The 70,915-nt window shown below is 39.7% G+C and overlaps 3 protein-coding genes and 1 long non-coding RNA gene across 5 annotated transcripts; 1 reads left to right on the forward strand and 3 right to left on the reverse strand.

Moving 5' to 3' along the window:
• Positions 1 to 2,065: 2,065 nt before the first annotated feature.
• Positions 2,066 to 6,156, reverse strand: LOC117811296 (zinc finger and BTB domain-containing protein 24-like). The gene is made up of 2 exons (XM_034681481.1): positions 5,859 to 6,156; positions 2,066 to 4,004 (listed from the first exon to the last, which is right to left on the reverse strand). Exons 1-2 carry the CDS (start codon positions 6,037 to 6,039, stop codon positions 3,049 to 3,051), a joined length of 1,137 nt encoding a protein of 378 aa, XP_034537372.1. The 5' UTR covers positions 6,040 to 6,156; the 3' UTR covers positions 2,066 to 3,048.
• A 4,308-nt stretch (positions 6,157 to 10,464) lies between these two features.
• adss2 (adenylosuccinate synthase 2) lies at positions 10,465 to 37,564 on the forward strand. The gene is made up of 13 exons (XM_034682416.1): positions 10,465 to 10,805; positions 20,616 to 20,718; positions 23,881 to 23,949; positions 24,056 to 24,106; positions 24,247 to 24,313; positions 27,520 to 27,627; positions 29,575 to 29,656; positions 29,732 to 29,858; positions 32,931 to 33,085; positions 33,351 to 33,475; positions 33,734 to 33,831; positions 34,102 to 34,251; positions 36,863 to 37,564. The coding sequence occupies exons 1-13, from the start codon at positions 10,614 to 10,616 to the stop codon at positions 36,913 to 36,915; spliced, it is 1,380 nt and encodes a 459-aa protein (XP_034538307.1). The 5' UTR covers positions 10,465 to 10,613; the 3' UTR covers positions 36,916 to 37,564.
• A 606-nt stretch (positions 37,565 to 38,170) lies between these two features.
• On the reverse strand, positions 38,171 to 38,530 carry LOC117811965. Its single transcript, XR_004631096.1, has 2 exons — positions 38,431 to 38,530; positions 38,171 to 38,325 (listed from the first exon to the last, which is right to left on the reverse strand). It is a non-coding gene; the product is annotated as an uncharacterized LOC117811965 (long non-coding RNA).
• A 2,194-nt stretch (positions 38,531 to 40,724) lies between these two features.
• On the reverse strand, positions 40,725 to 45,602 carry LOC117811170 (homeodomain-interacting protein kinase 2-like). 2 transcript variants are annotated; one of them, XM_034681267.1, is made up of 12 exons: positions 45,262 to 45,602; positions 44,376 to 44,605; positions 44,084 to 44,275; positions 43,549 to 43,730; positions 43,221 to 43,344; positions 42,977 to 43,099; positions 42,797 to 42,856; positions 42,497 to 42,684; positions 42,213 to 42,416; positions 41,665 to 41,886; positions 41,330 to 41,545; positions 40,725 to 40,961 (listed from the first exon to the last, which is right to left on the reverse strand). In XM_034681267.1, exons 2-12 carry the CDS (start codon positions 44,556 to 44,558, stop codon positions 40,763 to 40,765), a joined length of 1,893 nt encoding a protein of 630 aa, XP_034537158.1. In that variant the 5' UTR covers positions 44,559 to 44,605; positions 45,262 to 45,602; the 3' UTR covers positions 40,725 to 40,762. The 2 variants fall into 2 exon arrangements, with proteins under 2 accessions (XP_034537158.1, XP_034537157.1); XM_034681266.1 differs by having other exon boundaries at positions 40,725 to 40,964; positions 45,262 to 45,597.
• Positions 45,603 to 70,915: the final 25,313 nt, after the last annotated feature.

A 70,915-nucleotide genomic window follows, 5' to 3' on the forward strand; every position in this document is an offset into this window, starting at 1 on the left:
GTCAACAAACATGAAAAATCTGTTTTAAGATTGTAATTTAACCTCAAGCCTTAACCTTTAGCATACTGAGGAGTTATCGCAGACTTACCAGATGACATAAAGCTCCTGTAGTGCCATCTACTGGTGAAGAAAGTTCCTCTCAGAGCTGAAACATGCAGAGAAAAGAGCTCATAAATGTACAGTATCTCTCAAAAGTGAGTACACCACTCACATTTCTGCACATATTTAATTCTATCTTTTCAAGGGACAACACTGAAGAAATGACACTTTGATACAATGTGAAGTAGTCAGTGTACAGCTTGTATGACAGTGTAAACCCCCTAAATGAAAATGTCCAAATTTGGCCCAAAGTGTCAATATTTTGTGTGGCCACCATTATTTTCCAGCACTGCCTTAACCTTCTTGTGCATGGAGTTCACCAGAGCTTCACAGGTTGCCACCGGAATCCTTTTCCACTCCTCCATGACGACATCACGGAGCTGGTGGATGTTAGAGACCTTGCGCTCCTCCACCTTCTGTTTGAGGATGCCCCACAGATGCTCAATAGGGTTTAGGTCTGGGGATATGCTTGGCCACTCAATCCCCTTTACCCTCAGCTCCTTTAGCAAGGCAGTGGCCATCTTGGAGGTGTGTTTGGGGTCGTTATCATGTTAGAATACTGCCCTGTGGTCCAGTTTCTGAAGGGAGGGGATCATGCTCTGCTTCAGTATGTCACAGTATATGTTGGCATTCATGGTTCCCTCAATGAACTGTAGCTCCCCAGTGCCGGCACTCATGCAGACCCAGACCATGACACTCCCACCCCCATGCTTGACTGTGGGCAAGACACGCTTGTCTTTGTACTCCTTACCTGGTTGCCCCCACACACACTTGACACCCTCTGAACCAAATAAGTTTATATTGGTCTCATCAGACCACAAGACATGGTTCCAGTAATCCATGTCCTTAGTCTGCTGTCTTTAGCAAACTGTTTGCAGGCTTTCTTGTGCTTCATCTTTAGAAGAAATGTGAGGGTTGTACTCACTTTTGTGAGATACTGTATCTTGCCTTGTGGGAACTCATTAATGGCAAACTCTTGATAAACAGATTAAGTTGTGAAACGTTGACAAAACTCAACAAATCAGTACTTATAATTTATAAGTATGACCCCATGTCTGCCTAAAACTGCATTAGAGTGTATTACAGGCTATTTTTAAAGTTATTTTTTGAGGCATTTTGCTTTAATTAATAGAATAGCAAATTTGGGGAGCAGAGATTGGGGAATGACACGCAGCAAAGGATCTTGTACAGGAGTTGAACATATGACCACTCCAGGGAGAACTACAGCTTCTGTACATGGGGCGCCTGCTTAAAATACTAAGCAAAACCGGTGCACTTTATTATTTTTGAACATACTGTAAGGCTAATTGATATTGCTTTTAATCCTAACCATAACCCTTTACTACAGATGGACACACAATAAGCTGCAAGTTTATAATCTATGTTCTAAAATTTCATTAAGGCCAGTCTGTCTGATATTCATTCCACTTCATTCTACATGTGGCAAATGCAGATGGCATATACATAAAAAATGTTTTATTATCAAATATTTTTTGTCATTTTATCTGAAATTAGAAAATGCTTACCTTTTTTAATTACACCTGACTATCAGACATCAGGTATTCTTATTATAGCAAACATTAATGTCTCAGATTTTGTTCATCACATTCCTGTCAGGTCATTTCAATCCTTAAGAATCCCGAAGAACATGACCTTAGAGATTTCAGATCTTATCCGGGGTCAGTCTGACTGGAATGATAAAATGTCAGAAAAACATTTGAATAGTTTTCAGGGCAACTTAAGGAAAATTGTCACATCCATGAGAATGTTTCTTCTATGAAGTTCATGTTGTATAAAGACTAGAAATCTTGTCCTCTTAGCAAGTTTGTATTAGCACTAGATTGCATTGTATGTAATCCAACCCCCAAGACAAATCTCTTAGTATACACCCATGTGATTGGTTTTCATGTGTTTCAGATAAACTAAATATGGATATCAGCAAAGCAGCACACAGAGAACACTCAAATTTTGGTACAAAAATGCCATTTTTTTATGTTAACATCAGAGTTAAAATTCACTGAAATGACTGTGCTGAGAAGTACATTCATGATAGTCTACTTGTAGAGATTTCCTACCTGGATACAGCTGCACAGTGAAGAGGACCATGTGGTTTATTTCAGGGCCTGTTTTTGCCAGACTTGTTGTGATCTTGGGTCACATATTTTTATGAACTGTCCTTGTTTATCAGCAGCAGTCTCCTTCTCTGATCCAGATGCTGCCTCTGATTGGTGCATTGAAACACAATCAGAGGCACTGCCAGGGATTTTGAGCCTCATGAAAAGATATCAAGTGGACACCATTACTCCAAGACCAGAAATGTTATAACCTTTTAGGGCCTCTGTCAGTTATGACCCTTTGAATTGGCACTCGTGAACTGAGTTACTGCAATTGTACTATGACCCCACTAGCTTGCTCTCCCCTGAACCTTATTTTTCCCCAAAAAACTGCACCTAGCTCTGTGAACTACACTTTAGAGCCACAACTTTTAAATAGTCTACAGTTGAAGAGAGCTCAATTTTGCTTAAATGTGATACATTCTGAAATGTCTGAAGCTTAAGTTGGAGGGGTATATTTGAATCTCTGTCTGTCCTCAGTCTTAAGATCTACTTTTTTCAATGAGTTTTTTTTGTCATTGAAAAAAATGAGCAAAATAAATTGTTGCAAGCAGTTTTGTTTCAATTTCGGTCAAAGTTAAAGAGGAAATTAAAGAATATTAGCCATGTTTACTTTAAAAAATCTAACAGTAAAGATAAAAAAAAAAAGAGAAATGAACAATATGGCAGCTTAAATCCTTATCTCTGATTGGCTACCTCCACTCAGTCTGCATGTGATCAATAATATTTTCACTTCATGGTAAGCTGCTGTTAAATGACTCTTTGAAATGACTGAACACTTTATCTTAAGTTAGCTACACAGTGTGATCAATAAAGATCAGTTTGTATGAAAAAGTCAACATTTCCGAGCGTGAGTCTCGAGGTGTGATTTCAGATGTACACTCTGCAGAAACCCTCTGCCGCAGACCTCACACTGGTGCGGTCTCTCTCCTGTGTGGCTCCTCATGTGCTTCCTCAGGTGTCCGCTGTGGGTAAAACTTTTACAGCACAAAGAGCAATAGAAAGGCTTCTCTCCTGTGTGAATCCTCATGTGTATCTTTAAGTCTCCTTTGCGGCTGCACTTTTTCCCACAAACATGACAGCGATGCAGTTTCGACCCCGCGTGGCTCGCCATGTGCTCGGTGAGGGCGGTCACGCTGTTGCAGCTTTTACCGCACACATGACAGCATTTTAAACCCTTGTGGGATTTTAGGTGAACATTAAGGCTTTCAGTGGACTCAAAGGTTTCTCCACACAAGGCACAGGGGAAATCTGCCTCCTTTGAGTTCATGGGGCAAGCATGACTTATCAAGTCCTTATAGGAGGTAAAAGATTTATCACACAAACAGCAGCGACTGTTATTTGCAGCTGAATTCTGTGTGGACCCTTGAGATGCAGAACTCTGACTTGGATTTGTCTGTGTTTGGTTCAATATTAAACTTCCAAAAGGTCTTTCTTCCTCTCTACCATCTTGGACCCTTTCATTCTGGGTCAGAGCTTGGTAGGAGGGGAGAGGTAGCATGAATTGTATAGTTTTAGTTCCCTGAGGCTCCTGAAATTGCTCACTTTTACTGTGTTGAGTCCGAGGTTGCATAGGTGGCTTTGTGTCTTCCTCTTCATTTGTCTCCCAGGTAGATGAATAAGGTAAGGATAGCTGATTTTCTTCTTGTTGCTCGTCAGCCCAAAGTTCATGATCTTCCTCTTTAATGTGTAGGGGCTCAGAGTTTTTCTGGCACACGCTGAGGTTCGGCTCCTGTTCAGGGTGTTGCTTAGGGGAAGTTTCCTCTTTACAGATGGAAAACCGACAGGGGTCTGGAAATAAGAGAGTACACTTTATGCCACTTACACATTCATTTTGTTCTACTAGAAAAAAAAATCTCTGTGTAACACAGGTCCCACTAATAATCAACCAATCCTGGCCCTTATGAAGAAAACAAAAACAAAACAAACCCAAGTTTTTAGTCATCTTTCCATATTGTTTTGGCAATCATTTAAGCATCATTTTGGATGTAATCCATCCTCTCTGTAATGATACATCCTCACATTAGAGTGTGTTATATATTGGTAATGGTGATGTTATGATGCCAGGTGAATCAGACACATTCCAGGTGTTCCCCTTGGATTTTAACAAAGTTAGAAAGATGAAAAACTGTGTTTGATTTGAGCAAAATGTATTATGTAAGAACCCCTTTAAATTTGTATACAAACCTGACAATCAAACTCTGAGAGCAACCAAACTCAGTAGAGGTTATTGTTGTGTATGCGGCCAAAGAGTGAGTGTCAAGTTAAGTATTTATCATATTTCTGCTCTGCCCGAGGAGATCAGGTTTGCTGAGTCAGTGAGTTCTTTTAAATCCCTTCTTAAAACATACTTTTATCACTGAGCCTTCCCGGATTTTATCTGAATTTTAATTGACTGTCTTATTTTAACCGTCTTAAGAAATATATTTTAAAAGAATTGTATTCCTTTAGAGTTATTTTAGGGGACTTGTATGTCTTTTAAAATAGGTTTTATTTTGTTCGGTGTCTCTGTTTTACCTCTGTCTAAACTTCAAGCTGATTTGATAGCTTTCGTTACATTGTTGGCAAGACGGCTCATTTTATTGAAGTGGAAATCATCAGTCCCACCCTCCCACACTCTATGGAATAAGGAAGTATTTAACAACCTGAAACTAGAAAAGACCAGATACAGTATCATAAGATGTGGGACCCTTTCCTGGGTCATGCTAAGACAATTATCTTCCCAATTATTCCCCAATGAAGCCTTACTTTGTGCTGCTCGGCTCTTGACCTGACCCATGTCCTGTCTTATTTCTACAACCCTGATTGTTCGAATATGAGACAACCCGCTCACTGCCACATATAAGGTTTGACCAAGCAGACCCATCTCCTCTTCAGTTATTGTTTTATTTTATTATTGTCACCTTCTTTTTTTCCATTGTTAATTATTATTATTATTATTATTATTATTATTATTATTGTTATTATTATTATTTTTTTTTTATTGTGGTTATTACTATGATTATTGTACGTGGATGTATACATGTATATATATATATATATATATATTTATATAAATGTTGTATACATGTAATTGTTGTATTTTGTTTTTGTTTTTGTTTGTATTATTATTATTATTATTATTATTATTATTATAAGACACTTTTAATTACAAGTGTATAAAACATTTGTCAAATTCTGTCAGAAAAGTCCTAATAAACAAAGTTTAATATATTTATATATATATATATATATGTTTTATTTCTTCATCTTGACTCGTGTGTTTTTATGATCTGCCTGTTTTATTTTGCTGCCCATGTGAAGCACTTTGTAACTTGTTTTTTAAAACTGCTCTACAAATAAACTTATTATTATTATATGAGCTACAACTAATCATATACCTATAATACTTTATTTTTAAGATGCATTGTGCTTTACTTAAAAGACTACTGATGCTTTGATTCACTAAAACATAACAAAACACATCTTTTTACCCTGTATTTTATTTCAAGTAGTTAATAGTTAACATCACCAGCCTTGACTGTTGAGCCATGAATTCTGGTAATCTTACAAAATATTAACGAACCTGTGAAATGACTCTCTGGCCTAGTAATCTATGTCTAGCCTGACACTTTGAAGGTGTTCAATTGAAATTAGTTCACAAACCTTGGTTCTCGTTTGGCATGATCTCCAGCAGCAGACCTCTGAGACGTTCAATCTCCTGCTTTGAGCTGGAAGCTTCTTCTTCATATTTTGCGATTGCTCCTTCAAAAACCTGAAAGATTTCCTCAGCAGCAGCTGTCAGACGCTCGTTTACGAAAGTCCTGAGGAGCGACCTTGAAGACATTTTAATAAAACCGTTATTTTAGAGTGAATGATGCAGAGAGGTGGAGTTACAGAGCTCTTGTTGTGTTAGCTTAGAAGCTACGGAAGTAAGAATAAAGCATGGTAACAAGGTACCTGCTGCCCCCTGCAGGCCAACAGAGGGAATGATCGACAACTTTGACAATGATTTAGGAGCTAATTACATTTTGTCAAGTTGCTCTCTGTTTTTGACAGTGGTGGACAAATTACACAGCTTCATTACTTAAGTCAAAGTATAGATACTCCTGGTCAAATGTTACTCCAATACAAGTGAAAGTTGCTCTGTCAAATTATTACTTGAAATAAAGTACTGAAGTACTTGCTTTTAAAAATTCTTAAGTATTCAAAGTACTTCTTAAAAAATCGTACGTGGTCTGTTCAGTTTAAATGTGACACAGTTGGGCTCTGGCCTAATTGGATAAATAGTGCACGCTCAATACATTTGAATGATTGAATAATACTGCAGGGTTTGAAGTTATAAATAGGGCCAGTAGCCGGACATTAATTGCTTTACAGTGAATGAGGTGGACATCCACATTGTCTCCCTTTCATTGACTTTTGCACGAGCCACCCCCTCCGTTACTGTGTTTCTCTGCCTGTCCATTGCTGTGTGTGCTACATCGTTCTCTCTTCCTGAGTGTGGATATTGGAAGTCCTTTCTCATAGATTGTTGATGCATCAGCCAACTAAAAGCTCTCAAAGTCGTTTATACCAGGGATTTGATACATCCAATAACGTCACACAGTCCAAAAAGGATATTATAGCTTATCTTATCCTTGGGAAGTCGTTTACGTTTGATACATTGATAGAAGAAAAACTGAGTTGTCTTTACGCTCTCTTTTTTTCCCCATGACCCTCCCCCAGATTATTTCTATATTGTTATATTTTATCAGTGGTGGGCAAAGTACACAGCTTCATTACTTAAGTCAAAGTATAGATCCACTTGGTCAAATATAACTCCAATACAAGTGAAAGTTGCTCTGTCAAATTATTACTTGAGTTAGAGTACTGGAGTACTTGCTTTTAAAAATACTTAAGTATCCAAAGTACTTTTTAAAATATTTCAAAACATTGTATTTTCACAATACATAAGTGCAGTCAAGAATACATAGAAGTACATTGTGTTACATTATGTTTATTTAGAAACCATTACTTGAAATTTCTAAATACTATACCATGGAATAAAAACAGGAACTAAGTTACTCCAAGCACAGACAACTTAGTTTGAAATGTTCATCTGGATGAAACAAATGTGGCGGAGCTCAACACACTTTCTCAGGTTGGACAGTACATTTTTGTTTGGGCAGAGTGAGAAACAGGGAGAACATTTCAAACGATACGTATCATTCTTCATTTCACGAACCTCTAACACGAGCTGAAGATGTGGCCATGGGTGCTCAGGTGGAGAATTATAGCCATCATTTCCACCTCTAAATGAACTGCCTGATCTGAGGGAAATCTGCTCTGTGTTTGCTCCACGTTCAACCGTGGAGACACATGATATACAGGTACGGCTAAACCACTGAGACAAACTGTCTTAGGGATCAGATTTCAGAAAAGAGAAGAAATTCATGAGCTGACTTCAAAGCAAAAATAGTGAGTAACTAGAGAATTGATAGAAATGTAGTGGAGTAAAAAGTACAATAATTGTAAGGTACAGATACTCAAAAAATGTACTTAAGTACAGTACTCAAGTAAATTTACTCTGTTACTGTCCACCACTGGTTTTTCAGTACACGTTTCAGATTTGGTTACTTTAAGTCAAATTTAGGACTTGTTTGTTTGATTGATTCATTGCTGGAGGACATCAACAACAGAATTTGAAATAATTATGCATTAGTTTAGATTACTGCACTAATACGAATGTAAAAGATGTGACCTGTTTCAGTTAGAAGCTACCAAAAACCAACAAACGATATAAGCATTGATGATAACAATCCACTAATGCAATTTATCTGACACATTATAAGGGACCAGCCTGCATGTTTAATGTGTATGCCTTTGAGTGGTTAAATCTCAATGATGACTAACAGAGCTTCAGTAATCTCTCACAACATTTTCTTAAAACTTGGTTGATGTAGAAAAATCTGTGACAATTAGTTTACTTTGTCAATAAAAGTCTGTCTTTGAAGGAAGGCTGAGTTGTAACCTGTGCCCACTTCTCCAAGTAGTCCCCCTCAGTCACCCACTAATTTTTGTCTGATGCTGACCCTGGAGGAGGCAAAGTAACAGCTGTGATTTGAACTGTACCAGGTATTTTGAGCAATCTGCAGCAAATAAGAACAACTGGTCTGCAAAAAGAGGGAGAAAATCCTTGCATAGAATTCAGACAGCAAGACAAATGGACAAACAGTGTTGTGCACACTTCACTTTTTTTTAAAGTTGAATTCAGACAATCCTTGGATTCTGTGGTTATTGTTGCTTTCACATTGCTTCAGTGAAGAACACCTTAATGAAGGAGTATTGCCATGTCAAACTTGTCAAAGTGCGGCACTAAATGGACATGTCACTCAGTAAGCAAACTGGGTATTGCAAGATGGTGTCATCACCACTAGAGGGGGCCAAATTAATAAGATATTCAACATTACACAATCCAGATTGAGCATCAACAGGTGAATTATACTCCGATATCTCACGCACACTATAAAATAACAGAGAAACATTGTTGAGATCTAACTCAACTACCTTTTTTTGGGATCCGTTTTTGTAATTGTAGGCACAGGACACAGTATTTTGATAGACAATCTACAGTTTGACAAAAATATAAAAGACAAACATCAAATTCTAAAAGTTATTTAATTTATTTTCTGATTTTGTCTTATTTTTGCTTAATCTTGGGCTGTTGAGCATTGTGATTTTTCAAAGTGGGTTTTTCACATCATACAAAAACTAGTGACTGCATTAAATTTCACGTCCTCCCCTTGAAAAAATAAACGTGTTACTCTGGCATGCTCACCTCCCACTTCAAACCTCCTGCTACTCAGTCTGTAGTTCCACAAACTGACACTTATCATTTTTTCTGAACAGGGACTGGAGATACCTGTAAAGTGACTGTGTAAATGTAAGAAAGGCATGTACTATACAGACCCTGTGTAAGCCTCCTTTTCTCCGAAACTATGCATGAAAAATCATTGTTTATTTACTAAGATGACTGCAATGTGTCCATAACAAATCTGCGCGGTATCTCTTCCTTGTTTAAACTTGCAGTGTTTGTTTAACTGTAAATGAGTCATTCCAGTATTCAGTTTGAGTGCTGTTGAAAACATTTGGGCCCTTGTTTCTTATTTATCACAGTGGATTTGGTTGGAAAAGTATGACATAGTCTGGAAGAAAATATTCAGAACTGAATTGAAAAATAGGTTACAAAGCATCTTCAGTAACAGTTCATACCGTATTGACTTATTTTTCTGCGGTCCCCTCACCCAGAAGCAAACATGGATTTAATATACCATGATAAAAGTTACTCAGTTATATTTGTAAAGAGCACATAAATACACAAGAAAAAATATCTGGAAGTGTTTCTATTTCCATATTTCAAATGCCTTAGACATTTTTGAAAATGTCTTATTAGCATCAACTTATTAGAAGCAATAAGTAAACCTGAAAGGCATCTTTTTAATGTATTACATGTGACTGCTTTGAAGCAGGTGACAAGGACATGGAGATAACAAAGTCCACCTAAAATTAATTTATGGTCAAGAACAATTGAACGTGCACTAGAAGATGAAAGCATAATTTATACTATTAGAGATGATGTGGAAAAAAATCCATAAAATCTACTCTAAAATCAGACTTGACAGAATGTACAATTTCATAAACATACATCAAGAATAGAAAAGCATGAGACCACCCCCTTTTTATTTTTATTTTTATGTTTTAATTTCTACTTTAATTTAATTTTTTTAATTTTTGTTCCCTTTTTCTTATACTGTTATTTCTTTGGTTGTTTTGAGTTTGTTTTTTTTATTTTTTTTTGTTTTGTCATTTTTCATTTAATGTATGTAACAATATGAAAAAAAATGCAATGTACTTGAAAGTACAGTGATCTGGAAAGTTGATTTTTTTTCCTATGCAATAAAATAATAATAATAATTTTAAAAAAGGACTAAAGGTCAATTAAATCACTTAACTAACTAAAATGTGGACTTGAACACACCTCCAGAATAGTGGGCGTGTCTTCTGAGATTATTAAAGCATCAAGATGATTCACCCCTTATTCCAAAACCCTCTTATGGCTACATCCATACAATTACAAAATTGAAAATATGGGAGGTCTAAATAGAATCATTTTCCTTTTAAACAGCAAGTTTGTCATGTGAGTGAGGTGTGAACCCGCAGCAGCGCTGGTCTTTCAGGCTTTCTCTGCTCACACCTGGGAATGCTGCTTCTCATTTCATACACTTGTGCGCATGTGCACGGCGTCTGAGCATTGCCGTGCAGGGAGGGAGCTCCTCTCGTCCAATGTACTATCTTTGGTGCGGCAACGCAGCAGCAGCAGCGCGGTGAGAAAGGAAAGGGCGCTCAACTGTAGTCAGCGGCAGCGACCCAGCAGCAGACATGTCGGACAGTGGGAGTCAAGAACCCGCCGATGCCGCGGCCCCCCGCAGCGACAGCCCGACAACACGGGCACCTATACCGCCCGTCGGCAACCGGGTGTCTGTGGTGCTCGGGGCTCAGTGGGGCGACGAGGGGAAGGGGAAAGTTGTGGATCTCTTGGCACAAGACGCGGATATGGTGTGCAGATGTCAGGTTGGTTAGCCCATCATGCTGCATTCACTTGCCCTGCGTTCACTGCAGGTTAAGCTAGTTACTGGAAACACTGCAGCCAGGTAACAGCGGCTCGTGTATGATCCATTCACCTGATGGCTGTGTGTTAGCTCACAGACATCTCGGTCACCGTGCTGGATCAAGTGTTTTGCTAATGTCACCTTGAATTTCTGCTAGCTGCTTTTAGCTCCTCAGACACATTTAAGGATGAATTGTGTCCTTACGCGTGCACATGACAAGGAGATGTTAGCTCAGTAAATCTATTGCTGACTGGAGAGACCAGGTGCATCACCCAGACCGGGTTTTTAGAGAAACCATGAGTGTGTTACAGGCAGACCGTGAAGTACTGGTGCTGGCCGCAGGTTAGGAGTCATTAAATGGTCACTTTAATTATACAGAGCTGAGAGAAGATGCTAATACTTCCCTGTCACATCTGGTATTATGATTAATGCAGGATCCTGGTCTTGATGCCTTTTCCTGGTCTGGCATGCAGCCTTGAAGTGGAGCGTGTGAATGATGTGGACTGATGTAGCTGAGTGAAATGATTACTGCCTGTACCTTTTCATTATATCAATAACACGAAATATTATTATTACACTGGACCCCACCTCTACATGTGGAAGTTTGAATTGATTATTGACCTTACATTTGTTTCTTACATACACTACCAGTCACAAGTTTGGAAACACCTTCTCATTCAAGGGTTTGTATTTATTTTAAATATTTGAAACACTGTAGATTAATATCAAACACATCAGAACTATGGAAGAGCATATATGGAATTTTTTTTTTTTTTTTAAATGTTACAAACCAGAATATGTTTTATATTTTAGATTCTGTAAAGTAGCCCCCTTTTTCCTTCATTACAGCTTTGCACCCTCTTGGTATTCTCTCAGTCTGCTTCATGAAGTGGTCTCCTGGAATGGTTTCTAATTAACATGACCCTTGTCAAGAGTTAGTTTGTGGAATCCCTTGCCTTCTGAATGTGTTTGAGACCATCAGTTGTGTTGTTCAGAGGTAGGGTTAGTACACAATGGATAGCCCTAGTTGACTATCCATATTATGGCAAAACCATATTATTTCATAGTTTCGATGTCTTCAGTATTAATCTACAATATCCAAAATACTTCAAAAAAAATAAATAAAAACCATTGAATGAATAGGTGTGTCCAAACTTTTGAATGGTATTGTAATTGTGTGGGCCAGATGCTGTTGCATGTTGCATACATGGTTTCATCCAACAGTCTATAGCAGAGGTTCCCAAAGTGTTGGTCGGGACCCCCTGGGGGGTCGTGAGAGATCTCTAAAAATATGTATTATTATTATTATTTATTTTTGTTTATTTACCTGTTTTTTATGTTTATCTTCCTTTTTGTTTGTACTGTTAATTATTATTATTATTAGCATTATTTTTGTATTTTTGTATTTATTTATTTATTTTCTTTGTTGGTTTTGTATTACTTTTATATAATATTTTAACTCTTGGTGAACAGAGAAATACTGAAAAAATGCAATAAAAAAGTTCAATGACAAAGTTATCTAAAAATAGTAAATTGTAGCTATTTATAGTAAAAAATATAGACAGAAATAGTAGCTAAACTTGAAATAAAACCTTGAAAATATAAAATGTAATGAGTTTTCTACCTTTCTTTTTGTCAGATGACTCCTAAGTTTAGGGTTAGTGAACAGTTAATTATCAAAAGCATCAGCAGCAGTAGGTTAATTCATAACGGCACAGGAAACACAGCCACATGCTCATATAGGTAGGCTAAATGAAGCCACAATAAACCACATTGAGGGGCAGTGGGGGTTGCGAGTCTTTGGCACCTATATTTTGGGGGTCGCCGGCTGAAATGTTTGGGAACCCCTGGTCTATAGTACCCTCACTACCATTTGTAGCACATCTAGCAGAGAATCACAGCCAAGCAGGCGTTGGTTCTCACCAGATTACATTGATAACATTGAAATGTACAAACTCTCTTATGAAGTTGTCTATTCGAAAAAGCTGATTCCTTGTTACTTTGGCGTTGCCATAACGGAGTAAAAGTCTGCTCAAATTGCAGTGGAGAACGTCTGAGGTTGGTCAGGCTCTAGTACTTAACATGCACCACGTTATCATGTCTGTCAGGCTGGGAGGGCACATTGTGCAAGAACAAGACAACAGATCACATGCATGTGTAATAGTATGTCAAGTTGTGCATGTAAATGATGCTGAAACCAATCTGACATCAGGTGTGAGTGGGGAATATGGCGTGTACAGCTCAGCTCACTTCACCCCCTGGATCATGCTGTGTGTTGGATTTGCATGCTCGGTGGTTTGCACAACAGGTGGATGGAGACTCTGAGTTGTTGTGTCTCTATAACTCCATCTATTACAAGAAAGCTGAAGTCTTGCCAGTGTGTAGAAGTCTCTGGTGTAACCGTTTACTGTGTGTTTGGTCAAGCGGTCTGTCGGGACTGAAAATAGTGATGTGTTTTGGCAGTAGTGATTGTCTGGCAACAAAATATGTGTGAAGACTTTAAAAGAGCTACGTTTGGCTGTATGTGTGGAGCACATCAATGTTGAGTGGAGTACTTCCTACTTTTGTTGAAAACCCTTCAAACCTTTTCAGCTCTTGGTAGTTTCTGTCAACTCTTTTCCTGCCCCAGAGCATGTCGCTCAAAAGGCTCTTTACTGAGGAAGTAATCTGAAATGCACTCATGGAAAGGAGCAGGTAAAGTCACAATGACAAGCCTGCTGTGCTTTGCCTTTTGCAATGCTTTAGTTCTATCTCAGCATGGGAACAAAAACTCAAGGTTTGAAAGTTTTGATTATGTGCTATGCAGCTAAATCTACTTTTCAAATGTCCAAAATGTATCACCCTTTTGTGCATACTATGTGTCCTAATCCTTTATCCTGATGGTTTTGTTTCCTTGCCCTATAACATAACAAGCTATTGGACCAAATGTCCAAGAACTGATATGCCAAAAGAAGTAAACTGAGTCTTTTTAAAGCAAAAATCACTTGCCGTTTCTGGCGATTCAAGACTGTAGCATTTAAGAAAAGCAGCAGATTCCCAGAGGATGTTTCTCATCTGTCTGCTAGCAGTTCTGTGGAGTTCAGATGTCCATTATCTGTTTCTGTTAATAACAAGTTGACATAATGACATAACAAGGATTCCTCTGAGCGTTCTTCCTGCAGTTTTGCCCTGGCAGGACACGTGTAAAAATAAACCCCTCTCTGGCAGTGGTCCTGCACCACGTCCCCTGCATACGTTATGATGTGTGTGTGTGTGTGTGTGTGTGTGTGTGTGTGTGTGTGTGTGTGTGTGTGTGTGTGTGTGTGTGTGTGTGTGTGTGTGTGTGTGTGTGTGTGTGTGTGTGTGTGTGATAGAGAGAGCGTGTTGAAATGCTGAGCAGATAGTGTTGATCTTTTTATAAAATAAGCCTTGCCAGCAGTCTGGCGGGTGTTCCTAGAAGTCACAGTGGGGGTGAAGAGACAGGAAAGAAGGGTGTGTGTGGCTGAGGGTTCGTGCTACCAGCGAAACCTTAACTGAAAGCAGTTGGCATTGTGTTGTTATTGTGTTATGCTGAATGAATGTATCATGCTTTATGAGGAGAACGGCTGGGATAAAGCTGCATTCATTTGAACTTGCGGAATATGTGGGCTCACAGCATAGACTGTATAAATAATGAACGTAGTATCCGTGACGTCACCCATCTGTTCCTGAATGCTGTTTTGAAGCCAATCAACAGCGGCAGCCATATTGAAAATGTGGAACTCAACCAGGCATAGTGTGACGCAAAGAGGCGGAGTTTGAGCCTCCTAGCCAACAGCTATGTGTTCCTGTCCAGGAGTCAAGTCAGTCATGTCCTTATTTGGGCAAAAACTCGTAATCTTAATATCTTCTGAACCCTCGCGTTAGAAAAAAATTCACCCACTATACAGTGTGTGCCGATAGAGAAATTAGCTACGTAGAGCCAAGACGTTTTTTGAACCAGGCTGTAAACATGTTTATTGATGCTGCAAATATTGTCTTTTTTGAATTGGTGTGTATGTGGTTTCCGGTGTTTCTGCAGCCAGCCTCAAGTGGATTCTCGATGAATTGCAGTTCATAACTCTTCCGCATGGGCTTCATAGTTTGAGACCGGAGGTTGCCGCTTGGCTCACAGTCAGTAATGAATCGGGGATGGTTCAGAATAACCACAGTAGCATTGCACTGTTTACATACTGTCTTCAGTACAGATATGATGCTTATCTTTGTCAGACACATGAAATAATGAAAATATAAGCAATCAGGAGCTGAAGAAATCAAAGGACCAGCTAGAGTCTGAAGAAAAGAACGACTCTGTTGTTTGCTTGGTTTTTGTAGGAGGTTAACTCGAGCAAAATTGCAAAAAAGTTCAGACCTCTGAAATCAGATAATCAGGAGAATGCATTAACAACACAAACAGTGTAACTGCACTGAAGGCTAATTATGTCTATCTCCGGTTAGAGATCAGAAGAATGTCCAAAACAAGCTCTTCAAGTTTAACTGATCACATTTCCTGTTCGCCAGAGTGACTCTCTGAGGAACTGAATCAGGATCCCACTTTGGGTTTAGCAACAGTTTTGTGTATCTGTTTGCTAGGAGACACTCCATGCAACGCGGTGTCATGTTGATATATATGATTTCAGCTGGACACACCTACACAAAGCACAGATTCAATGCACCGGACACAGCTGCTATGGAGATGTTAACTGAAACCAAGGCTTGGTTTTCAAACAAACTATTGTTTTTAGCCCTTCCTCTGGACATTTGACAAAAGGAGGTTTTGTGCACACAATCTTCAGATGGTCAGATACACCCTATATGACGCACCTGCTAAACTATAATACCTACATCACTTACAGAAAAGATTGACAGAAGTTCATTTTCATGTTGAATAACACGTGCAGCAGGGATTTGGCTTTGACTTGAGACCTCTTACCTATAAAAAGCTGTGGTTTTTGAACACACCTTGGAACCCTCATGCTCATAAACAAGAGTTATACACCTTTGTTTTATAAATGTTCAATAACTTTCTGTTGTGTTTGACTTAAGAAACATCTATAATAATTAATAGCTCTTCTTCACGTTCCTGTTTAAAACTAAAAAGAATAAAACCAGACTGTGAACATGTTTAATTCTATTTTATAAGATCCAGCCTTAAGTCTACACTTTAGGAAGTTCAGTTTATAACACCTCTGAATTGGCTTAATTTTCAACACTGAAGGTCCCTGCTTGTTGTTGCGTGACATTATCTTTCCCATTCTCTATTATAGGGATTTTGTTTTCACATATCTCACTGATAAAATCAGTTGAAGAGAGAGTGCAAGGAAATGAGGGCATCTGTGATTGTGTAAAGGAAAAGCCTGCCTCACTTTTTCCTCGTGTACCTGTTCTTCCTGCGGTCACAAGAACGGCCTACTGACAGTCACATGCTCTGCTGCAAGGAGTGAAAAAGACATTTCCTGGTCTCATGTCCCTCCTATAGGCCAACTTGTGCTTTTTTTACTTCTTACTTTTAATTAATTAATTAATTTTTACTAAATGAACCAGATAATTATAGGACTGCAATCAATGTCTCCTTTTTTTTTTTTACTTTTTATTTGCTTTTTTTCCAACAAACATAAAGCACAACAAATTATAAACAAACAAACATAAATATAGCAAGGGGTGCCGTCTCAATATCTAAAGTTTTTTTTAATGAAGTCTCTTCATCACAGCAGTTATCACAACCAGTCTTTTTATTCTGGTAATCAGTCCATTTATTCCAGTGTTGATCATGGGTCCGTGCTTTAGTCCGCAGGTAATGTGTCAGTTTTTCCATGGAATATAATTCTTCCACTATGGCCAACCACTGTCCTGGACTTGGAGGATCACTTTTTAACCAGTTCCTTGTGACTGCCTTTTTGCAGGCAAGAATCAAGATTTTAAAAAGGTAGATATCCTCTTTAGGGATCAAGTCATTAGGGATCATGCCCAGATACACAATCCGGGGGTCTCTGGGGATCTCGTAACAGAATATCTTCCAAAGACTAAATAACACTATCCCAGAATGTTTTCAGTTTTACACACAACCCAGAATATATGTGAGTGATTGACATTCAGCTGACCACGTTGTCTCCAACATTGCTGCTGAGTACCTGCTTATTTTTAATTTGGTTTCTCCTTTTTTTTTAACTTAATTTGATGTATTTTGATTTTATTTAATTTTGGAGGGCAGTTTGCTGATTAGTCTATCTGTTATTGAAGACTGAAGGACTGAAGACTAAGATCAGCTGTAATAGTATCCCATGTCTGCCCTTTCAAACCAAAGCAGCAGGTTGTTAGACCTGTTTTTAACCTCAGGTCAGGAGCAGGGTCACAGGTTCAGATCAGGTAACATATGTTGACTAATTAGCACCAACAGCTACCCCAAAGGTGTTTGTTTATTTTTGGGGCTGTTACTTCATTCTAAATAAGGTGAAAGGGAAAACTTAATCAGCCTTTCATTTTGAATTTATTCCACATCCTTCTGTTTCACACTTTAACAGCTCTTCTTATGAATCCAAAACCTCACAAATCTCACTCTCCTTATCGTAAGACTCTAATTTGTGATAAATAAACTTCTGAAATTAGGTTTAGTCATTATTAGGATGTAATTGAATGCCTTTGTCATTTTATAATGTACAACAAACCAAGTAAATGCTTCTCTAAATAATAATAATAATAACAATAATAATAATGATACTTTATGTATATAGCACTTTTCAATATAAGTAACAAAGTGCTTTACAGTGGGCAATAAAAACAAGAAGAAGTGCAAAGCAAAATGAAGAGATTAAAAATAAAATGAAATAAAAGCTTAAAAACCCTACAAACTTATAAAACAGACCCTTAAAATCTGAGCTAAAATTAAATAAAATCACACAATAGAAGCTTTCCTGTAAAAAATATGTCTTGAGTAATGACAACAATCGGTAAATACACAACAATCAGCCACAGTAAAATGATAAGTAATAGTGTATTGCACAGCACAGGACAGTGCATTCTGTATATTGTATAGCAGACCAGCTATTGTGCACAGTGAACAATATATTATATTGCAAAGTAGATAATGTATATTGTACAGTAGACATTCTCTAATGCACAGTAGATGATGAAATTACACGTTAGATAATATTAAATGCAGAGAACATAGTGTGTATTGCATGAGTGACACAGTATAAGGCACAACAAATAAAATTAAAATAAAACAAATAATGTATACTTCACAATAGTTAATGAAAAATTCACAGTAAATAATGTAAACTGCATACTGGACAATGTATTGCACCGTAAAATGTGCTTTTGATAGGGGATAACATTTAAGAAGACTAAAGAGATGCAACTTAGAACAGACCGAGCATGCAGTATACTTATCATAAAGATTAGACTGACAGTAAGAAATAACATTATTGAACAGAACAACAGACAATTAGACGAACCACAGTGAGTTAACACATTCAGTCTCTAACCATGGATATTGTTGGTTGATCATTGGACTGTATGAGAATCAGTCTTAGTTTCTGTGGGGGTTGGAATGAATCGTAAAACTATCTTAAAAAGGAGAGGCATCTACCCCCATCTGTTCCGCTGCTCCACCTTCAGGGTACTGCTGTGGCCAGGAATAAACCCATGTGGTTGAAGCACATGTTGGGCTTGATTTATCCCCAAAGGCACCAGCATAAGAAACACATCGTCAGCTCAGGATGGGCATAAGTTCAATTTGCACCTCAGGAAGTGAGAAATGACGCTCGCTTTCCATTCACAGCTAATGTCATCATATTGTTTTATGTGAAAAATGCAGAGTATAAGCTCTCCAGCTGTGGGACATTAAGCAGAGAGGAGTAAAGCAGGGATTGGGATGTCCTCACAAACAGAACTCATTGCTTTCTCTCTGGGGCTTCACTTCTCTCTTCAGTGTCAGCCCTGCTTTATCATGTGCTAGTCAGAATGCAAGGGCTAAATTAACAATCAGCAAACACATATTGTCTTTGTTTAATGCAGGTCTTACCCCTTGATTAATAGAAAATGGTTCTTTTGGCCAGCCAATCAGGCTAGCTTCTGCACAGAGCTATTTTGATTCCCCTGCATTGTGCACTTAATTTTTTCCACCAAGATACAGAAAAGATTCATACACATGCCCAGAAATGTCTGAAACTCAACAAAATAAGAAAGCAGGTACATGCAGGGTCTCTTTAGATGTAACAACACTGAGGGGAATTAATTTTACTTTTTGTTGACAATTTTGTGTAGAAGTAATCAAAGTTCAGTTTTTAATGTCTTGTGCACAAAAAGGTACTCAGCCCACGCAGACGTACAAATCACCAAGGAGAAAAAGAAACATGTGCGTCTCAGTACAGGTCAAAGCTAGCTGAACCCTTTGTAAACAGATACTGAAGTCTATGTAAATCAGACACAGAACAATTTAGCACCATTTCCTGACATTTTGCAGAAAAGCTAACACCCACAGGTGCATATCGACTCCAAGAACCAGAAACTTTTAGTTCCAGGAACTTCTTTTCAAAAGAAGAAGCTGTGATTCGCTTGATTTAGCAGCTTGTAACAGTAGTCTTCTTCTCTAAACCCACCGTGAATGCGTCTCTCCCAGAGTTCGGGTTTTGATAGTGACTCTGTAAACTGGAGACCTTCAGCTGAACGTGTCAGTCAGTGTTTGTGGAGTTTAAATGAAGTCACTTGCACAGCTCTTTGAGTCTCTGCTGAACTTTGTCACAAGTCATGTTGGTAGGTAAGCCATATCAACTATCAAATCCTTTTTGGCAATCTCCTTTACATGCCTCTACCTATCTGCCCCCCTCTCTGCTCAGCTGGTATCTGTATGTAAGTTAAGAACCAGTGTTTAAGGTAAAAATTGTTTCCTGAAAAGACCAATCCCTGAAACTGTTACAAAACACAAAAGCATCCCCTGATATGGAAGAAAGTTTCAGGCCCTCCGCCCCCTGCCGTCCTGAACTTTTGTTTTTCCTGCTCTCAAAACACAAAGAGTTCCTCGAATGGTTCCTTGTTCCTGGGGAAACTTCCCGCTGTCGAAAAGCACCTTAAGATTGTGAATGGTACTCGCCCACAAATAAAGGCTAACAGCCAACTTTATAAATGAACTTTGTGGCCTTTGGCGCACCTCCAGCAGATACAGGTGGAATTCTTTAGGCTGACAGCAGTGAAGTTTGTTCAGTCAGAACAAATAGGTGAGTCAGACTTCTGCAACTTGTATGTGCAAGCCTCACAGGGGGAAAAGATTTTCAGGACAAGGGTTTGCAGATATTCTTGGCCAATCTACCGCCCAAGCTTTGTTTTGTCTTTGCCCTTGATTCGATTGTTGCACCTGATTGGTGCTTCATAAATCACACTAGTTTGTAAGAGGATGAAGAAACACATTAATCCCCAAGCTGAATGTTTGTTGTGTGATACAGGAGTTGTTGGGAGCAGCAGGTCTTGACAGGATATGGTTTTGGTGCATGGACTTGGAACAGTATTTACATAATGTTTAATCTGAAGTATAAACACTCCATTTTACATATTCATTGCTGACATATTTGTCTGTAAGTTTACACTGCTGCGTGGCCTTTCCCTCTGATCTGATTGCACAGTGAGCAGGAGTCTCTAAGCAACGGCACACATACTAACACACAGTGGCCAGTGGTTTATACATGATGCTTGTTGTTACTTGCTGAACTATTCGGCCTCCATTCCATCTCAAACTTTGTTTGTCTCACTGTCTGTTCCTCTCCCTCGCTTTCATCTGCAGGGCGGAAACAACGCAGGACACACCGTGGTGGTTGACTCAGTTGAATACGATTTCCACCTCCTCCCCAGTGGCATCATCAACCCCAAGGTCACTGCCTTCATTGGTGTGTAACACACAGATGCATACACGCAGAAGCACTCAAAGTTACACTCGCATTATTTGTGTACATTCTCAATGTCAAACACACACACACACACACACACGCACACACGCACGCACACACGCACACACGCACGCACGCACGCACGCACGCACGCACGCACGCACGCACGCACGCACGCACACACGCACACACACACACACACACACACACACACACACAGCCTCTTGATCCAAGGCCAAGCTTAGCTATATTCTTGATGAATTGATCGGACCTGCTTTTAGCCTGGCGTTCGTCATCGCCACAGTTGCTACAGTGAGTGTGATCAGCTTGACTCAGAGCCAGACTGCAGGCCGCATCCACTCCTCTGCATTAACTTCATTAGCTAATGGTATCTCCACACCCTCCACACAACTCTTAAACATGAACCCCTGCATGAGCTGTCAATACAGGATTCAATCTTTACTTTTTTCATCTTTGATGAATATACTCTGCACACTCAGATCATCTTGATTGCAGGGTGTGTCAGGTTTGATGTTCATTGGTTCCTTGCCTGTTGCTCTAATCCCTACAATAACAATAAATTTAACCTTTTCACGTCTGTTAGGTCATCGGTTTATTTTAAAGATAAAAACAAGATGAATTTCTAAGTGTAACAAATATCAAACAATGATTTTCATTTGATCAGAGCTTTGATCGCTCTGCTATTTCTTGCTCTGCAGATTTGGTTTTATTGGAGCTAGGGGTGGGAATCGAAAACCAGATCCGACTTAGAACCGGTTCCAATTGATCAATTCCATCTGAATTGTACACCTCAAATGTTATCGATTCTTCTTAACGATTCATTTCCCAGCACAACGTCACGTCGCAGAACCTTGCATTACGTCACACACTCTGCGACGCAGAACTCCTAAGTGCAAATACCTCAAATATGCTGAAGCATTTGTCGACTCGGCCTCGAAGCTTGGGGTTCGCATCGTGCCGAAGTGGAGAAGGGTTCCAAGCGAACATGTTCGCATCAAGGAGGTGAACCCCCGCCTACCTCTCCCCTTTCGGAGACGGGACGCTTTCCCTCAGGCTCGTGGGGCAACGTCCGGACTCACGCGGCCGAAAATGAGGCAACGAGAGCGGGTAGAATACCTCCGCGACGACCCCCGAAGAAAAAACGTTTTTCCTCTCCAAATTCAAAGTCTTTTCATCCAGGCTCCAGGGGCCATGTCCGGACTCACACGGCCGAGAATGAGGTCAACCTATTGTTCAGTATGTTCAAGTTGAATATGTTCATGTTCAGTCTTGTGCGGACACCTTTGGTGTGGAAGACTGTGTAGAACTACCTTTTGTCCCCTCAAAAAAATACTCAGGAATTGTTAGGAGAATTGATAAGGAATTGGACTGATAAGCAGAATCGACAATGGCATTGACACTGATAAAATCTTATCAATTCCCACCCCTAATCTGAGCTACAATGTATAAAATGGATTGACCGAGTTGAGGTAACAACTTTTCTGTTCCTCTGTGGATCTGGTCAGAGTTTTTGGGCTGTCTGAGTTTGTTTCTGTGGAAGGTGCTGAGACTATTTTGCCAGATCAGCTGGCTGGTCTGTCATTTAGGATCTGTCCATCATGAGCTGTGAGAGGATTATTCCACCACAAACTGAGACTGAATTAGAAATGAAACAAGCATTAGCATCTCTTCCTTAATGTAGTATTTTATGCATGTGGATATTTATAGACTTGCTAGTAGCAGCTTTGCTCAACTGAGAGTGATGTTGGTGTGTCAGTCAGTCCACTACTTTGATACAGACTTATGATACAGAAATATCTCAAGGATGGTCACATAGAGTGCCGTGGTACAGCAGTCATAGATCAGAGAGGATGCAGCTGACTTTGCAATCCTCTGACTTCTTCTCCATTGACACCATGACTTTAAGATCCTAAGACCGTTACATAGAGAGGATAGAGTAAAATACATATGATACACAGTGAGACCAAATGTCATACAAATCATTGTATTATTTCCGTTTCCTCATCCCAGAGTGGAGCAGTGTTTTTGTTTACTTTACCTTGAGTCTTCTCTGAGTGGAAAAGTACATTTGTGGCCTCCAGCACTGGTTGCAAATCTGTGTTTGGGTCTTCCCTGTTCTTGAGCCAGACATGGTTTGACTCGCGTCTCCCACATTCATGCCTCCCAGTGGTAATAAGAGTGTTTCTTGTTTACTTTTTTAGTCTGTAAAACACTTCTTAACTTAAATTTTGTCAAAACAATGACCTCATATCTCCTCCAGCTAATGCAATCCATTTAAAAGGATAATTAAGACCAGCTGTTTAGATTTTGAAGGGAAGGTGTCTTTTAGGACAGCTCTGTCAGACCACGATACATCCCTTTAGATCACAGTTATGATGTCAGCACACAATACTGATAAATGTTTGACCACAAGTGCTGAAAAAAGTTAGCAGCAGCTTTGCTCGCAGAACCTGCAGCTGTATCGACAAGCATCAGTGTATGATGACTTACTTACTTCATGCAAGTTTATTTTGGGTATCCTTGACTGATGGTGTGTTTTATTGATAGTTAAAGAGTCAGCCGTGGAGTTATGTCTGCTGTAGATGTTGAGTTGTATGGTATTACACCCAGGAATGTCTCTAACACTCTCATTTTGATCAAACTAAAGCAAACCTGAAAAGGAAAAGCCTTCTGTAAGTGAGAAACTTCAGCTTCAGTCAAATCTGAACACAAAGAGTCAGTGTGCATAATTTAAAGTTCAGTGAGATCAAACTTTTGCAAGATATGATTTAAGACTTCCAGTGTGAATACACGTATATGCCTTGAAAGAAAATGTGCTTAGATATTATAGAAAGCTGAGGATACTTTTATTAGGTGTTTAAGGCAGCTGACATTATGACCTTTCATAGTAAGAAAGACACTGGTGTTGATTATTAGCATCTACAATAACTCTGTTTCTTGTTAAAATATTGTATAACTTTCAGTGGCAGAAAGTATCAAACATAAGTGAAATTGAATCAGTGGTTATCTGTGTTTTCACTTGTGGTTGATGGCTATCACTTTTTGAATCGTATCAAATACATCTTCTTCTCCTCCTCCTTATGTCTGCAGAATATTCTTCTTCTGCTTAGTTTTCTTTTTGTTTGTGTTGGTTTACCTTAGGCAACGGTGTGGTGATCCACCTCCCAGGCCTGTTCGACGAGGCAGAAAAGAATGAACGCAAAGGAAACGGTAAGTGACCCACAGCTGTGTGTACACACAGAATTAAACAAGAAGTCTTAAAGTAGGGTGTTAGTGTGTGGAGACTTAATGTGTATTTGTCTTTGTGTGTGTGTAGGTCTCAAAGACTGGGATAAGAGGTTGATCATCTCCGACAGAGCACACATTGGTGAGTGTTATTCACCTGTTCCTAGATTTTTGTTTGTTTGTCTGTGTGTAAATGGTTGAATGAATGCATGCTAAATCGTATGTTTGAGCCCTGCCTTCTCTGAGGTGTGAGTGTGTGTGTCCCCTCTCTCCCTCCTCCAGTGTTTGACTTCCACCAAGCAGTTGATGACATTCAGGAACAGCAGAGACAAGATCAAGCAGGCAAGAAGTAAGAAACCTGTTGTTTAAAAGTAGCTGCTACACACACACACACAGACACACACACACACTGACACACGCACACATTCTTGTGCATGTATACAGGTGAAAGACCCGTATTTAAGCATTTCCTCCCCTAGCCTGTTACCTTATCTTAACCTTTACAACAACCTGCCAAACAGCAACCTCACCTGAACCTTAAGAGAGTCTGAACCATCTCACAAACCATTGAAGGTTTTTCAAAGTTCAGACTAGCCGAAATGACTTCAACTTCAAATATGTCCTAATTTTCCCAAAGTGTCCATATACAAAGCTCTAATCTGAACTTGGTCCTCTAAAACAGTGGTTCCCAAACTTTTCAGCAATCCCCAAAATATATATTCCAAAGACTCGCGACCCCCACTGTCTCTCAAAGCGATTTAATGTGGCTTCATTTAGCTGGTCTGCAGAAAATTTGCCAACCTATTTGAACATGTGGCTGTTTGTATTAATTAACCTAATGCTACTGATGCTTTTGATAATTACCTGTTCACTGACCCTAAACTTAGGAGTCATCAGGCAAAAAGAAAGACAGAAAACTCATTACATTTTGTATTTTCAAGGTTTTATTTCAAGTTTAGCAACTATTTTTTCTTCCTATTTTTTACTATAATGGGTAAAATTGACTATTTTTAGATAACTTTTGTCATTCAACTTTTTTTATTGCATTTTTTCAGTATTGCTTTGTTCACAACAAGTTAACAAATTATATATGATACAAAACCAACAAAGAGAAGAAAAAATAGAATAATAATAATAAATAAATAATAATAATTAACAGTAAACACAAAAGGGAAAATAAACATAAGAACAAAGGTAAATAAGCACAAATAAATGATAATAAATATTTTTAAATAACTAAAAAAAAAAACATTCTGGAAGACATCTCACGACCCCCAATTTGTGTCTCGCGACCCCCCAGTGGGTCCCAACCCACACTTTGGGAACCGCTGCTCTAAAAGACAGATAAACAAGTACAAACACACACACAACACTGCTAAATTTAGGATTACTGATCCTCCTGTATTTGTAAACTCAGCTCAGAAATGTCTTTCCACAGGATTGAACATGCATTTAATCTGAATACAGCTCTGCTAGGGTCACACAGACTGATGAGACAAGAAGGCTCCTGCTCAGGTGTATCACTTTAAACACTTTTACAAAGGAGCCGATGTTTATTGAAGTCTTCATTCATAACATATGTTCAAGAGAGACCCAGTATATCCCTGTTCAAAGCTGGGTTGTCTTAACTAGCTCAGTGATTTAATTTCTATACACCCATTAGGGGTGTTTAGTTAGTCTGTGTGACAGTTTATCATGTGGTGTTCTAAAGGGAGAAAAAAAAAACACGTTTTCACCAGTGGGATTCAACGCCGCACTCATTGCGAGCTTTCAGCTGATCTCTGCACCAGGCCGGTGGATTCTCAGCCTCTCAGAGATACTGAAAGCTTTGCACAGAACTCGCAGTCCTGCAGTTTCAATAAGGTGCCAAACTGGACAAAAAGAAAAAGTCTAGAAACTGTTAAAGAACCAAAAAAAAAAGGGCTTTTCAGGTAAGGTATCACAACACCCATTTTTGTTGTAACTACATAAATATCTTCACAAACAAAAGCAGGTGTGTCATTTCTTCTGTTCCAAATGCGTTAACAACAGAAAGCAGCAGCTCTTTTCACTCAAATCTAATGTTTACAATGTGCAATTTCAGGTTATATCTACTCATTGACAGTTTTTTATTTTGTGCTACCTAATACATCTACTCAAATACATAGTGCAAGTGCTTATTTGAGTTACTGTTCCCTTTTCCATCAGTCTGGTCATTCTCCTCTGACCTCTGCCATCAACAAGGCATTTTCATCCAGAGAACTGCTGCTCACCGGATATTTTCTCTGTTTTGGACCATTCTCTATAAACCCTGGAGATGGTTGTGCTGGAAAATCCCTGCAGATCAGCAGTTTCTGAAATGCAGTCTGGCTAAAACAACCATGCCACGTTCCAATTCACTTGTTTTTGTACTTTATCGTGTCTACTTGCCTGAATGCATTGAGTTGCTACCATGTGATTGGCTGATTAGATATTTGCATTAACAACTAGTGGAGCAGGTGTTTCTAATAAAGTGGCTGTTGAGCGTATAGACTGGTACTGATGATGAAACCGCCTACTATACTAGCAGTACCTACTGATTTGGCCAAAATTCAGTATGTAGTAAGTAGTATGTGAACAAGATCAAAATCTGCAGTATGCCAAAACTCCCCGGATGTCTACTGATTCAGGAAATGTCACAGTATGCATCGGACCGGTCTGCCTCACGTACTGTTTCCCATAATGCACAGCACTCGTTCCACTTTTTCTTTTCTTTTCTTTTTTTGACGGGGGAACTCCGTTTTTAGGTGCTGTGAATTTTTTTTAATTCCATATAAACCACTTCTTAACTTTTTAAATCATAAGTGGATGCTAAAGCAGCAGTTTTGTTCTCAGCTTGACCGTGGTTTACTTTCGCATTCCGAAACCAGAAATTCAGTGACGTCTGGCCCAGCGTACTGCAACACAGATCGAACAGAACAGTCATACTACATACTAAATTCAGATGCTGTATGTAGGAGGCAGCACCCACTGTAGGTAGTATGTAGCAGGCCGTTTCGAAAACAGCCTCAGTATCCATTTAGGATATCCTTCTTTAAGTTTGCATGTAGGGTAAATAAAGTAGGCTGTGGCAAACAATCCTTTCAATAGATCAAGTGTTAACTGGTACACACTGAGTGTGTCAGGTAAATGGTTAACTAGTTTAACATTTAATTTGAGCAATCCTTCTCTTATACTCTACATGTGCAAGAGTGAATGATTACCAGTGTTAGGAGTCCTCTGACTTTTATGAGATGCAGGAATAAGCAGATGAGACTGGAACATCAGGTACCAGCATTCACTTCTGATCAAATGAGATGTGGCTGTTTTCCCCTGTTTGATAACAATATTAAACCAACAGCTCTTTCTAATTAGCAGTGTGTTAATAACTGCCTTTCTTGTCATTATCTGGTGATGTGAGGAAGTTACCAGATGAAAAGAAGTTCAGAGTAGACGGATCTGTTCAACTTTTAACTGTACAAAGCAAAACAAAGTTGCTGTCAGTATCACATGCTGTGTTTTTTTCCCCTCTCTCTCTCTTCACTTGGACCCGCCCAGCCTTGGGACAACAAAGAAGGGGATTGGTCCTGTGTACTCAGCCAAAGCAGCACGTAGCGGTCTCAGGATATGTGATCTGTTGGCTGACTTCACCAAGTTCTCTGAAAGGTCTGTGCATATGGATGAGTATCAAATGTCTCTCTGGGGTTTTCAAGAATCTTTATTGAACTGTATTTGCCCTGAAAATACCATTTATGTAAGAACAAAGGAACTTCAAACACATGGATTCTTTTTTTTTGGGGCCTGTTTGAACTGAATGGAACTTTTTCAGGAACATTTGAATGAACTTTACCTGCATTTTGACCAGAAAAGCTAAGGTCTAAGAGAGCCATCAGACAAAAAATACACATATGGATTAAAACAATGCAATAGGCTCCAGTGGACTTGAAATATGATCCAGGAAATCCAGTTAGAGTTAAAGATCTTGATGGTTTTAATGCTTATCAGGCATAAATCCCTTTATAATAGATTGAGAAAGGATTTTGCAACATCTTCAAGTTTTTGCTGCAGTTACCTTTCCTTTTGTTGCAAGAATGCAGCATCGACTTCCAAATTTACTGATAAATGGGTTGCGTTTTGGTTAGTCAGATGACTTCACACTGAAAAACCAGCAACACATGATTTTTATTCTTTGCCAGGACACTCTGCTTTTGTGCCTACTGGTGCATGAGCAGGCTGGCTTCAGTCAAAAAAAAAAAAAAAAAAGAGGCTCGTTTTCCACAGAAGGCTGATGCTTTTGTCAACACAGCCTAAATGTCATTCCTAAGACACAGCTCCTCCTCCCCAACTAATACATGAATGCTGCAAATGCTATTGTTTCAAAGCCAAGGAACTGTCATGTTGGAACTTCGCTAAGAGGTCAAACCAACAGGATTTATTACAAAGTTGGTGTTCATTAACCTTCAGAGCTTAGATTATTCATGTGTCAGTAGTACATTTACACGAATCGTGTGCCCAACAAGTTATTCTGAGAGCTCAGGGTTTGCAGCCAATAAAACAGAAGCTGAATTCTCCCCCATGACCAACATCACTTTAGAGCCCTATCTTTCTACATTACATTTGAGTAACGGCAAGCTAATAAGCTAGCCTTGATTACCAATAGTGTCTTCTACTTTAAGAATATCTTTTTCCATCAGTGGCCTGGTTTGCCTGATTGTCATGGTTCTTCAGTGGAAAGAGGGATTTTCATTGGGGCTATTTTGTTTCAGAATTTGGCTCCTGCGGCTGCTTCTTGTCTGGGACTGGTTGTTGATAAGGAGCAATGAATCCTTAATGCAAAGTAAAAATAGAAACCTATGTCACTGCTGAGCTTTTTTATTTTTACAGTGTCCTAAACTGCAACATGACTTTGGACATAGTCACATGAGCCCTGTTTCTTTTTGAATTGATTTTAAAGTCATTTTACTTGTTTTTAAAGCTCTTAACAGCCTTGCTCCTCCATACATCACTGATCTCCTGTCATTTTATGTTCCAACCACATCACTGAGGTCCTCGAATGCTTCCCTTTTAAATGTTCCTTGTGTGTCTCACACAAGCGCCAGCCAGAGAGCTTTCTGGTTTTATGCCCCTAAGCTGTGGAACTCTCTGCCTCTGGACATTAAAGCGGCGAGCTCTCTGGGTGTTTTTAAAAGTAAACTTAAGACTTACCTTTTTAATCTAGCTTTTAATTTGGAGTAGACCTGGAGTGCATTATTATTATTATTTTTTTATTATTATTTTAACCATTGTTATTTGAATCATTGCTTTAACATATATTTATCTTATTTAATTATTTTTTTATCTATTTATTTATTGTGTTTATCTGATCTTGTTAATGCTACCTAATTTTTAACTTTTCTTTCCACCATTACTTATTTTATTAATTTTACTGTATTGATTTTATTTTATTTTTAAGTATTTTCTTTATAACCCTGCCTTTCATAATTTTACCATTGCTGTTGTTTCTGTCTCTCTGTTATTCTGTGAAGCACTTTGGGCTGCATGTTTTTATGTATGAAAGGTGCTATATAAATAAAAGAGGAAGTCAAACCCAAACTGATCAGTGTCTTGTTACAGGTATAAAGTATTGGCCCAGCAGTACAAGTCTATATACCCGACTCTGCAGATCGACAAAGAGGGAGAGCTGGTCAAACTAAAGGTAATAAGGATCAAACACACAGATGTATCTTGAAACATTAAATTGGCCTCTTTGCAGTAACATTGTGACTTTCAGGACTACGTGGAGCGGATCAAGCCCATGGTGAGAGACGGGGTGCACTACATGTACGAAGCCCTGCATGGACCTCCTAAGAAGATCCTTGTGGAAGGAGCCAACGCTGCACTGCTGGACATCGACTTTGGTGAGTGCACTGCTGTGTGTGCATGTGTGACAAGCAAGTTCATTGCAGTCAAAGCATGCATTACTTTTAACCTGTTTGTACATTTTCCAGTTGTCTCTTTATAATTGGATTGTTTGTGCTAACATGTAATGTAAGAATAAATGTTGTTTCTAACCGCTGAGCACTGTTGAGTGGATTTACAGTGACCCAGTGAAGTTTCCCTGAGATACTTAAGCTTTGTGATGCTCTTTACAAAAGCCTGCTTGGAGCTCAGACTAGGGATGACGGTAAGTTTACTAACCTTTAAGGTGCTCTGGCATCCAGGCTTGATGTGCACGCTCACAGTTGAACCACCTAATGCCACCTGACTGTGCATGAGCACCATGGTATCCTATAACAGCCGTCTGTCAGTCAGTCGAACACAGTGACAGAGTTTTCATTATATCCTTAAATATTCTCTGAAGGTTTAAAAGTATAACAGCGATATTTTTTCACAACGAACATGCTAATCTTGTAGATTTAAAATTAACTTAACGTAAAAATGCAGACAATACAGTAGTGGCATTGAGCTGACTGAAGGACTGTCATGCTTCAATGCTGTTTATTATCCAAACACCATGTGTCACTCGTGTGGTATCGGGGCACAGTGTCCTGCTCACTGATACTGGAGGCAAACAAACACTCACCATGACCAGCTATATCTGTACTTGATATAGAACGTGTGGAACATGTCACAGTGGCATTGAGCCTTAACATTAACCTTATGTGTTAGCATGAAAGGCTTCAGTGTTAACTTTAAAAACACTAACAGGACAGAGACTGCTGATGGTCACACTGGCTGCTGTAGAAGTCCTCCTTGTTCTGTTTTGATTACACAACAGTCTCCATGAACACTGGGGTGATTGGCATGTGGACAGCCTCTAGCGTCTAAGCGTGGAAACTCAACCCTGTTTGAATGCTGAGTAGTTGAAACAACCTCTGAAGCACACCAGTTTTTATGCCTGAGGTAGAGCTGATTTACTTTTCTTGTCAGTAGTAAGTGGTTATCACCTCAGGGACATGCTGGGGGGACGGTTTCACAAAAATGCTTGACAGAGTGTTCTGTCCTGTTTCAAGTATGTCTGATAGACGAGCTTCCTGCCCGTCAGGCAAAATAGATCCTGAAGGCTGTTAGTCTATAGCCAGAGTCAGTCCCAGCTGGGTATTTAATGACATTTTCCTGAGCTAAGTGAACATGCAGGTTTTTGTTAAGAACTAACGAGGTTGCCCGAGGGTGTCATGTACTGAGGTGTGATGTCTGGTGGTTGAAGAAGGGAGCAGGGCCCAGTTGTTAAAGAGGTTTAATCTGGATGAGAATGAACGGAAAGATTCTGAAAGATGCTTTGGGTTAAACATTTTATGTTTGATGTGAACGATTAGTGGGTAAATTAATTTATGGAATCAAAATCCTCTCTTTTTCAGACTGATTGTTTGTCTCATTTACTGCATCACAGAAGCTATACAGCTACCGAAGAGGAACATTGTTGATGAAATGTCTATGGCAGTGTTTTTCAACCTTTTTTGAGCCAAGGCACATTTCATACATTAAAAAAAATCCTGAGTCACACCACCAACCAAAATTGTTACAAAATGACACATTTAGTCTCTCAATATATGAATCTTTTTATCTGAGAGAGGGACTTTGGCTACTTCTTTAACTGTTTCAGGGCGAAGCATCTTATTTACAATAGCTTTTGCAGGTAGTATTAATGTCTCTGCCACAGTGTGTGACTTTTTTGATTTGGCTACGAGTTCAGCTGCTAAGTAACTAGCTTTGAGAGCTCTTGCTCTAGTTTTTCTCATAAAAGTTGCCTTTTCAACCACCCATATCACGCTCTTCATCCAGGTTAGAATTTGTCCAGTAATTACTGTCACTACACTGCAGGCAAGAGCCGTACTCCATGGCAAATTATTTGCAGTATATGAATAATACTTTTTTGAAATAATTAATTGAAATTTGATAATGTCCTACAGCACACCTGACGATCTGTCACAGCACACTAGCCACGGCACACTAGCCACGGCACACTAGCCACGGCACACTAGCCACGGCACACTAGCCACGGCACACTAGCCACGGTACACTAGCCACGGTACACTAGCCACGGCACAGTGGTTGAAAATCACTGGTCTATGGTATCAACATTTTTGTTAAGTTATCCCAATCCTACTATAAGTTTTGAACACAGACTGGAGGTTTACCCAGATCTTATTCAGTTATGCAATATTTTTTTTATTTTGTATAATCTGATTTTAAGATTTGATCCAGTCTGATGGCTGTAAACCCACCAGATTACTTTTGAACCACCCAGCCCAGGTTCTCAGCCTCTCAGGACAGGTACAGGCTGGATGAGTCAGTCAGGGCACTGTATCTGGATAGATGCTAAAACAGACTTATCCACTATGTCAACACAGTGTCTCGCTCCAAGGACTCACCCAAACCTTGGGGATTAATAAATTGAAAGGCAGACACAACGAACACTTTTGTTTGTTTCATATGCTTGATTTCTCCAAATCAAGGATTTCTCAAACTCTGGGATGACACGAGAGAGGTGGAGGGATGGACAATAGATGTGAGGTGACGGAGACAGGTGCATGCCAGTGTTCTAAAGTCATAAGGATGTTTGATATTATGTCCTGATTTGGATTCACACTAATAGTCAGCAGTTGGAGGATCAGCTGAAACTGGAGGATAAAGCCCAGTGAGGCAATTAAAGTGCTTTTAGAGTACTTTGATAAGGGAATATGTTTATTGCCACAATTTGAATAAAAATAAGACTTTTCTAAACCATTAATAGAATAACACTGCTGCACAATATCTGTTCAAAACCCCACTGAGATAGAAGTTTTTTTTTACTTTTTTAGAACAATGATGTTTTTAGTTTTCCTCAGAAAAAAAGAATCCAGTGGGAACTACTCATAGCTAATTTGGTATACTCTAATTGTTCCTGATTTTGTCTCAATGGCAGTGTCAGACTTTGAAAACCAATGCTTTATATGATTCTGTCCATATTTTTTCCAGTTGCTTATTCGTCACTCTTCATGTTCTTGCAGGGACGTACCCGTTTGTGACGTCATCCAACTGCACGGTGGGCGGGGTTTGCACAGGTCTTGGCATGCCGCCTCAGAACGTCGGGGAGGTCTACGGGGTCGTAAAAGCGTACACCACCAGAGTGGGCATCGGAGCTTTCCCCTCAGAGCAGAGCAATGTAAGAGCTTACGCACGCTGACATTCACTAGACAGTGTAAAGTGATAAACAGTGATAGTGTGCTGATGGTCATTAACCTATCAACAATATAAGGTGTTTGAATTTCAGAAATTGTGAAAATATGTCATGATAACTATTTTAAAGGTGATTGGAAGTAGCTTTGTTTTCAAACAGCCCCACGTTTAGGACATTTTCCCACACTGATGCTACTGACCTCCTGTAATAAACTTCATATTAATTTCTGTGGTCATGTTGTACTCTTTAGGACATCGGAGAACTACTTCAGACCCGAGGGAAGGAGGTGGGCGTGACCACAGGCAGGAAGAGGAGATGTGGTTGGCTGGATCTGGTGCTCATCAAATATGCACACATGATTAATGGTTTCACTGCGTAAGTACAGTGTGTGATCCTGTTGGGTTTTTTTGGTGTTGTAAGTAGGATCGCTGAAGTTTTTCATGTTAACAACAGTGTAAAGATTTGGATTTGATTTTTTTGTTTGTTGTCTGAAACTTTTCAGAGGTCTTTTGTTTCTTATTTTTTTCTTATTTATTTATTTATTTATTTATTTATTTACTTTCTTCAGTAAACAACAAGCCCATGAGGGATCACGTGTTTTTATAATCTTTGTGTCCTCTTCTCCCCTCCCAGTTTAGCACTCACCAAACTGGACATACTTGACGTGTTTGAAGAGATTAAAGTGGGAGTAGCATACAAAGACGACAACCAAACTATACCTCACTTCCCGGGTAAGCCGGCACATATACAGTGTTGAATATAAATGCTAAGAATAAGGGCCAAAGTCCAGGCTTTTCAAAGGAGTTTGAGTGCTAAATATCTAACCAGTCACTGGCTCCTCTCCAGCTTCTCCTATTTATAGAGAAATCCACTTCAGGGCACAGACATATTGATCTGTAGTCATAGCTGTGTGATTGCAGTCCCTTGTAAAGCAAGATGGTGTGATATTGCGTATGTCCCACAATCCCAAAAACCTTTGTGTCTTATTGATTCTGTGGCAGCCAATCAGGAGGTGCTGCAGCGTGTGGAGGTCCAATATGAGACGCTGCCGGGCTGGAAAAGTGACACCTCGGCTGCGAGGAGTTTTGAGGAGCTGCCTGAGAATGCTCAGAAATATGTTCACTTCATTGAGGAGCATGTGGGAGTGCCTGGTATGACCCCAAGTGAACACACACACACACACACACACACACACACACACACACACACACACACACACACACACACACACACACACACACACACACACACACACACACACACACACAGACACACACACACACACACACACACACACACACACTAAATATTAGATGACATGAACATTTTAATTATATAATGTAGCATTTAAATTTCCAGTTTTGGTAGAGTTGCTTTGAAAATGCATTGGAGAATTTTTCCATCCATCCATCATCTTTACTTATCCTGTTTGGGCCGATCCCAGCTGTCTGTGGGCAACAAGAGGTGGGTCCATCCTGAATAGGTCATCAGCCTATCAAAGGGCAAATATGTAGAGACAAACAACCAGTAATGCACATATACACACACCAACAGGCAATTAACCTGACAAGCATGTCTTTGGATTGTGGGAGGAAGCCTGAGTTCCCCTGAGAGAACCCATACATACACAGGAAGAACAGCCAACACTTTACAACCCATCAAGTCTCTCTTTAAGAAGACCATCAAAATGTTTGACAGAAAACCTCTCAACTTCTATTATTGCAATATACTCAGGAAGTATAATATTTTAAACATTGAAAATTTTCAAACCTACACTGACATCTGTCTTGTTTTTAAAGTTTTAAATGGGCTTGCCCCTCCATCATTGCTCAAATGTATTTTTAAAAAAACACACAATATGATAAATACTAGAGCACAAGCTAGAGGGAACTGTGATGTACCGAGACGAAAAACCAAATTCAACCAAATGGTAGTGTCTTTGAGAGGAACACAGTCCTGGAATAAACTACTAGCTCACATTAGAGAGCTTGATACCTACAGTACCTTTTAAAAAAAACGTTAAACATTAAAAACAAACCAGTCATGTATTAATGAATAATCGGTTTCATCACTTGATGCCTGTTCACCTTCCATCCTGTTTTTATAAAGTCACAAACATTTTGTATGGAAAATCTGTTTGTCAGTCAGTTCATGTAGTGTCCTGTTAACTGTTTTGTGACATCCTGTAATTTTTAAATTTTGCTGTTTCATGTTTTATGTGAGTACCCGCCTTAGAACTACGGATGAAATTTAGCTATTGTGCTAATACCGGCATATTTACATTGAGGCTAACTGTTGAAATGTTGATTAATGTGCATTGTCCTAATCAAATAAACTCAAATTAAATTAAACATGCAAACTCCAGCCGAGGATTTGCACCAGGATCCTTCTCGCTGTGAAACAACAGCGCCAACCACTGCACCACTGTGCAGCCCTTGGAGGATTTATGAGTTATTAAAACAGTTCCAAAAGTATTTATGCTGATTTCCCATTTGATAATCGGTAAACTGTGACATCTCTTGTCTTGCGGTAAAGATCAAACTTCTACATTTTGTATCTTAATGAATGTATACCTTTCCGGGCACAGATTTGGAATAAATGCATTTCATAGATGATCATACATAAGAATCCATCAATTTTTTATCCTAGGCTTATTGTTCTCATCCTGACAACAGAGTCCCATGGTAAGCCTGTTGGATCACTGATCCATATTTGAAATGGAAATCGTATTTGAACCTTGATATTTAAATTCTAACTCCTAAACGTATGTCTGTTATGAAAATGACCCATACTTTGTCAGCCCTGATGTAAATACAGCCATTAAAGTGTCGACTAGAGCCTGAACAGGGAACATAAAACAATCTGTAAGCAGCAGGACACCCTCTAACTAACCCAAAATACTCCCTCACACTGCTCCTCTGGTTCTAAATGACGTGGTTATCCTATCAGCACGGCCAAGCCTGGAGTGTGTTGTTTTTTTATTTGCTCCTTGGTGGATAGGTCAGGTGGAGAATATTGTACATTTAAAGACTGCCCTCTGCTGGACCACAAGGCACACTACATCAGTTTGATGAGCCTACATAAGGTGCATTTCGACCAAGAGTTCCGGGGTCTTTTAGCCCCCAGAACTACTTTCCCCGGAACTAAAAGGTTCCTGTGCCCCCATTGTTGTCTGCGTTTCGACCGTGGGTTGAAGTCCCGGGTAGATTGTGTAAATCAGGCCAGTGACGTATGGAGAAAAACAATTATATTAAATAATATTTATAAATCTTAGTAAAAAAAAAAATTAGTATGCATTCCCAGGAACTCCCTCTGTATTTCAACAACTGTGTAAACTCCCACAAACACTGTTACGTTCAACCGAAAGTCCCAGGAACTTTGAAAAGTACTACCCCCCAAGCAGGGGCTTTTCAGGGGGGAGATTATCTACCTCTGCACTAAATTTAGACCCTGGTTTCTCCGGTCAAAACGCACGTAGTTCAGGGGTAAAGTCCCTAGTTCCGGGGTAAAGTTCCTGCGGTCGAAAAACGCCTATACTGTGAATCTTCAGTTTTAACTGGTCATCTGACCTTCAGTATTAAAAATTTAAATGTGAGAGTCGTAAAGTAAAAAAGTCATTGGATTTGTTTTTTGTTTTTAAAGCAATCACCACAGAAGGTTTACAGACTGCCATAGTTATTCTATTTAAATTAAGAATCATTATTCTTTATAAAATTAAGTCTGGGACCAAAAAGTAAGACCTCTTCCTCTCTGTATCCTCAGTGAAATGGATCGGTGTGGGGAAGTCTCGGGAGTCCATGATCCAAATGTTCTAGATGATGGGAGGAGAAGCAGAGAGGAAGCACAGCAGCGAATCAACTGTACCCTCCATCCCCTCCCTACCTACACACAGCCTACCTACCTATCTGATGTTTCCGGCGGGGACATAACCGCCATAACTGTTTTAATGCTTTCCTGTCATATTACCAGACTGTCCCATGTTACAGACCGGACCTCTACGGATCAGACTAACATCAGACTGAACTCTCTATGAATGTTTCTCAGCATCTCTGTCGGGATTTTTAACAGTTTTAAACTACAGATAACAGCTTCAAGTTCAACTGCTTCTTAACTTTGTTCCTGTTTTTATCATAGCCATGTATCAAAGACACATGCGGCAACACCAGCTGCCATCAGGTTTGAGAAAGAACATGAGGAAATGGACTCAGTACATACAGATAGACACACGCCGACACAGGATCACGGCCCAGAGGGGCTGTCCACAGATATAAACTTTGATCATGTGTATTTTTTGTTCATGTTTTTGTGTTTTAAATGCACTGTTTCATTCTGGTGTCAAATCAATTTAAAAAAAAGTTGAAACCTCTGCACTTTAGATGCTTTGGACTTTATCTGTTTTATGTTTTCTTCTGCCAGGTTTACATCACATCCTGACACGATAAAGGGATACTTTAATACTTTTAATGTGTCTTGTGTTTGTTTTGTTGTCCTCAGGTTTGAAATGAAAGTTTTTTATATCGTTTTTGATTCAATCAGAAAATAACTGAATGTCTTGTAGCTAGTGACTGCTCACAATGAATTCAGCAGAGGCAACGTTGATGCTCATCTTCCTGTAGTGTGAGAAGGCTTCCATGGAGCAGGTGAGTTAATTTTCTATGAATGAGATAATGTGGTAACACAAATTAAAATCAGTACAGAAGGCCTGTATCTTTCCACTCACTGTGATTGCTTATCTTATTACCACTGATTTATTTGCACTGTGTAGAGGAGGAGAACAATCACTTTGAAATGATCAGCCTGAGTATGTTATAGAGTACAAACAAGTTAACTCTCCATTTATCTGACCATTAGTCTGCAATGAGTAGCACAAAGTTGAAATAAATGTGGTCCTCAGTTTACTCTGCAACAAAAAATCATATCAAACTCTATATGAAGCAAACATGCAAACTTGCTTTCCAATGTTAAAATCCTCTATGTGTGAATAGAGTGGAAGTGAATGGAGGGGAAAGTGTAGCGGTTAGAAAACCAAGTGTAGCAAGGTGGACCCAAAAGCACAACCAGAGGCAGATAATCAGTTCAGTGAATTTATTGAAGGAAGCAAGGAGGGAAGGGATCCAGGGTCCAAGGTGTGATGAGGGAAATCCTGGCTGGAGAAGTGCGAGCTTAAGGAGGAGGCTGGGGAGAAGGGCAGAGATTGGGTGGTAGCAGTGGGGCTTGTGGAGGCACTGGAAAATGGAAAACACAGAAGAGTTAGTCCCAAGTAAAAAAACACACAGAGCTTGAAAACTTGAAAATAGTCACGAGAGAACTTAAGTGATCAGCCAAAATACCTATCTGATGCAGGAATAATCTGGCACTGGAGAAGCCTCATAGCAGGGCTGAAATGCCGGTGGTGATTACAGGGATCAGGTGCAGGTGTGAATATTCAGAAAGGAGCTGCCCAATCTCTGTGAGGATGAGAGAGACTCCACAAAAAGAAACCAGGACCTGTTTGCCATGGTAGACCCTGCCAGGGGCAAATGCCCCCGACAACATAGCTCCTAGGATCACTGGGGCACTCAAACCCCTCCACCACGTTAAGGTAGTGACCCATGGAGGGGTACATTTAAAGAAAAAAAAAAAAAAAAAGAACAACATAATAAAAACGAAAATAAAATAGAGAATTACATAATAAAAACGAAAATGAAAAAACCCTACGATCTACAACAAGTTGGTGAATAGAAAGAAAGAAAGAAAAGTAAAGAGGAAAAGGAAACCAACGTTCCTGACCATGTGCTGCTCAATGACACAGACAAGAGCTGTAAGTAACGGGAGGCTTTGCTGCTGGTTTGATGCAGAGATGTGGAAGCACAGGATTCAAGAGGAGGCAGCTTTAGGTTGGCCGCAAACAGCAGTTGGATCCAGGTTTCCACCATTTACAGGTCAGGATGAAGGGTGATGGGTGTCATCAGAAAAATTCGAAGGTGTCAGCTGCTGTTTATTTTGGCTGGTGGAGATGGTGTAGAAGGCATTGAAGGCGACTGCTGCTCACATGGCACTGTGGGAGATGGAGTCCGATGTTTTCTGGCACAAGCTGCAGGTGAAGTGAGGCTACAGCTTTTGAGACACAGTCTGCAAGTTGAGCTGTAGTAAGTTGCTGAAGCAGACTTAAGTTGAAAGCAGTGGTAACAGGTGTTTGTAAGTGAGTGCAGGTTGAGGCAAGGGTTTGAACTGTCACCCAAAAGAAACCTGACACAAATAAAGCAAGGATGAAAAAGTGGAGACCATAGCATTCACAAAATGTGAAGATTAAACCCTGAGCTTTTTAACAGAATGGATCCCCCAAATATTCAAGAAATAAGAAAACGGAAATAATGGAAACAAAAGCGACTGGAGACCCCGGCCAAAATGAACAAAAGACAGAAAAGTGCTTGGCCGGCAGGGCAATGGGTCGTCGTTCCCAGCCCCTCCACTTTAAGGAAGAGTCCAAGGCTTTTGGAAGAGGTAACTGGTGAAGTCAGCTGGTTTTGGCTAAGTTTGGAGTTGGAGCAACGGATTGCAAGTGGAGGAACTTTTTTGTAACCCAATGTGACAACCAGTCAATCAGGGGAGATCATAAAGAGTAGAGCAGTGATATAAAACAGCCAGAGCCAGAGGGCCATCTGAGTTGCATGCGTGTCGTTGTGATGTTGTAGACATTGCAGTAGTGATACTCTTTCAGTGGTAGGAGGATGTTCTCTTTAAGACCTCTAGAGTTTATTTGTTGTTACAATTTTGATTTATAGTGTATGTAGGGTTAGGGAATAATAATAATAATAATAATAATACATTTTATTTAGAAGCGCCTTTCAAAACACTCAAGGTCGCTTTACAGACAGATTAAAACACAATAAATAAAACAACACGATATAATAAATAAAAACAACAAGCAAAGTAACACCAAGTTACAAATAATAAGAATAAGGGGTGGAGCAAAAAAAATGAAGTGGAAAAAATGTTTTTAAAAAAGGAATTTAATTTGAAACTAAGGAAATTACCAAACAGGTTTCTATTGTAAAACTGAAACAGAAGAGAAGCTGATGTTTGTTTTTAACAGAGAAAGAGATTTGGCTTGCTCAAAAAACTCTGTTCTTCTGACCCAAAGTGGATTATAAGTGAAAAATGTAAGCACTTGCATTAAAGTTCAAAAATAAATTAATATATAGAAAGTTCTGTCTTGATATATTTTACATCATAGTTTTTTCCAAGTACATCCAAACCAGAGGCATTGTCTCTGTCTGAACCCTAACCTCCCTCTGGGAATATAATGATAATAAAGAGGATAAATGATGACAGCTTTTTTAATAGGTATCTACCTCTGTTAATTTACATGAAAGTTCATTAAGATAGGCTTGGGTTGTGTCAATTATGGTGACCTCTGTGGACAAGGTAACACATTTTGTCTCTACACTTATCTTGTATATGTGTGTTTTCACACACAACAAACGACCTCTTCTTGCTTTATTGTTATAGTAAGTTAGATCTCTGAATGTGAAAAATTGTAACCAAAGGCATTTCTGCTTTTCAAGCTGTGACTTGCTTCTCCTGACATTGACATGGATATCAATAGTTACAGGCTTCAAATAACACACTAAACAATACATAATCAGAGTTCAACTCTTCATTTTTATTTATTCATGCTTTTCACTTTGTGAGACTGAAAGGACAGTTGTGTCGTCGGTGTTTTGCGAGACAGTATCCGTCAGCGGATTTCGCCCCCTCTTCAGCCACTCTTCTCATCGTGGAGCTTTTTACTCTCATGGAGTCTGCAGTTTCCTCTTCGTCCCTCTCCCTCTTCTGGGGTTGACTGACCCGAGTGAAGTAGGACCCAATGGCTCCTGTGCTGCTGAACAGTCCAGTAACAAAAAAAGTTTGAGTATTCATCCAACAGATACTGCTGAAACATCTCACCTGTCAAATAAAACTCAGATACCTCCCCACCCAATTCTAGGGTTTTTGAAACCTCTTATATGCATACATCCTGATTCAGGAAACACCAGGTGAGATGGTTTAATTCTTGCTACAAATTCTCAACACTGTACAGTGACACTAATGGACAACACATTTGTGTTTCTCCTGCATGATCCGATCATATCTTAATGTAAATATGATAGTTTTTGTTTAATGGTCCACATTAACATCTGATTGAAAAAAAACACATGAATCCACTCAGCATGACTCCATCCATAGTGTTTGAGTGTATTTGCTTACTATTTGATGCTGTCCATCAGGTCTTGGCTAAGGCTTACATCCCCCCTCTTATTTGATGGAGAGCTGTAATCGAAGGCTGTGCCTTCATCTGTATCATCCCTCTTTCTTTTTAGCAGTAGGGGCTGTGATGAGCAGGCTTTGTCTCCTTTCTCGACCTGTGCTCCTTTTTCAGATTCAGTCCTCATCCTCTTGTTCTCAGGGGTTGTGTTTGGGCTTCTGTGTTGATACAAAACTTGTTTGAAACTTTCAACAACATAACAACAGTTTGAGAAATAAATTTCTCAAATTTTCTGACTGTCTCTTAAAAATGTAAAGGCCAACGAAGGAAGTTATACCTTTTTCCATGCTCTTTGCCATCTTCACCATCCCGCTTCCTCTTATTAGAACTGTTTTCACCCTCTTTAGGACCTTCATGTTGGGTGGCATCATCTGCATCATCCCTCTTTCTTTTATGCTGCAGGGACTTGGATGAACAGGCTTTCTCTCCTGTATCAATTTGTTCTCCTTTTTCAGATTCGGTCCTCTGCTGCTTGTTCTCGGGGGTCGTGTTTTTGCTTCTGTGTTGATACAAAATTTGTTTGAATCTTTCAGCAACATAACGACAGTTTAAGAAATTAGCTTATTTGTTGAGCACTAGATGAGATGATTGACAACTATGGAGAGCTAAGCTTAGCTTTAAGACTGTACACGGGGATAGCCTCTAACCTTGCTGTCTCTAAAGGTAAATAACTCACTCACAAGCAACACTAAGCTCACTAGATTTTAGTTTGTATTATCGCTACACAAAGAAATATATGGTCCACTTGAGCGTAGTATTAATATACATGAAAACAATTCCTGTCTTTGAACTCTGACAATACAAGGCCAATAATGGAACTCATACCTTTTTCCATGCTCTTTGTCATCTTCACCATCCCGCTTCCTCTTATTAGAACTGTTTTCACCAGTGATGAGATGGTCCAGTTCTGCGGGATGACCCTCTTCAGGACCTCCATGGTGGGCCGAGCCAGCAGTGAAGTTGGAGGTTTCCTCATCATCACAGTTCACATTCTTACAAATAGTTATCAGCTCCATGCCCTTCTTCACACTGTAAGGTAAGCATCACTTAGACAAACAGCCTGTTTCAGAGTTCACACACACACTTACAGGATCTGAACACACACTTACTATGAGCTGTGCTCGAACGTGCCAACAAGGTGGCTCATGGTTATGAAAGGGTGCTGGAGAATTTCTGATGGTGTGAGTCTCTCAGCACCGTCCACCTTCAGAGTCTTTGTGAGTAGGTCTACAAAGACCACACGGTCGCACTCATCAGCCTGGAGATCTTCTCCAGAGAGCTCACGAGACACTTTGTACTGGATCAGAAAGAAAGACAAGTTTAGTTTTTATGTTTCTTTTTAAATGTTTTGTGAAGATTTGACTTATAGTGTTTAAGTTAAAACTTGTTTTCAAGAAGAGAGATCTTACGGTCAGCAGGTCACTCAGCTTGTTGAGTGTGTGCGGGTAATTTCTCGCCACAAGACTTGACTAAAGAGAGGAATTCATTTTTCAGTAAATCTCAAACATGCTGACAGACATACACAAATACAAATACACACATTAGGCAGATACACACATCAAAACTAAATTAAATCAAAGAAATCTTACCGGAAATATCCAGACAGGCTCTCCTTTGGCTGTGTACGAATAAGTGTGATAATCCTTAGTATACATGCCAGAGCACAACATGTGTTCAGGAGCCTTTCCAACTGTGTAGTAGATGTGCCTTATCTGTGGACACCACACAATGACTTGTCACACTTCTATACACATTTTAAAAGTTTAATAAGAGAAGTTGTGTAAAAAATTGGATTGAGTTTCAAGTGGAATAATATTCAAGTGTAACACTGACCATATCGTACTCATCAAAGCCTCGAAACAGCACAGAGTTCATCATAATCTCTGCAGCCGTGCATCCCAGGGACCAGACGTCAATGGCTTCATTGAAGGGAGCTCCCAATAGCATCTCTGGAGCTCTGAGACAAGTACACAAACACATTACCGAGCATGAAGACAAACCTAGAAATCAGCTTCTGTTCACTGTAAGATTGAGTTTCTAAAATATTGATAATTTTGATCAGAACTGAGCCTGAGAGAAAACCTCAAATCCCAGTGTGCACAATTGTATTGATCTCTGATACAGCTGTCCCAGATTCATAGATATGTGATCAGTCACTTACCTGTACCACAGAGTCGTCAGGACCGAACCCGTGTGGTCAGCAGGATCCTTCAAAGACTGGCCAAAGTCGATGACTTTGATTTTCAGAGGCTGCTGCTCATGCTCCACCATCATTATATTACTGGGTTTCAGGTCAGCGTGGACGATCCCTGCACCCTTCAAAAAGTCCAGAGCTGTCGCCAACTGAAGTCATCAGTGACAGTTAATAGGTTAATATGGCACTGTTCATTGTGTTAGACAAACTACAACATAATAACATGTATTGACAGATGTGTTTCTGGGAAAATGAATCAAACTATCAGATAGAAACTATAAAACTAAAAGATGTAAGATTTAAACACGTCTATATAAACATGTCCCTCAGATAGTTTTAGATGGACAAACATGCTGCATCATTGACTTTATAAATATACAGTCTGTGTTGAGGTTGTGATGGATGATGACTGCATCGATTTGCAGTGTAATAGAACAGAAATCTAAGTATCCACCAACTGCAACTTCAGTCAGTTTCGAACTTTTCTACAACAAACACAAACCTGCTGGATGATTGGACGGATCTCCATCAAACCAAGAGGTCGATACCTTCTCTTATTCAGAAAATCCCGGAGACTAATGTCCAATATTTCAAACTCCAGACAGATTAGTCCAAAGAAGGTGAAAGCCTCATTCCATCTGACAATGTTATATTTGTCAGAGCCAAGCTCTTTCATGGTTTTAAGGGTGGCCAGCTGAGGAAAATACCACATGTTAGAGAGGTTTGAAATGAATTTAACGTGGTTCTGAATTATCGAGCACAAAGAACTTTGATGATAAGAATTAATGTTTCACCTCATCCTCTGCCAACACAAGGGGTGCCCACATTTGCTGGACTTTTAAAGCCACTGTTTTATTGGTGTCTACGATTTTACACCGTGCTACGTCTCCAAAGGAGCCGCTCCCAAGGAGAGCCTGAACCTCATAATGTGTGGATGAGGATGAGATCCTGCCCCCAACAGGCACCGGAAGGACCATGCTGTCAGTCTTTGAGACGTATGAGTTCTGGGGTTGATGTATCACACCTGAGAGGAGAGCACAAAAGAGAGAAATTTAAGACGCCATGTCTTGACTCTCAGGGTCTGATAGCAGATAGAGCACAAAGTTGACACACAGGAATTAGATTCATTAAGTATAGTCAGACTCTACTACTTATATCATCCACTAAACTACTATCTTACTATATGACACACTTTATTATTTTAAATGTAAATCTCAAGATGAAAGTCAATATTGATAAAACATGAACCTGTGTGGGAAACCTTAATTATATAATGCTTATATAAAGTAAAACCATTAATAACTCTTAAAATATCACATTTTAAGACACTTTATTCTTACTGATAATTTTCTGATTTGATTGTATTTACATTCACACATCATGCAGATTAATAAATGCTCAAAGAAAGCTGTTTATAACATGTATTTGTTTAAAGAAGACTAGAAATACTGACAGATAGAAACTCACAATATTGTACAAGTTTAAAATATTAAGAAGTGTTCATCTAATTTTCAAAGTATCTCATCATGTTACTGAGTATAGTCCTTGTCTTTTCTGTATCTTGTTGGAATTGGCCATTTTTCGACTAAATTAGTATTACTCAGATGTAGGGTTAGTTAGATATATCAATTCTTAAATTGAACTTAAGCATCTTGTGTTTGGAGATGTGAATGAACTTACCAGACTTTGACGGATGTGATGTCAAAGATGTTTCAGGATGATTTCTACTGAAAAGTTGTCGTAACAAGACCAAAAGTTTTGAAGTCGTTTGGAGGTTGTTCAGAAGTTTGTTTGAGGTTATTCAGCCAGCGAACTGAGTTGAAATGACAAAAAGTTGAAGCTGAGGTCTGTAGAAAACTGACCTCCTTGTGACATAATTCTGTTCCATCATTATGTTGTCACAGAGTCACAGTTCTGTTCTGTTGGGTCCATTCCGTCAGTTCAATATGAGGTTTAGTCTACATCTTTATACAAAGTTAAATGTAGGTGCTTTGTAGGATGTGTAGGAGTCAAATGTGAGAGCACATTACAGAACACTAACACTTCAATTCAGTGGGCAATTACTGGCATGCAATTCTAACCCTAACCCCAAACCTTAAGATGAATTAACACAAGGTATAAACATTTCTCTAAAAAGAAAAAAACCCTTCTTTGTCTTCATATGCTTAAAGTTCGACACCCACTACAGACTATAAATATTTAACCTAAACATCCCAACCAATAAATAACAAGGCCACCTTTCCTTCTAACTTTTGAGACTCATTTCCTGTAAAATGCAACACAACCAATACTTGATGTCAGCGTGTTGCTTGGACCATTTTTAAGAACATAAACAGACGGTGAAAGCTCACTGTTCTTGCGTGCATTTTTATGTAAAAATGTATTCTATCATTGTTTTTCTTCTTAATTTAAAATCTTTATTGATCATATATGTAAAAACTAGCGGCCATATCATGTTTGTTTGTTCTGTGACTTCAAACCACCATGATTTCTTACCTGTATGTCCTCAGAGAGAGGTTTTTGTTGTCTGGATACACCTTGTCAATAAAATTCAATATACTTTAACACAACTGATATTTAAGGATTCTTGGCTGCAGATTATTGTGCTGTCTTTTATGTTTGTTCTTAAGTTTTGTTAGAAACATAGAATATTATGTATTAATTTCACATGAAAAGCTTTGACTATTTCTTTTAATATTCTGCTTGAACAATACAAGTTTTGTGGATGTGCCTATTGAATTCGACATGAATTGTTACTTTATTTACTATCTGTGTATGTCAAACAAATAAAATCAATAAAAACAATAAACTGGCTGAAACAGACGATTTTGTAGTGAATCGTTCCTTCATTCACTCCCACTATCTTACAAAATGAATCCACAGCAGAAACAAACACTTTTAATAAGACAGCTGGCATGGCTGAGAGATGACTGGATCACTCATGCATCAACTTTTGGCACGGCCCAGAGGTCCAGGGAATCCAAATTAATGTTAAAGCCTGTTTGTGTAAAATATTGGGTGTTAATATACCATTAGGATCAACAGTGGCTTTGGGGAGTAAGATAGATGGAGTAAGCTAACCTCCAAAGATCACAACATTTGATCCTATTAGCTTATCCATCTGTGTACTAATGAACTGGAAGATGAGAAAAACACATTGTTTTGATATAACAAGCCTACTAATTATTTGGAGCTGACATCTGTGGAGGAAGCAGTTTCAGCTCTTGTAGACCTGGGCAGTGGCCACAGAGGCACTTTGAGCTTTATTATGTCAGCAATAAATAAAAGGCCTTGATGACAATTCTAAAGATATAAGTTGAATTCAATCACCCTGAACAGAGTTTTGTTTAGATAAACCCATTCTATTCTTTACCTTGTTATTTCTATACATGCATTTGATAATATGCACCCTGTACGGCCTGTCCCATGTCATGTTCTGTTATAGGTTGGTTGTTGTATATGGTTTTGTGAGTATGTGTTAGATCTTTCCCTGTCAGTGTTGTGTTGTATAACTCCAGCTTCATCCAGCTTTATATTTGGAGCTCCTCCTCTTCAAAACATCTGAAGGATGCTAATACTAGACATTGGACTTGTGTGTTGTAGTGGCTAGAAAAGAAAGATGCCATGTCACTGAGGTGGGTATGTGGTTTAAAATAGTTTATTCTTACTAACACATAGTGAAACAATACCTCTCCACTACCCGTTTCAGCTCCTTCAATGATAAAATAAATTTACCGGTACAAAAGATGAGTTAGCTTAACGCTGAAAGCTCTAACTTTAGGCTAGCAGCAATTCTGTTTGGAGCACTTACTGAAGGATAAGGGGTTTGGGACAGATGCAAAACAATGAGAATTAAATAAAGTTCTTCATTAATGTACCATAGAGTTAAAATAACAAAACTTAAACCTATTCACTGACTAACTATACTCTTTGCCAAGAGTTTATTGTTTCAGACCTAAAACTCATTTGAGTGAGATTTAATGAATCACTGCCCCAATGAAGAAAATTATGTGAATTATATTGTGTGTATTTATCATTTGAGAAGGAAAATTAACCAGCTCTTATCAAATAATCATAAAAGCTCATGGGTCATGGCCTTTGAAAAACATTCCTCTTTTCCATCTTCAAGAGGACTTAAAAGTTGTCTAATTCTACATTAAAACTGACTGAGCCCTGACCTACGCTGTAAGTACCAGCTAGGCAGAAAGAAACAACCAAACTTTGTTGTCTTAAAATCGTTCTCAGAAAGAAATGAGAACAACTTTAGAAATGAGTGGGAGGTTGCCTCACAAATAAATGTGAATTATTTTGACCTGTAACAGTCTCTACTTTAAAACAGTATCACAGCCGCATAGAAATACAATGAAATACCAAGTAGTTCACATCCTTCGTGCTTAGTCACTGGGCTTCAAAATTGCTGTATTGTTTAAGCCGGGTAGCTTAAGTTTCCTGGCATGTTTATAGCCAGTGTCATCTTTCATGTTGACTTCCTTTTTTGTAATACACGATGAAGAACAAGGAGGCGATGGCCCTTTATTCTCCTGTGATTAAGATCCTTTTCAGCCTGCCGTGTAGCCTACATAAAGCCAGCTTAAGGTTTAGTCTATCTTGAAGGAAAGGAGCTTAATTTCTTATCAAATCAGTTACCAAACCTTAAAAATCTAGAAGTTTCAGAAATAAGTAGCTTGGTACAGTTGCAGTTTTGACTTGTTTTGTAAGTAATCCTTTTTAGATGAAGCCCCAATTCCCAAGTTTGCATTCCTGAGTTGGGTTTCAGTTGCACTTGTCTCCATTGCTTGGGTGGACCCTCCCAAGCCTTTATCGCTCAGTTTCAGGTCGGGTAGATCGATAGCAATTTGAAATAATTGACATCAGCTGATTTCGTTTTTTTTTAGGCAGCCTTATCAGTGTTACTGTTGAGCAATGTTAACACCCCCTCTTCATGATAGCAGGATTAACTCATCTTTAATGACAGCAGATCAAATCTAACAGTTACCAACTAGTGTTTGATATAAATTATGTTATTAGAAAAATTAAGTTTAATATTGTATCTGATATTATATGATATATATGATATATAAATATTAGTCATGTTCTGAAATCTGTTGCATAACAAATGTATTTTTCATGAGATTCCAATGTGCATGGAACAATTGATGTTAAATAATCCCTTTATTTTACTTAATCAAATGCTAAACAATAACATAAACAACAATTCTGGCATTATTTATCAGACATCAGCAAATCTGCTGTGTAGTTATTGCCATCGACTTCAAGATAGACTAAACCTTGCAATTATTGCTGCTGAAAAAACGTGTTAACAGCTAGTTTGGACATGATTTTTTCTGACAACTTGTTGCTAATATTTTCTTCATTTTAACACTAAATTTCTCTCAATACATTTTCAGAACATGTACTTAAACTTTGAAGCATCTGATTGGCATTGTTGGGGACTTGTTATTGGCACCCTTGCTTCTCAACATCAACACCAAATCCAACCAAAATGTACAAGTTTGACTAAAACACAACTTCCCACATAGCAAAATTTGTCTGGCCCGGTTCTGGCCCACAATTCGCTTAGACTCGGCCAACATACCGCAAAGAATGACGGCCCTCAAGTGGCCCAGATATAATTTGCCAGTGACAGCCCACACATGGGCCAGCTTAATTACAAGCTCAACCTTAATCGGCCCAGATGCGGCATGGACAGATCTGGGCCACATAAACCAAGCCACAATCAGGCCAGATGTGGCATGCCATCATATATACAATGCCATCATTGCCAGACCTGGCCCAGATCCGGTTGACATACCACTTGCCATGCCAGCAGTCAGCCAGCAGTGCCGGCTTGACGCCAGATCTGGCCCAGACCTATCTGCTATGTGGGTATGAACACTAAATTGTGTTTAATTTTCAAAGTTTTTTTCATACTCAGGTTCACTGAATATTCAGAAAGTGTAACACAAAGTATTGTTTGACTGATTATGATTTATGAGTGCTTTAAAAAAAACTATTCGCTGTTGCAATATTTTTAACATCAGATTTTGTAAAAGAGGTTCTCTTAAAGTCCGGGCCTGAAGGTCAGTTTGGTTAGCAAATAAGTTGAAGTTTTACTATAGTCACACTGACATTCCTGATATAATGGTTCATATCTGTGCTCTGAGTTAAATTGTTGAAAATATATTTGTATATTGATTAGATCTATAAAATATAACATTATTGCACCTTGATACTACAAACAAATCGCCTTTTAAATGAAAAGAAAAGGTACTTTGATTAAGTCTATCTTTAGCAGTATACGTCATCATCACGGTAAAGACCGGAGATGGTCAAAATGTTCAAATCTCACATTTTCCATGTCAGAAGTTGGATGTTTGTCTCTAATCACTTGCAGGGGTCTTTAATCTTTGTCACAGTGGAACAAATTCGCAGGTTAAGAGTGAAATTCAGCGAAAATCGTCGAGTGAAAGTCGTGAAAAACTTTTTCTGGATGCTCGAGGTTTGTTTTTGTTTGAATAATATCTCGATATAAAGATGAACCATGGCCACAATGGAATGCGTCAGAACCAGGAGAACGTGGGGATGCGCACACACGTATCCATCAACATTACAAAGACCAAATAACACAATTACTGACAGATTCGTAATTTCAAAACACCTCAAAAGTGTGGTTCATCAATGTTTTAGTATGAATTGCAAAATCAGTTTCTAAAAGATCGAGACAGAGTCCGCAATGGGTTACATTAGTGAGCGTGACCTATGAGCGCAGATCATTCAAAATGTCCAAACTGAAGTTCCCTTTTTTCACTCAGGACTTTTAATATATACTTCTAAATGTATTTAATATTTATATCAATAAATAGCTGCAGGATCGTGTGTAATTTAAAGCTTGGTCCCCACAGACATGTGCGTAATTTACGCATTTGGCACAGCCGCGTGACCTTGATTCGTCAATAAATTTACTGACACGACTACAGGATCAATTCATACGGCCACATAACTCAAACTATGGCGTAATAATATAAGATGGATTTTTTTTTCCCGTCTTCATGACACAGTTGTGCTCATAAGTTTACATGCCCTGACAGAATTTGTGATTTTCTTTTGGCCATTTTTCAGAGAATATGAATGATAAGAGATATAAACTTTTTTTCACTCACGGTTAGTGGTTGGGTGAAGCAAATTTTTTTATCAGACAACTGTGTTTACTCTTTTTATATCATAAAGACATCAGAAGCTACCCAAGAAACCATAAATTCTGCCAGGGTATGTAAACTTATGAGCACAACTGAATATCCACCTCCATCCGAGCTGACGATATGCCTACATCTTTATTCAACATAATCCGATGCAGGATTGAAATATTTGTTTTAATCTTGCCAAATGTTAACTTTATAAATTAACAGTTAGGATAATTATAATGGTAAATGATATGCAGCCAAGAAAACTGTTGACACGAGGCAGCCTACAATAATCCAAAGTTTGTTGCAACCTGACTCTGCTGACTGACCCTGCTCTGATAGACATCAACATCGAGTTAGTGTCCTGACTTTCATCGTCCTCAAAAAGATGTGTTAAAATAAAATCAGACACCTTACACTTGTGTAGCATAAAGTCACAAAAAATGCATAACTGCTGTCAGTATTTAGGTTTTCAATCATAATGAGTTATAGGTTTAGGAAAAGCAGATAGTAGAAATAAACCTTATATTAAATATCCTGTATATTTTTTTGTCATCGGAATATCCTGTTTGATTAAAACTTTCCATACAGGATAGAAACTCAGTCAGGTAATTGCGTAAAGCCCCGTATGTTTTTTGTAATTACTGAAGGAAGATTTCAGTTAAAGGACCTAAAAAAATTCTGCCATTTACTGACACATAATCAAAGACGATATCACCTTTTAGAAACATCAATAAAATGTAAATGTAGAGCTTATTTAATTATATCAGTACCCAGCCTATCACTGTATATCGGTAAATGAAACTAATTACTACATTTGCAAAGTAGACAGCATAATTATTTTGTTTAAAGTCTTTTTCATCCTTCAAATACAGAAATGATCAGATTTAAAAGATAAATTCATCTTGTATACAGTGTAAGTGGGCTACGTCATCACGGTAAAGACCGGAGATGGTCAAAAGTTCAAATCTCACATTTTCCATGTCAGAAGTCGGTTTTTTTTTTGTCTCTTATCGCTTTCAGGGGTCTTTAATCTTTGTCACAGTGGAACAAATCCGCAGGTAGAGGGTGAAATTAAACGAAAATCGTCTGTCTGAGGTTTGTTTTTGTTTGAGAAGATTGATAGAAATTATGTACTTAGAGAGGAACCATAGACATGAGTTACTGTTTCAACTCAGCTCACCTCTGTGTGAATGTTTTATACAATCACCCTCTAAATACTAATATGTGGTTTTCTGCCCTTTGATTTTCAGTTAATAAAGCCATCACAGATGATTCCTGAAAGAACCAATTATACTATTATTTACAAATAAGAGAGTACATTTGGCTATAAATGAAATGTATACTGAGGAATTTATTTAATGATTTATTTGTTTATTTCAACAGGGACAGTGTACAGCCACTTAGTTGTCCCTAGCCAGAGACAGGGGCGATGCCTCTGTTAAAAATAAACAGTACATAATTTAAACAGCTACACAATAATACATAACTACTATATAACAGCATGGATTAAATGAGGCCAGTACTTTTTCCTCTGCATTTTAGAAAGGCTTATACTAAATTGAATGATTTCCCAGATTTAGCCCCCCTATTAAACTAAAGAATATAAACTCCTGCATGATTTAAAGTATCATAATTTTTAAGAAGAAAAGAATGCTCTGATCTTTTGGTCCTGTGACCTTAGACCTAACACAAAATATTTATACTTTACTTAAAGTATAGCTGCTGCTAATCGGAAGAAAGTGTTCTCTAAAATACATACTTTTTTAATTCAATATGTCATATTTTTCAAATTATAGTAATGATTCTTTAATGGTATTAAAGCACTTCTCCCACCTTTGATGGTTATCCGTTATTGCGTGGACAGCAATTCATACATACAAACATTTAATGATGAATACCTATTTCTAAGCAAATAGGTCAGAGGTGTATTTCTATAGCATAAAAGATTTTGTATTTGTTTTTTGTATTTTTTTTGTAGTTATTTCTCTTACATGTGTGAATAGAGCCTAGTTTCTTTATGAACACCAGAGGGAGCTATTAGACTGTGAATGAGTGAATGTTTCAACACTTGCTCATCAACTGACCACCACAGACAGATTGTTTTCTGTTCAAAAACTTTTAATGGAAAACATAATAAAGGAACAGACACAAAGAGGCTTTAATTGAAAAATAAATTCAGTAAAGAATATGAAACATAAACAGGGGAGACTCAGAGAGAACAGGTAACACATTATATTTACAGAAGTATAATATTTCAGTGTTATCGTTTGCAAGTTGTTCTTGAGTCTCATCCATTTGTGATGCTCAAGATTTCTGATACAGCATACAAAATGTAAACAACAAATAAATTAAGTATTTTATATGTTTACATTTTATAAGATTTTGATGATGATACATCTTCAGAGGAAATGAGACCCAAATTAAGTTGCAGCATTTCACTGATGCACATCAGGGATTATAATCTAATAATACAAAGATGCTTTTTACAATCACTTTAATTTTCCTTCTTTGGGTTTATTTTGATTATTTATAATTTCACAGTTTTTCTTCACAGGGTATGTTAACACTGTCGTAATACCTGACACTAAAGTAAAATATTTCAATACACCTCAGCTGAACTCTCTCTCTCTGTTTGTGTTTGCTATTTATACTCTCTGTAACCACAGTTTGGTTTTTGACCACAGCTCACCTGCTGCTCATTTCCCTACCTTCACCAAGCTTCCTCCCCCAATTTGACTACATCTGCATACACCAACAACCTCTAAAAACCCACAAACGACAGATGTGTCCATCCCTCAGGATGGGATGAGCACCAAAAAGTTCTTCCCTGATTTTTCTAAACTGGACATTTATTACCTGATGTACCAAACCCCTCAGCAGTCCGGTGTGAGGGCATTATATACTGTGTCACCTTGAAGCACACACATAAAACACACACTGTGGCTGCTGGCTTGAAGCCGAGCCTTCCTCAGTATTGTATGACTGTTTTGATGAGAGGCTGGACGGCGTCACAGCGGGCTGAAGGGCACCGCTGCCCCTCGAATTGGGTCGGGGCTAATTTTGTGACCAGTCGCCCCCTCCCTCCTTTGTCCCCCCTCATCATCTATCACCTCCTCCCCCTCTTCTTCTTCATGTACAACTCATTCAATCCTCTCCACCCTCCAAACTCAACCTCCATACCCCACCACCAGCCCCTGTGTCCTTTTTAGCACCGCCCCCTCCTCCTCTTCCTCCCTTCATTTGAATCCCACAGTGAGGCCTCTTTGTCCGAGGGCTGCTGCTGCATTGTGCTGCAAAGGGAAGCAGAGTAAATGGACAAGCAAATGAGTTTTTCTCCTTCAGCCAACACACACACACACACACACACACACACACACACACACACACACACACACACACACACACACACACACACACACACACACACACACACACACACACACACACACATGCAGACTAACCTTCATGCATCCACTCAGAAACATAATGCAAAGGCACATGCACCTATTATGAAAGTTGTTTTTTTCCACTTTAAAAAACTTCTTGAACTGATTCTCTTTTATTTTCATGTCCATGACCTTTAACCTGGAAACAAAGCCTCTTTATTTAAGCCAAAAACAAGTCATTCCACGCACATATCATCATAATGTCTATTGCTCTACGATCTCAGCCACTTGGTAAAGTGGTGCTGATAGTGGATGTTTTTTCATTTGGATACACTCTTCAATCTAAAAATCTTACTCATGAAAACCTTCTTTTGTAATTTTTTTCTTTTATGTCCACTTAGGTGTATAGATGGTTCTCTGAACAGCACAGTGACATATCATTACTTTCTGAAGTTCTACATTTTTATTTTTATTTGAGGAATAATAACAGACCAGTGACTTAAACCAGAGTTGTCTTTCTGGCCACCTGATGTGTATATCGGTCCAACACCTCTTCTACTTTTTGCTCTTTTTGGTCTCATTAAACATGTATGTGTGTCAGCACCAAGCTACATGTGTTTACTGACTTTGGTTAGGCAAAATTTAGTGTGTTAGCTCTCCTCTGAGAGCATCCTCCCGCTGCACATTAAAGCTCCCCACATGAGCTTTAAGGCAGGTAAAATTTTCCTACAGGCTCAAATTTAAAAGGTAAATTCCACCCCAGAACGATATAAGAGAATAAAAGTTTGACCTCAGAGTGTTATCTTTTTTGCTGGAGCTTGGAAAAATGTGCTCCTGAGGTCATAACTGACGTTGTGAGTTGAAGCTACAAAACTCTGAGCAAGGGAAAAAAAGGTAAAATCTATGTCAAGATGTGTCTTTTAAAAGGTCTGATTTTATTCTGAAATACAATGCGGCAAAGTATCCCTCATCCCATAAATTCATTGATCATTATTGATTTCTTTGCTACCTAGGTTGGTGGTTTTTTATTAGTTCCGTCATGCTCTTGAGCAACACAGAAAAATTCCACCTGCTCTGTTCAGCCACTGACCTATGGCTCTCACCTCTTAGAGGAATGTATGCCCTTAAAACGCCTGTAAAGTAGTTTTAACACACTATCTCCTCCAACCCTCCTTCACCTGCTTCAATTCTTCTCTCCTCCCCTTTCTAACCCTCCCCCTCCTCAGCCTCTGAACTGTGGCTGCTCTGTAAAGGAGCCCTAACACAGCAGATGTGTGACGGCCGACACTGTTAACAGCTGTCAGCTCCTATATCAGCTCCTGTTTACACCCGACGGCCTGCAGTATATATATGGTCAAAACAAGAATCGACAACAGTTGTGGTGCAAACTTCAAGCATGCAGTCCTACAAGACAGAAAGGGGGAAATTTTGCTGAAGTCCGACTCACCTTGATTTCTGAGAGAGTCACATATAGAAGTTTTCAGGAGCTTTGCCCTTGAAATTTCCAGAAGGTGCTTGTTCACATATGTTCCTCCTCACTGTGTCTCCCTTGTCTGACAGGGGGTAGTGAGTCAGGGGTGTGGGGGACATGGACTGCGGAACTGGTAAGGTTGGTAGGGCCCAAGCCAGACCCAATTTTCAATATAGAAATATTGGAACAAAATTAACACATCATTAGCTAGATACATCATGTGCTGCTTCCATGTGAGCCCACCCCTTATGCAATGATGAAACACCAGAAACAGATTTTGGGGCATTGCAACAGAAGCTATATAGAGGGCTGTTTACACACTGACCATGAGCCCTTTGGGTTGACAGTCAGTTTCCCATCTTCCACACTGGCACTCTATGAGGGGGATTTTGACTTTGACAGTTCACACAGTCATCTCAAGATGTTGCCAGGTGTAATACAGACACCTGTGAATGAAGAAGGCCTCACAGTTACATCAATTTCAGTGACAATTAACGCAAACACTGTGACAAAAACTCTGTTGTCAGAGCTGCATACGCTGTTGAAGCTGCTCTAAACCATACTGATATGATATGATATGAACTGCTGGTGCTGAAAGGTCTCTCATGGTGACATGATGTAAATGTCATCACCCCCACCCACTCCCTCACAGTGAATTTCCCTGAATATTTCCTGCTGTTTTCTCACATCTGCTCATCCTGATTTCATGTGGTGATTTTATAAGGAGCAAGACTGAAATTTTTGTCTGTTTGCACTTCACCTGAATATTTCTGGAAGTTTTTAGGAGTCTTCTGCGTGTGTGAATACAGCTACAATCTTCACTTCCAGACTAAGAGCTTCTTATCAATGTCAGTGGGGTTGGGTTTTTGTGTGTGCGGGGGGGGGGGGGGGTCTGTTTATACTGATGCCATAACAAATAAAAAATGATCAATATCACCGGCAGCCATCTTGGTTGTTTACACCTGCTCTTAAACCTGCCCCCTTATGGAACAGCCTAGTTGTGGTTGTCTCCACCTGAACCAGGTTGGATGGAAATCTGTCAGTGATCAGGGGGCTGACCAAACACATATATCAGAGCAAACACAACATTGGCTCACTGATTTTGTGGTTCCCAGGCTACATAGGCGCATATTCATCCTTGGAAAAACATTCTCTAAGCTGCATTATGAATCCTTAATTTCTTCACGAACACAGGATCAACTAAACTTTACTCCTTACTCATCAAAGAACAGTAGTGGAAAAGTTCAAGGACTGTCACAAAATGTAATCTCCTTAAAGTAAAAGCATGGTTGTTTGTTATGCTGCCACCGTGACCTGGCTCCGGATAAGCGGAAGAAATGGATGGGTTAGATGGATGTTGTGAGAATGTTCAGAAATAAAGAGGCACTTTCAAGAGTGCTGGTGAGTAAGAGACATGCGGTCCAATCCAGGATTGCTGGATTTTCATCCCCCTTTCAAGTAGAACTTTTTTCCTCAGTCATGTCTTTGCAACACTGACTACTTTATTTCAAGCGTACCCAGCCTGAACTCTACTTTATCCAACCTCATTGTCTCTCTCTGGCATCCCTCCCCTGCTCAGCATCTGGCTGCTGTCCAACGCCTCTCTGCTCATCTCTGGCAGCTCCATCCCTCGCCTGTTGCCCCCTTCCCTCAGCTGTAAACTCACTTAAGTCCAGCCCATAGCTTCTACCCTGCTCCCAGTTCCCGGCCTGTACTCCCCCCCTCAAGCACCCGGCCCTTTGCTCCAACCTGGGGTCCCAGCCTCTGGCCCTGTGCTTTTACCTTCTCCCTGACCCAGCTGCTGTCGCCTTCCCAGCCGTCCAGCTCAGCATGAGAAGCCTAGCAGCTGTTGATCAATGGGCAGCCGGGGCCAACGCCTGCCTGTCCCCTCCCCTGACCCTCTACCCTTACACACACACACACACACACATACACAGATGCACGCACACACTCCCCAGGGAGGCAACAGATGGGGGTCAGCCAGAGGAAAGGGGTGTGGTGGGTTACAAAGGGCTGGGTTAGGTGTGTGTTTTCTTGTGTCCCTGTATGTATCTGCGTGTTTTCGTCACATAGCTCTGTTCACAATCAGTGGATAGACTAGATTTTAGGTGTGTGTGTATTTGTGTGAGTGTGTGTATGTGTGATCTTGTGTGTGTTTAAAGGGCTGTGGCTGGACATTTGCTGGCCGCGTGTCTCCAGTATGCACAGGTGTTGGCGTCAGCAGTGTCCAGACTCGTATCGGCAGCTGCTGTCACCCCTCTTTTCCCCCAAGTTCTCTTCTCTCATCTCTTCCCCCTCCTCCCTCCCCTCTGACAGATGTAGCCACACCACCACCACCTCCACCACCTCCCAGCTTTTTATGGACCCAGCCTGTTTTGACTTTAAATATTTGCCCAGGAGGCGCTTGTTCTGTTTAGGGCAAAGAAAAGAGGGGGGTGGAGGGAGTCAAAGAAGAGAGCTGGGTAGGTTTGCAACCTGACACACGCACACAAGCAAGTTACTGTGTGTATGATTTTTTACCCCTATGAGCACCTCTTGTCGTGTGCACACACACCTGTATGAGCAGAGGTTGAGGACTGGTCTGTCCTGTTTTTGGTCACAAGATAACAGCAACATTAGGCAGGCTAATGGCAAACAGGGAGTAAGAAAACAGTTTAACAACTGATCTGCTCTCGTGGTGGAGATCAGCTGTCACTTGGGGAAACACAGCAGGAGTTGACAGCTGACGGCAAATGGATGTTGAAAGAAATGGGACTTCTTGGCTCCTCTGAGAAATGTCACATTTAGAAACATGTAGCATTTTAAGTTATCATCCAGCTTCTCATTAAAAGTGAAGCCCAATATTTTCAGTTTGTGTTGATAAAGGTATAGAAACAGAGATATTAAAGGAAAGACTGTAGTTAGAGGCATTGTCTGAATTAAATCATAAAGTAATTAGAAACTATTAAGTTTAATGTAGTGGATGAAATGTGTTTCATTTTAAAAACTGCAGTAATTGATGCTTAAATCATCTTAGCTCATCTGTTGTGCATAAGCATCATATTTCAGCTCAGATTTTGCCTTCCCCCTGCCTGAAACTCCAAAGTTATGTTTCTTTTTCACGTTTCCTCTCACAAGCAGATGTTTTCAGTGGAAAAAAGATTGGATGAAGAAAAACCTGTTTAGAGGAGACAACAGAGCAAGTTAATTAACATAGAGGAGCAGTGAGCAGCAAAAGAGATACGTTTCACTCGTGGGGAACAAAGCAGAGCTAAAAAAGGATAGCAAATACTGGATTTCAATTGATTGGGTGACATTACACACAACTATAAAACAATGTAAATGAGGGTGTAAATGACTTGCTGTAAACTTAAACTTGATATAGCTGAACCAAAAAGTTGAGTAATATAGCTTCAATGATTATTGAATTGTAAAACTGGGAAAAAAAACAATAGTTTGCTTTGTTGAAAACAAGTTAAATACGTATATGCCAGTTTCTTTACAAGTGGGAGATACTGCAGATTTTGATTCAGGGGCTGTATTCCTCAAAGGACTAAGCTGGCGAAGGACCCGTCCTTTGAAACCCTCTATGAACCGCTCAGCCAAAATGAAACAAGACGGTCTGATCCACAGAGATTTTGCTGTTTGTGTCTTCAACTATTCTCCCCTCCCTTTTATGAAGCGGCACTCAAATCAACGAGCTAGACTGCTGCACCAGAGCTGATTGTCATAACTCAAACCATGCAACTTATTGTATTATTTGCAGGATGTTTTACAAATGACACACCCCTTTTTGTTTATAACATTTATATCACAAGCTGAGTGTTTTACTCAGCCGGAGAGTCTGCCATCTCGTTCGAAATACCGTGCAATCAATCTCAGGATGTGTTTGTCTACGAAGGATGTACCTGATGCATACTTCATGGCCTGGCAAAAAATGGAAGCATATGTTGGCCAAAGTTGAAGGAGCTTAAGAAATAGGATAGCCTTTGGTGTGCCACTGTGATGCAAGCAGTCTTGAACTTCGTCCTTCAAGGGATGCAGCCTATGAATTCGAACACAGCTTGTGAGTGCAAGTATGGTACTACCTGACTCTACCTGTAATTTAGTGTAAATACAGTACATCTTATATGCAGCTGATAAGCCATGTGAACTTATAGTTTCATGACTTATTGTTCCACCTCTGTAACCATGGTGCAACAGAGGTGAAGCAAATAGCTAAATGAAGAAATGTCAATAAATGACTAGTCAACATTTACCTATTTTCGAGAAGAAACACATGCAGAACAGCAAGAGGCTAAAACTATGCATCAACAAACACTAATCTCAAGGTGACACATGGACTGTGAAGTGTCTGCTTTTTCAAAAAAATCTCCAAGGAGCGACTGAAGCCTCTGCATGTGATACATCAGAGAGAGAGAGAAAGAGGTGCAAAGAGAGAGAAAGAAGTTAGAGAGGAATGTGGATATAAAAGAACGATATACAGTTGGGGTTTTGAGTTGAAAGATAATTAGAACAGCAGTGAAGGATTCTGCTGCTGATCCCCGAAAAAACACCTCCGCCAGCTGGGTTCAAAGTCCAGGAGGGAGAAAAGACAAGAAGGAGAGAAGACAGAGAGAGCGGGCCACAGGAAGGCAGAGATTTGGGGATCTAGCAGAAGAGTGGTGGAGCGCACCTTGTTGTGCCATCTGGGCTGACTCCCCACCACAAAACACACACACACGCACACACATCCCTCCTTCCTGTTCTTCCTCCTCCTCCTGGCCCATTAGGACGGAGGATTAAGGTGGTGGCAATTACAAGACGCAGCCGACAGGAGCATACCTGGCAATACATTTAACCGTCCAGCAAAGGGGAGGGAAATGAGGAGATGAGAGAGGGAGGGGGGAAAGGTAGAGATGGAGAGGGAGATGAAGGAGGAGGCAGCAGAGGAGGAGTAACAAATGAGATGGGCGGGAAAGGGAGATAATTAGAAAGAAAGACAACACACACACACACACACACACACACACACACACACACACACACACACACACACACACACACACACACACATCAGGATTGTTGTGATAACAGCAAAAAGAAACTTTCTCCGTCGCCAGCTCGGCCGACTCATCTTCAAAAAAATGGCCGAGTGAGCCACTGAGTGCCAAACAGATGCTGGCACAATTGCTGCTGTACCCCCCCCCCCCCCTCCCCCCCTCCAACCCAACTCCACCAACTCCTCTACCCCTCACCCCCTCCACCAACCCAGCCAGCCAGGGGGGGCTACAGCTATGGATGGCGCCCATATGGCCGCAGCTGATGGGGGTGATTGTCGGTATTGTTCACTTTGTCAGCGATCCTGGGGATGCGGGAGAGAGCTAATGATAATGCAGAGTGCAGATGTGCGCCGGAGCAGCCCAGTCGTTAAGCAACAACAGCTTGTGTTTTGTGTGTGTATGTGTGTGTGTGTGTGTGTGTGTATGAGAGAGAGAGTGCGCATGCATGTGATGTGTCTGTTCCTGGGTTTGTGTGTGCATGTGTGAGTGTGTGTGAGAAGGAGAGTTACAACCACAGCTGCTTGCCAGTCTGTCTGCCTTCTTGAAAGACCTTTTCGGAGACCTACAATGTACACACACACACACACACGCACAAACTTACATCCACACTTCACATGCACAGACAGAAACACATAGAGCTGTTGTTTTTTCTGTGTTAATCTGCACATTTATCTCAGGTTCTCATTGTACACAAGGATCAAACTTTTGCATAATTTTAAGCTTTATCTGAATAATAACTTTTGGAGCCATTGAGCAGCAACAGGACTTTCATTTTTAGTTTGACAGCAACAGTTTTCTGCAATAATCCAACAAACGTATCCATGTTTGCAGATAGGTTATGGACTTTGATGTTACTGTTATGCTGTTAACACTCTCAATGAAGAGTTAGTTCTTTCAGGTAGCAGACATGCAGCAGATGTTTTGTGTACAGAACTGACCAAAGTATATGAAACTGGCATACGAAATTTTGAATAGTTTTGTATTATGACTTTGTATTTACCCTGCTGAAAATCAAATCTGCTGGTAGTGTTTCCAATTTCCTCCAACATCCCAAAAACCCCACTTCAGATGAAGATGAGTGCCAGTGGTCTGTGTGAATCCTGTAGTAAAAGAAAACTGTTGTACCTGGTGCTGTAAGGGAGTTTTGTGAAAACTTTCCATGTATGTACAACTGCAGGCTCTTTCATTTGCTTTCCTGATTGAGTTGAATGCTTTAGTGTACGAAGAAAGGAAAAAAGGGTCGTCAAAGTGGTTACATGGGCGGCTGTGGATCAGTGGGTAGAGTCGGTCGTCGAAGGTTGGCGGTTCAATCCCAGCTCCAGCAGTTACATGCCGAAGTGTCCTTGAGAGACACTGAACCCCAAATTGCTCCCTCTGCTCTCCAGAGGTGTGTGAATGTGAATGAACGAGATCAACTAATCCCTCTACCATCAGTGAGTGAATGGGTATGAATGGGTGAACGTGACAAGTAGTGTAAAAGCGCTTTGAGTGGTCAGAAAGACTAGAAGAGTGCTATATAAGTACAAGTCCATTTACCATTTACATTAGAGACTTTCTATCCTGTGCATAAAAACTTTTGACGTTAGCAAAACGATAAAGATTCAATATACTGAGCTGGTGTCTATATTAAAATTGACCTTAATTGATTCTTTTAATGGGCTACACTGTATTTAAGACACTGTGGGAACATAAATCATTACAATTCAGCAATAAAATATTTCAAGTATACACAAATCTTAAAATAGTTGAACTCAGCCTGAAGTAATGTTGACAGCTATGAGGGTTGTGGCAGGACTGGGGTCATGACAGTGCATGTTCGTGACAAAGCTTTAGCTAGGTTACAGAGCTGTTTTCTGAGTAAAATTCCGTAACATGATAAAACACCTCTCTCTGCATTTTAAACTGATATGTTGGACACACCAAAACATAGGATGTAACCCACTTTTTAGATAAAAAGAAGACATTGATTGTCAATTTGTAGTCTGAGTATCATCCCATTCCCCCAGGTGAGATATTACGCCTTGTTTCTTGCTTATGTCTAGGAGGAAAGCCAACTCAGTCCATTCATTCCTATGGGAATCTCCGTGATAAGTGCCTGGGAAACTCCTCCATTATGTAATATATCAGTCAAGAATCTACCTTGATTTTCCCTGATTATCTAGTTTTAACACATTTTGAATCTGAGTTATGTTATTCTGTTACAATATGGTCATATATTATACTGTCAGATGGTCCTAAGCAGTTTGACATGAGACATAGTAGGACTTATCAGTTAAAATGAGCATCTCCCCTATTGCTTCAGGTAGTTTATATCAGGTTTGTATCCATTCACAAAGAAATGCAACTCCTTGCACATAATTAGATATTTATGGATCTAACTACAGCAGTCTCGTACGCAAGTGGAAAAGAGGTGTCAGGAGACAAAACACAGATCAGTGCATCCCTCGAGACTCTGAAAAACAAGATGTTTGGTGACTGATCCGGACCTTTGACCTCTTTGGGTGAGAATGTCCCTGTATTCTACACGTGTCATCTTAATCATGTTCACTGATTGTGTCTGAAGCATCCCTCAGCCCCTAGTTGTGTGACAAAGCTGAGACAGGGAGTTCTTTGGTGTGAATGCTCTATGGGTAGATTCATCATATGAATGTAACTTTTCAGATTTCACTTTATGAATAATTGAACGAGGTCTTGAGAGGTCTACAAGAAGAAAACAAGGCTAAGAGTCTACAGCCAAATAATATGTGTTGATAGATGTTTGGAGTACTTTACAAATGGAGGATTGTACTTATCATGCACCACAGGAGCTTCTTATGTTCTAAGTCCACTGTTGCTTCACCGACACAAGGTGTAATTTCAATCTAGAATCTGACCGCTACATATCTCTACGTATTCCCATTTCTACACACTCTACCTTTAAGTTAGAGACTAAAAACAGTGAAAATCCATGCACAATGTAATGCTAGTCCATTTGTACTCTGCAGATATGTTCTAAATCTCCATTAATGTGTCTTTATTCTATCCCAAGAGTCAAATTCAAAGAAAAGATGTTAGTGTCGCAGAACAATCCTGTTCCTTTTTCCCTGTCCACTGCAACCACTTTAAGGGGTCTCAACCATCCATTGGGAAACCACTGTCTTAAAGGATGTCGTGCACGTTGATGCCACTGTGGCTGATGGTTTTAGCTCTATTAATCTTGTTTGCACAGACACAAATAGGAAAAAAATGATCCAAACAGAAAGAAAGGAAGCATGTCTTTTGACAACTCTTTTCACTTTCAGCCCCCTCTCCTTCTTCTCTTCTTCTTCCCAACCACCATACAGATGGTCCCAAGCTGCCTTCAATAATCCAATGCACAGCCATGCCAGTACACCCCAGGCTACACCCCTGATGCTACACGACTCACACACATACACAGAGACAGTGCCAGTTCCCTAGGCAGGACCCCTGTCTCTCTAGCCCAGATTGGATCAGTTTGGTTCAGCATGGAGCGGTAACACTGGGCCTTAGGGCTCTACATGGGCCTGCAGGGTCCTGTGTTGGCTTCAAGGAGCTGTGGCTACAACGGAAAAAAGCTCTTGGGCTTGATTGTGTTGTCTTTTGATGATAACTATTGTTATTATTACACAAGCTGGAGTGGCCACATGTTTTTTCAATTTCATTTCAAGCTTTTTTGAGGGGCCCTACAAGAGCTGAGAATCAATGAAAACAGCTACATAGAGTGAAAACGAGATGTGAAATGAAACTTTTGAAGAGGAAAAAGAGAAGGGGACAAGGAGTTGTGTGTTTTGCAAGGGACAGAAAAAAAAACAGGACGGAGGAGTGAGGTGGTGTAATGGAGGCAGAGAGATCGAGGGATGAAGGCGGACAGAGAAACAGGAGGGATGGAAACGAAGGATGGGTACGCAGAGGGAGGGATGAATGCGACGGATGGGGGAGGGATGGAAGAAGGGATGGAAGGAGGAATGTGACAGATGGGTCGTGCCTGGCCAGAGCTGGGAGGGAGCGGAGAGGTTGGCATCACAGGGTGAGAGAACACACACACACACACACACACACACACACACACACACACACACACACACACACACACACACACACACACACACACACACACACAATAACTGCACGCATACATACATGTGCGCCAGTTAACTCCTCTCATGCACATTCTCTGCTGTCAGGAGTGTTTTCGATGTCTTTCCTCGTGTCAAGAAAACGTCTACCATATGATAAATAGACAAATGGATGCTGCAGCGAACATGTTTGGACATATTGTTTGCATAAATTTATTTTTTCTTCTCTTGCTATAAATTTTGATTTGGCAGGCCGAGATAATAGTTCAATATGTTAAGTTTTATTCATGCTTTTACATCAGAATTTCCAGAGGCTCTCCCAGATTTCAAGGTAATCTTTATGAAATAACAAGTTGAGGGAATCAATATAACCTTAAAAAACTGAGGTACTGTTAAACTGTTGAAAAGCAACATCACAAGTTCTCAAGTATTTGGCAAATGTTGAATTAAAATTACTTTGAGTGGATAGAATATGAGGAACACATATTGAAAAGCCCAGTATGTTAGTAATCACAAAGGCACTCTTAGTCAAAGCATGTTAAAAAATGTGCTTCATTCATATTATGTAGTAATGTGGGATCAAAGGAGTTGTGTATTCATTGTGAAACGCCAACAATCTCAGATGGAAGTATATCTGACATGTCTCAGGAAGAAGTCAAGTTCAAGCACGAGGTGAAGTTTTAGTCATGGTACTTCCGTTCCCTTAACCCCCCTGTTATGTTAGGGGTCAAATTGACCCTTTTTAAAGTCTGTTTTAGGTAGTACATGCCTTCAAAACCAGCTAAATGCAGCATAAAAATCTGGGCAGCATGTGACAGAAGAGGAGTTGTGTTAATTTATCAGCATCACTTCATAAAAATAAAAAAATAAATAATTTAAAATAAAATAAACAAAAATCTGTCATGTAAAACGGTTGTATTTATATTTAGGGCTTTCCAATGTACATTTAAAAAAGTTTTTACATTAATTTTAATGAAAAACGAGTGAGTTATCCTCATTGAACCATGGTCTGTGAGAATTAAAGAACACCAATGGACTAAGTCTTGATTTAAATGGTTAGTAATGGAGTTAACAATTAGATTTCAAAAAATGTGTATTGGGATTTTTTGGGGGTTCTGACACTTTTGGATAATTGAATATGCCCCGGGTCAAATTGACCCATGAACACTATTTCTGTTCTAGAGAAATGAACATAACAGGAGGGTTAAATTCAGGTCGTATGATTTAAGAAGAGAAACTTAAGCCAACGTAAGTTTAACTTGCAAACGGAAAATGAACTTAACATGATCTATACGCTGTAACGTAATTTAAACTTGCCAATATAATGTCAGCTTGAGAGATTAATTTAACTTAACAGTTTTTTTTAGTTGACTTCCAATGAAGCGACTGTGACTAATGATATGTCATATTTTCATTGTAGAGGTAGTCCACAGCTGCTATCTTTCTTCTGTGTCTGATATATAATCATGAAATGAAACACTATGTTAGCAAAAAAATAATAAATTAAATAATTTCTCTGGAGCTGCCTCTGAAACCACATACTAATTTACTACCTACATGCACAAACAGTATGTATTGCTTAAGGCTGGTTTGCTGCCGTTAACATCTTGCACATTTTCTCCTGAATTAACTTCACCCATCACTGATTCTGGGCTATGATGGCTAAGCTAGCATGCATGACATTTTCTATTGAGACTAAAACATACTATAGTTGTTTCTTATAAAGCTACATTGCTGCTTGAATATATATATTGAAACAAATATGATACATATCACTTACATTTGTATGCCACTTGTTGCTGGCTGGTGAGCTTTGCTATAATAAAGTTTGAAAACTGCAATGCATTGTGGGGAGGGTGAGTGTAACTGTGAACCTCCATACCAAACTTTAAAAAAAAATGTGGACCAGTCTAGTAAACAACCAGACATTTCTAACAGAATCTAAATTATACTTTGAATTAGGAACACACTAATGTGACGCCACATGAATTTGTTATAGTTGATTTTTAGACATAGAAATTATATTTTAACATTTAATTGAGTTGTTCCTTTTTTTATTTTTTTTATTTAACATATTTATACATATTTATTTAACATATCACCCATGGGGTATTAGGATATAGTTATTTAACCCTCCTGTTATGTTGTGGGTCAAATTGACCCTTTTTAAAGTTAAAAAATCCCAAAGAAATTGATGAAAGTATTTTTTCGGTATGAAACTCCTCCTGCTTTGCTTAATAGGTGAAATCAACATATACAATAAAAATGGTTCTTTTCACATATTTGCAACCCCATCCCTGCATGTTTATATTATATAGATACTGTTCGTGGGTCAATCTGACCCGGCAGTCAAAGTGGTGGCTAAAAGGGGTCAGAAGTGTCAAATACTAATTGCTTTTTGCAATAGTTTATTTGTTAAATGGTTAGTAATGGAGTTAATAATGCGATTCAAAAATGGTTTTGGGGATTTTTTGGCTTCTGACACCTGGATAATTGACCCAGGAACATTATTGCTGTGCCTGAGAAACGAGCATAGTAGGAGGGTTAAAAAACAGTATTTAATTTTTACCTCCATGTCTTGTAATAATCTGGCAGTACATATTTTCAAGCATTTGATTTTTATGTCAGTACGTTAAAAGGAGTTTGATTTGAAATACTTAACTGAAATAAAAACTTATATTTTGAATATCAAACCTGCCCTGTGTGTCTACCTGCCCACTTCCTTAATAAGTAAATGATCAATTATCATTGTATTGTTATAAAGGCTACTGCAGTGTATTAAACCAAACTATATTATCTCATATCTTGTTGCACAGCATTTTATCATCTTTGTTCAGTGCTAAATCTCAATACAGTGAATGAGCTGTTTCTTTTTTTTTCTTGTTGTGCCCTCCTTCAGTTTTTTTATCATCTCTTAATTGTTGTGCATGCTATAAAAACAGTTCCATATACTTTTAAAAGACTGTAGATTGATTTTAGATAAGTTGGCATTTGTCATTTCCTTCCTGTAAGTTTGTAACCTGCTGAGAAACTGCTTTAAATATACCTGAAGAAGTACAGCTCTTGATTTAATATAGAAGTAACAAATATTGAACTTGAACCAAGTTAATATTACAAATAAGAAGTGGATATGAAGCATCTGCTGCTCCTGATTTTTGTCATTTCAAAAACATGTTGCACCTTGGCTGAGCTGTGACGAATCCCATGGTAAATTTGATGTTAAATTTGATGGGATTTGAAGGTAACATGATGCTAATAGGACGAGGAGAGATTACCTGGAATACTTTGTGTTTGTGTGTGTGTGTTTGTGTGTGTGCGTGTGTCCTCTTTATCATGTCTCCACTGCTGTGTTTCAGCAGGAGGAGAGACATGACAGGGAGGATGAACTTGACTCTTCCACAGCACCACAGCTGGCTGCACTCGTGTGTACGTGTAGGTACTTGTGCATGTGTGTGTGTGCGTGTATTAAGTTTTACATGTGTACGACTCAGCATGCAGGTGCAGCAGATGTCCAGCACACATACAGCTCAGACACACACAAACACACACGCATGCACACACACGTACTGTAACATTGTTAACATCTCCACAGCAGCAGCCCGGCAGGTTGAGTTAGTGACACTAAAGAACCCCTCCCTGTGCGACCCCGTCAGGTCACCATGGTGATGATAAAGTGCTGAGTCGTGCACATGTGTCCTGGTGCCAGCAGTTTCCAACAACACCCCGAACACGCCCTGGTAATGCCCCTTATCTGGCAGGCACACACACACGCACACACACACATACACACACACACACACGCACGCACGCATGCACAAACACACACACACAAACACACACACACACACACACACAAACACACACACACACACACACACACACACAGCTGGGGAGAGGATGGAGGGAGAGAGAGGATTTATTTCTTTCTTATTCATTGTTGCTTTAACCTTAAGTCCAATGAATGTGGCTTTATTTAAGCACAGACACCTCTTCTTCCTCTTCTTCTCTTTCTTCTTCTTTAAATGAATGCTTCTGATCGAAAGATTTATGTCTCTCTGTCTCTTTCTCTCTTTTTATCTCTTCATTCGGTCCCTGTGTTGAGAGTTCATGGCTGCTCTCCTTCCATACAAGAATCAGACAAAGGACAAGTACTGTTTAATCCCATCATCGCCCAGCCCTAAAGACAGACCAGCTGGAGGCCTTTGTGTGTGTGTGTGTGTGTGTGTGTGTGTGTGTGTGTGTGTGTGTGTGTGTGTGTGTGTGTGTGTGTGTGTGTGTGTGTGTGTGTGTGTGTGTGTGTGTGAGGTTGTGCGCCACAAAACAGGTTACTTACACCGGTGGTCTTCGTGCAACCACTGTGTGCTTCTGCAAGTGTGTGAATTGCTCAATGACACTCTTATCAAAAAAATTTTTTATGGGTGTATGTATATGTGCAGAGAGGGGGGCGTGTAAGGGTTGAAGCGGCAGAGGGGGGTTATGGGTAAGTATTATTCAGACCCCTCCTCTACCATCTCACAGAGACACACAGATATTCAAGTTCGAGTTGCGTTGCCTTTTGTTTTCAGGGAGGGGGAGGAGGGTGCAGTGGGTGGCTGGATGGCTGGATGGCTTGCTGGGACACTGTGCCCCTCGATTTTCCCAAAAAAAATATCCCCCCTTTGCCTCCCCCTCTTGGATACCTCCCCCTAACCTCCCTCCTTCCCCCCCTCTAGCCAGTGTAGTGCCACTGTATTGTCTGCTCGCAGGCGGGCCGCTTGTTGCTTGCCTTCTGTCCTGCTGTGCTGAGTGCCTGACAAAAGGGCCCTTTTAAATATGCAGACAATCCTCGATCTCTTGCACACTCACTCACACACACATTCACACACACGTTTGTCCCTGCTTTCCTCTTTCTCTCGCCGTCAATTCTTCCATGTCTAGACCTGGCCTGGGAGTGTTTCCTCTTTTTCACGGAGAATCAACAAGTCTCACACATGAAAAGGATACAGAGGGCTTTTCTCCCTGTCGGTGCCCTACAAGCTTTAAATGAATGCTGCTCGAGTTGCTTTGTGGAGTGGTCGACTTGTCAAGGCTAAAAGCTGAAATCCTGTTTGTTGTGTTCTTTGTGAAAGAGCTTTGTTCTTGCTGTATATTTAACCAGCCTCATTTTCTATGCAAAGGAATATCCATGACAATAAAAACAGACTGCAACATAAAACAGCAGTCCTTGACTATTTTTCCTCACATCATATATGAATAAATTAAACGAAGATGCATTTATAAACGTGTCTGTATTCTTTAAAGACCGAGGTTTTAGATGCTAACAGCTGTCTCGAGCTGATTTTGGAAGTTGCATCAAAGTTGTAGAGACTCTTCTCTCAGCCAAACCTGCAGATGTCAGTTTAGAGAGACGAGCTAGAAACTGGTTTGAAAAGATGGCACAACAGTCGAACATCAGGACGCCTCAAGTCCACATGACACTCTTCTCTTTATCCCCCCGCCTCCCCCTGTCTTCCTGCTTCCTCTCCTGGTACGGGAGCCCTCCCTGGCAGCTTGGCAGAGGCCGCTCCCCTCACGCAAAGCGGCAGAGTGCAGGGGCCTGGGCCCCAGACAGGAGCCCAAGCTGGTCTCAGCCTCCCAACATGTTGAGCTGGCCTGCCTTGGGCACAGCCAAATGGTTCTGCAGCTGCCCCTTTGTCCCCCTTCCTTAAGTAAACAAAGGACAGAAACAAATTAATGACCTACATTCACAGCAAACCTTGCACGGCCTCCTCGCGCATAGAGAGCGAGCAGTTGTCTATAAGCAGATGTTCACTTACAACACTGCAGATTGCAATTAATGATCGCCAAGCAGCACAAAACCAAAGGGAAAGGGGTTCTGTATTTTCTGCAGCAGTTATCAAAACGTCTGCTGTTTGTCCAAAATATTGTGATTGTAAACGGCTCAGAGCAGAATCCAAAAAGTGACTTTGTAAGGTAGTTAATTTCAAAAGGAGGCATCTCCATAACCCGTTAAACTACAAAAATAAGGTAGAAATATTTGATAAGATTGCTTTCCTTAAAAGAAACATCAATTTATACCAGGTTTAGGTTCTACATCAGTAAAAAGATTGAACACCGCCCAAAGAAAACTGAAATCTTTGCAACACTTGGAAGTTTCTTGAAGCATTATTAGGCCTCCTTCAGACAGAGGACAATGTTACAAAGATTAGGAGTGAGC

The sequence above is a fragment of the Notolabrus celidotus genome, chromosome 4 (assembly GCF_009762535.1).
Source record: "Notolabrus celidotus isolate fNotCel1 chromosome 4, fNotCel1.pri, whole genome shotgun sequence".
Classification (NCBI taxonomy): domain Eukaryota; kingdom Metazoa; phylum Chordata; class Actinopteri; order Labriformes; family Labridae; genus Notolabrus; species Notolabrus celidotus.

Coding starts and splice junctions, on each gene's coding strand:
- adss2 (XM_034682416.1), top strand. CDS start 10,614: ATGTCGGACAGTGGGAGTCAAGAACCCGCCGATGCCGCGGCCCCCCGC. Junction 24,314..27,519: donor CAAGATCAAGCAGGCAAGAA/GTAAGAAACCTG, acceptor GGACCCGCCCAG/CCTTGGGACAACAAAGAAGG. Junction 29,859..32,930: donor ACTGCTGGACATCGACTTTG/GTGAGTGCACTG, acceptor ATGTTCTTGCAG/GGACGTACCCGTTTGTGACG.
- LOC117811296 (XM_034681481.1), bottom strand. CDS start 6,039: ATGTCTTCAAGGTCGCTCCTCAGGACTTTCGTAAACGAGCGTCTGACA. Junction 4,005..5,858: donor CATGCCAAACGAGAACCAAG/GTTTGTGAACTA, acceptor TCTTATTTCCAG/ACCCCTGTCGGTTTTCCATC.
- LOC117811170 (XM_034681266.1), bottom strand. CDS start 44,558: ATGGTCCTTCCGGTGCCTGTTGGGGGCAGGATCTCATCCTCATCCACA. Junction 42,857..42,976: donor AGCCTGTCTGGATATTTCCG/GTAAGATTTCTT, acceptor TCCTCTCTTTAG/TCAAGTCTTGTGGCGAGAAA. Junction 42,685..42,796: donor AGCTGAGTGACCTGCTGACC/GTAAGATCTCTC, acceptor TTTCTGATCCAG/TACAAAGTGTCTCGTGAGCT.